This window comes from Hyperoodon ampullatus (genome assembly GCF_949752795.1).
Source record: "Hyperoodon ampullatus genome assembly, chromosome: 10".
In the NCBI taxonomy this organism is placed as follows: Eukaryota; Metazoa; Chordata; class Mammalia; order Artiodactyla; family Ziphiidae; genus Hyperoodon; species Hyperoodon ampullatus.
In genome coordinates, this window is record NC_136923.1 from 6,726,750 (window position 1) to 6,798,452 (window position 71,703).

At 48.9% G+C, this 71,703-nt stretch overlaps 1 protein-coding gene and 1 pseudogene across 2 annotated transcripts; one reads left to right on the plus strand and one right to left on the minus strand.

Annotated features, from left to right (window-relative positions):
- The first annotated feature begins 5,423 nt into the window (after positions 1–5,423).
- Positions 5,424–35,138, plus strand: LOC307059850 (store-operated calcium entry-associated regulatory factor-like; annotated as a pseudogene). Its single transcript has 4 exons — positions 5,424–6,389; positions 33,191–33,371; positions 33,565–33,726; positions 35,071–35,138. The product of its transcript is annotated as a store-operated calcium entry-associated regulatory factor-like (transcript).
- A 4,305-nt stretch (positions 35,139–39,443) lies between these two features.
- SLC6A1 (solute carrier family 6 member 1) lies at positions 39,444–53,779 on the minus strand (the record flags this gene model as incomplete). The annotated part of the gene is made up of 14 exons (XM_079712149.1): positions 39,444–39,548; positions 41,899–42,066; positions 42,943–43,043; positions 44,195–44,297; positions 45,145–45,276; positions 45,630–45,742; positions 47,048–47,172; positions 47,421–47,524; positions 47,758–47,892; positions 50,890–51,022; positions 51,427–51,536; positions 52,305–52,405; positions 52,928–53,059; positions 53,542–53,779. 14 exons carry the CDS (start codon positions 53,777–53,779, stop codon positions 39,444–39,446), a joined length of 1,800 nt encoding a protein of 599 aa, XP_079568275.1.
- Positions 53,780–71,703: the final 17,924 nt, after the last annotated feature.

The window sequence follows — 71,703 nt, forward strand, 5'->3', positions numbered from 1 at the left end:
GGGCTGAGGGATTGATCAGGTCACAAAGTTGTTACCTACTCCAGATGCATCCCCACGTCAGCACTGACTGTGGGGTGCTATTGAAAGGACATAACCACCTGGTGGGGTTCCTGGCAACAGACGGCAATGCTCTGGAGAAGGGGGGGTCTGTGAGCTCTGGGCAGCCAGCGTGCTGGAGAGTGGGCATGCCGGCCTGGCGACGGAGACCTGCTGGTGCTGGGACCCCAACAGCAACTACTCTAGGGGTAAAATACCCGTCGCCCAGGGCTTTGGTGAGTTCACACAATAGGCAGTGAAGAAACAGTAACTATTTCTTAGCTGTGTGAGAAAGTGTACCTAGTACCATAAACGTGTATGCTCTGCCTACTGCAGATTCAACATTTTTTAGGGATCAGGTCAGAGTGAGAACCCAATATCTATGTATCTAAGCATGAGCAGTATAAAGAAACACTTAGCAGATGCAAAGTATTGTATATAGAATGGATAAACAACAAGGTCATACTGTACAGCACAGGGAACTATATTCAATATCTTCTGATAAACCATAATGGAAAAGAATACGTATATATATATATATATATAAATTACTTTGCTGTACAGCAGAAATTAACACAACATTGTAAATCAACTATACTTCAATACAATAAATTAAAAAAAAAAAAAAAAAAGAAACACAACAGCCAGAAGTTGGCAGAGCAGCTGTGTGCTGAAGACCCCCTTTTATTCCTGGATCACAGGAAAGTTTGGGGTTCCCAAGGAAGGTAGGTGGAGCACTGTGGGGGACCTTTTAGGGACCTGGGGCAGTGGCTGCCTACCATCTGGTCTTACTGCCTTGCCACAGAATTCTGCCTTCCTTCCATGTACCTGGAAGATCTTCATGCACACCTACCTGAGCCTCTGGTCATCTGTATCAACTCCTCCCCTTAACATTTCTCTACTTTGTGCTTCTAAGAACTTGAGAATTGACCACTAGGTACCATCACCTGGTCCATCCAACCCAAGACTCTGCTTTTGATGGGGCTTTCCAGAAACAGTGAGTTGGAAATGTTCCTGGGATGTCCACATTTCCTCTAATAATGTACGTCATGGGAGGAAAGAACACTGACTTTAGAGTCAGACACACCTGGGTTTCAATCCAGCTCTGCCATTTGACGGCTGTGTGCTCTTGATCAAGTTGCTTTACCTCTCTGAGCCTCAGGTTCTCCCTCTGTAAAAATGTATAAATTAATGTGCTTGCTCAGAACGGTGATTAGGAAGATTAAGAGCGTCATCGCGTGAGGTGCTCAGCACATAGTAGGCCCTTGATAAATATTGACTCTTTGCCCCTTGTCTCCTCTGGAATGATGTTATGTGTTCGGTCCTGTCACCCCTGGGGGAGCAGCTTTCCTAGGTTAGCCACCTGCACTAGGGGGTGTGTCTTGTTTAGCCTAATGAACTTCTTTACCCTCTGGGAGAGGCCCTCATCCTGTCGGTTTCTGGCCCCAGTTCCAGGAACCGCCCCACAAAGCCTCTCAGCTGTTTCTTGCATCTCCCAGGAGACTATCTCTTTTACAAGCATCCTGTTTGTTCCCTCATCCTCCCTTTCCTTGTAAAGATGGTTTGCCCAAGGTGGTGCCTTTGCCAGTAAGCTGTGTCTTTTGTTTGGAATCCTGGTAAGATGGTATGGAGCCCTAGTGGAATTTGCCATCACAGAGGAGGACTTGAAAGGGACCAGTGGTCGGGTGCCTGAGCACCTGTTTCCTCCCTGTATTAGGGGTACCTCTGCAGGTGAGGAGGGACTTCTAGGTCTAAAATGTCAGGGCACAGACAGCAATATCCCAGACTGACCTTGGGGTAGCTAACAACTAAAATGTGTCTTTTGACACAGTCTGGGGGTTCAGAGAAAGTGGGAGAGAGACCCAAGCATGGAGGGGCCCTGCCCTGAGTGCTGGCACTATCACATGCAGGGGGAGGGGATCTGGGTTCAAGTTCTGGCAGGGCCACTTACCAGCTATGTGATGTAGGGCATTTTACTGAACCACTTTGTGCCTCAGTTTCTACTCCTATAAAATGGGTATGATAATGACAATGAGTATTTTTCCCCAACACTGGGTTTTTAACTCCTTTACACATGTGCATCGTCACTTCTATAATAGCACCTGCTTTCCCTGGGGAAAAGCCCCTGCACACCCAGGCCCTGTGTTTGGGAAAAATTGGCCTTAACCTCCAGGCTTCAAGTTGGGCATGTATTTCAGCCCTAGCCTATGAGTATATTCCACCCTCACACCCTCCTTGATAGTTCAGATATGGATGCTAGACCCCTGGGGGCTCAGTGAGACTCCAGGGCTTCTGTTGGAAGTCGAAAAATGGAAGGTCTCTTTCCCCAGGGATTTCAGAGAGATTAGGGTTTCTGCTCAGGGCTGCTCATGGTCATTTTGCCTCCACAAAAGGAGAACATGATTGAGAAAGAAGCCAACACAAAGCCAGAAGATGAAGAGACAAAGGTGTTTTTTTTTTTTTAAAGCATTAAAAAAAATTTATTTATTTATTTTTGGCTGTGTTGGGTCTTCATTGCTGCACACGGGCTTTCTCTTGCTGCGGTGAGTGGGGGATACTCTTCGTTGCAGTGCGCGGGCTTCTCATTGTGGTGCTTCCCTTGTTGTGGAGCAGGGGCTTTAGGCATGCGGGCTTCCGTAGTTGTGGCACACGGGCTCAGTAGTTGTGGCCTGCGGGCTCTAGAGCACAGGCTCAGTAGTTGTGGTGCACGGGCTCAGCTGCTCTGCGGCATATGAGATCTTCCCAGACCAGGACTCGAACCCGTGTCCCTTGCATTGGCAGGTGGATTCTTAACCACCGCGCCATCAGGGAAGTCCCGAGACAAAGGTTCTTGATAACATCCACTGAACTCCTGGATCCAGCTGGGCCTGAAGATCAACCTCAGGGTTTTTAATCACTGTTTTTTGCTAAAGCCAGTTTATGCTGGGTTTTCTGTCCCTTGCAACTGCAGAGTCCTTCAGCCGTATTGTATATACAATAGTATTGTACATCCCTCTCTGGTTCTTTGGAGAATTAAGGGAGACAAGCCACGTGAGGCTCTTAGCACAGGGCCTCGCATGCAGTAGGCACTTAATAAATGCCCCTTTCTCCCAGGGCTTCAGTTTTCTCATCTGTCAGATGGGTGCATTAAACTATATCCTATCACTTGTTAGTGGAGGTGGAGACCCTGAAGGAGAAATCTGGGCAGTTCTTTTAAAGTAACAATGAAGCGCTGTGGTAGGAAGAGCAATGGTCCCACACAATGTCCACATTCTAAACCCTGTACCTGAGAGTAAGTTATGTTATGTGGCAAAAGGGCTTTTGTAGATGTGATTTAATTAAGGATTTTGAGATGAAGAGATTCTTCTAGATTATCTAAGTGGGTCCAACCTAATCACATGAGTTCTTAAAAGAGCGTAAGAATTAGGTCAGAGAGATGCAACATTGCTGCCCTTGAAGACAGAGGAAAAGGGGCCTTGAACCAAGGAATGTGGGCAGCCTCTAGAAGCTGGAAAAGGTAAGGGGATGAACTCCCCCTATATCCTCCAGGAAAAAATGCAGCCCTGCCAACACACTGATTTTAGTCCAGGGAGAATGGCGTCAGACTCCTAACCTCCAGAACTGTCAGATAATCCATTTGTGTTGTTTTCAGCCACTGAGTTTACGGTAATTTGTGTTAAAAAAGAGATAACAGGCCCAAAATGGAGTCACTTATACTAAGCTCCATGTCACCAAACTGAGACTTACTACCTAATTTAATGATAATTTCATACTCTCCCAGGAATAGTATCTTAAACCAGTCAGGAATGACCTGGTCAGCACTACTGAACCTGCCTGATAGAAGCCTGTGCCCCCACTAGAGGAAGGTGACCTTGCATATCCAATTGCTTTGTGCTAGTGTAACTTCCTTGTCCTGCTCCCGTCATAAAAGCCTTTCATTTTGTACAGCTCCTCAGAGCCCCTTTCCGTCTGCTGGATGGGATACCACAGGGTTCATGAATCACTGAATAAAGGCAATAAGATCTTTAAAGTTTACTCAGGCGAATTTTGTTTTTTAATTTTGTAGCAGCAATGGGATCTGGAGGAAACTCCCAACAACTTTGGGGGCAACAAGAAACACAGGCAGTGGTACCCACAAATGCTTTTTTTTTTTTTTTTTTTTTGCGGTACGTGGGCCTCTCACTGCTGTGTCCTCTCCTGTTGCGGAGCACAGGCTCCGGACGCGCAGGCCCAGCGGCCATGGCCCACAGGCCCAGCCACTCCGCGGCATGGGGGATCCTCCCGGACCGGGGCACGAACCCGCGTCCCCTGCATCAGCAGGCGGACTCTCAACCACTGCTCCACCAGGGAAGCCCCCCCACCCCCACAAATGCTTTTAGTTCTCTGCCTTTCTTGCCATTTCCAATGGTTCTCCTTGGTTCAGAGCTATGTTCTCTTTGCATTGAGCCACTGATGTAATTGGCTTTCTAGCCCAGGGCAGGTCAGCTTGAGTTAGCAGAGACAGTTCTACTAGAATCCAAGTCCCAAGCTCTTGGCCCAGTCCCTGGTTCCACTTTGGGAAATGCTGGTGGTTTAGTCCACAGTGCCCCATTTGACCGGAATCCCAGTCCACTGTCCCCATTTGTTGGGGATGTGCTGGTTCAGTCCTTTCCCCAGTTCTACACTGGAATTGCTGGTGGTGCACACAAGGCCTTCTCTTGGCCAGTCCACAGTAACAGCTCTTTGGTTACTGCTGGTGTGTTAACATGCACAGGAGGGAAAGGCTATTTCTAATGGGAATCTCAGAAGCCAAAAGCTGCAACACTGGTGGACATGGATTGAGTACTTCAAAGCTGTTAGAGCACTCACCACCTAACTCCAAGACTCCTGTGTTAGAATACGTTGATTACAGAATGGGTTAGATTAACACTAGGTCACTCAACATCCTGAAGAAAATTTCCATGCAGCGAGGTACACTGTAAAACACCACACAATCCCCGACCCAGTGGCACATGCTTCTTAGGTATTTATTTGGCTCCAAGAGACCCAAGGCTTAGCTGAAGAAATGGGATCCTGAAATTCCCAAGAACCGAGCACACCTTCTGGCACACCCGCATGTTTATGTCTAAGAACTGTGGTCCCAGGAGCTGTGGATATCCACAAAAATGGGAGAATCCTACCAAGACAACCTAGAATTATAATGGCCTTTATGAGGAATGTTCCTAGACAAGATCAATTAAGAAATGCACTTTGAAACAAGGGCTCCCAAATCAAACAAGCAGAATAGGTTACCTAATTTAGTTGTCATGCAGAAGCCTCCAGAGGGCTTCAAAACTACAAAATAGTTTCATTAGAAGAGTCATTGCCAAAAGTTAATGAAAAATTAAAGATATAAGATGCACATAAAATAAAAGACTATGACATAACTCATGCCACTCCCCTCCATCCCTCTTTATCTGTCGTCTTCACCAAGCACCCTGGCCAAGGCTGGCTGGCTGGAAGTAGCCAGATGCTGCCCTCTCCTCAGCTTCCTTTCACTTCTGCTGACCGTGGGCCCTGCCCAGGGCTGGAATGACTTAGACAGAATATTGTTGTGGGATGTAAAAGCTCTTACCCTCCACTAGGACCTCTATACCACTTCTCGTGGGTTGGCTCCAATCCCACAGTGAAATGTATTGGAGGCATAGCTGGATGGGATGCTTATACCCCCAAATTCATACAGTGTCAGAACAAAGGGTGGGATGGTTATGATGTACAGTGGGAAGGTAAGACTGATTTAGATATCAAGTACAAATTTGGAAAAACTGCCAGGCTGTAAAAGCTATGAATCCTCTGAAGGTATATACTAAGAGGCTCCTATAGCTTGGAGTATAACTTAGATCACATGGAACTTGGCCTGAAGAAACTGAGAGAGTCTAGGGAAAACCATGGCTTTAACTCTTTCTCTGATTATTATAATAAGCTGTACTCCCCAGATTCATGTGGCATCAGTGGAGTGATTACCATTGTGGTGCTACTTGCTATTGACTTTGGAGTTTATATATCGTTCCTTAGTGATGGTCAAGATTCTCCTCCACCATATTCTGAGTATACTCCACACTCCCATCATTATCAGAGATTCACCAACTCAGCAGGAGCCCCTCCTGTGGGCTTTAAGGCTGAGTTCACAGGTCAACATGGCGCAACCTCTGGTTTTGGCAGTGCTTGCGTGGACAGCAAGGAAATGAACATTCAGGACCAGGGTTCTGGACTGGCGTGGGAACCGGAGGACTATTAGAATATTTGGCAGCAATAGAGCAGCAACACCCTTCTCAGACTCATGGTACCACCCATCTCACCCTCCCTCATACTCCAGCACGTGGAAGAGCGCTGCTTACCACTTCTTGGAGGCACAGGTAGCTCTTTGGCATATTCAAGCTCAGAGACCAGACTCAGAACAGCAGCAGGATATGGTGGTACTAGAAGATGATAAAGTAAAAAGTTGAAGTCAAACACTGGTTGCAAAATTTCTGATTTTTCATCACTTTCTTTTTAAAGCAGTGCTACCTGCTAACAACTGGGAAAAGGGAATATACAAAAGTTCTGTGGTGCTTTGTTCTGTATAGATTTTTGTATTATTTGAGGCTAAGAGGTGATATATGACAAAATGCTTACGTAGAGAATTATATCTTTGTGTAACATGCAGATGTATATTACAGTTTTTGAAAGTGATGATTACTGTGGAATGCTAAAAATGTATTGTTTAATTTATAAAACCTGTGATCCCATAAGAAGCATTAAGAATGAAGTCTTTATACCAATAGACACTGAGTACAGAAAATTTCAGACTTAGGTGGTTTTAGTTTATGAGTCATTACCTCATAGAAACAATGATAATATATTTGGTATTTATTACTGGGTGTTTACTGTTCTTCAAATATTTAAACCAAGCTTTGGACTACTAATTATACTTATCTGTGTGTTTTGATCACTTTTGAGCTCAGGAGCTTTGAATTCTTCAGTGGTGGGTGAGGTTCTAGTAAATGAGAACTACCTTTTTTGGAAAAGTAGAAAGGAAGTATCTAGAAGGTTGTTGTGAATGTTTGTGTGCTGAGAAAAACACCTGAAACTTCCATTTCATTTTAAAAATTGAAATATTTCAATTTCTACAATATTGATTTACAATATTATATTACTTCCAGATATACAACATAGTGATTCAATATTTTTATATATTATACTCCATTTCAAGTTATTATAAATTATTGGCTATGTTCCTAGTGCTGTACAATATATCCTTTTAGCTTAATTAATTAATTAATTAATGGATCCTAGAGCCTCTTCATATATGCAGGATTTTTATATTTTCTATATAGAGAAAAGAAAGATAAACCAGTCTTTTGTCTGGCATGGTGGTTGCAATTTGCTTTTATTAACAGTTAGAATGTAAATTGGTGCAGCCACTATGGAAAATAGTATGCAGGTTCCTCAAAAAACTAAAAATAGAGTTTCCATATGATCCAGAAATCCCACTCCTGGGCATATATCCAGACAAAACCAGAATGCAAAAAGACACATGCACCCCTATGTTCATAATAGCAGCACTACTCACAATAGCCAAGACATGGAAGCAACCTACATGTCCACTGACAGAGGAATGGGTAAAGAAGATGTGGTACATACATACAATGGAATACTACTCAGCCATAAAAAGAATGAAATCATGCCATTTGCAGCAACATGGATGGACCTACAGATTATCATACTAAGTGAAGTAAGTCAGAAAGAGAAAGACAAATACCATATGATATCACTTATATGTGGAATCTAAAATATGACAGAAATGAACATATCTAATAGACTCACAGACAGAGAGAACAGACTTGTGGTTGCCAAGGGGGAGGAGGGGTGGGGAAGGGATGGGGGAGGGATGAAGTGGGAGACTGGTGTTAGCAGATGTAAGTTTTTGTAAATAGAATGGATGAACAACAAGGTCCTACTGTATAACACAGGGAACTATATTCAATATCCAGTGATAAACCATAATGGGAAAGAATTTTTAAAAAGAATATATACATAGTATAACTGAATCACTTTGCTGTATAGCAGAAACTAACACAACACTGTAAATCAACTATACCTCAATTAAAAAAATTTTTATAAAGAATTAGGATGCATAAAATAGGACTTTGTTCAGGTATCTGCTGCTTAGTCTGGCTTTTCATTTGGGCCCTACAGACACAGGGATTCTGATCAACTTTATTTTGTATGTTTCCTATCACATACTTGGATGTGTACTTGGAGTGATATATGTTGCAGATTTGGGCATATACTGCATTATCAAACATATGCCCCCCCCCAATTTTTTTTTTTTGCGGTGCGCGGGCCTCTCACTGTTGTGGCCTCTCCCGCTGCAGAGCAGAGGCTCCGGACGCGCAGGCCCAGCGGCCATGGCTCACGGGCCCAGCCGCTCCGCGGCATGGGGGATCCTCCCAGACTGGGGCACGAACCTGTGTCCCCTGCATCGGCAGGCGGACTCTCAACCACTGCGCCACCAGGGAAGCCCTGCCCAAAAACATTTTGACTAGGTGTCAATGAGAACTGAATCCAACTATAATACTACCTGTCTGATGATTAGAAGAATCTTTCACTTCCATTTCCAAGACTAACTTCTGGCTCTGTACCTTTCCAACCTTGCTTCCTTTACCCACGTATTCCTGGCATGTGAGGCACCAGAGCACATACTGAGATAGCTCAGCCCAACCTCAAGCCTCACTCCTCCATGTCCTGATGCACTGGGAGTTGGCACCGAGCAGCAGAGCGATTCCTGGAGGCCACTGCTATGCCAGGATGGCTAATGGTAAACTGTCTATAGGGTAGACAACGAACCCCACACATACACCACACGGTCCCATGTACCCTCAACTCAGCTTCCCCCAAATGCTGCTGTCATGACGGAAGTATGGCCGAGGGGAAGGCAGAGCAGTCTTAACCAGCTGTGGGATGTGTTACTTTTCCCGAATGTTCATCAACTGATGAATGCATAAAGAAAACGTGGTCTATCCATACAACGGGATATTATTCAGTCATAAAAAGAATGAAGAACTGATACATGCTCAACATGGATGAACCTTGAAAACATTATGCTCAGTGAAAGGAGCCCAACACAAAAACCCACATATTGCATAATTCCATTGATACGAAATGTCCAGAAGAGGCAAACCCGTCGAGTCAGAAAGTAGATTAGTGGTTGCCAGGGGCTGGAAGGAGAGGAATGGAGAGTGACAGCTAATAGGTATGGGGTTTCTTTTGGGGTGATAAAAAAGTTCTGGAGTAAGATAGTAGTGATGGTTGTACAACTCTGAATATGCTAAAAAAAATACTGAATTGTACACTTTAGCTGAGTCTAATGGTATGTGAATTTAATCTCAAGCTGTTATTTAAAAAAGAAGATTACTTTTTCAAACTTTATGAAACCATATCATCAGGTGAACACATTGCTAGGGTGCCCTCCAAGCTCTCTTAAAAGGCCAATGCACATCACCATAAATTCTCCTTTGGTATATATACGTATCCATTATCTACTGGTACAGTAATGCTGTGTAACAAACAACCGCAAAACCTCAGTGGCACCTAACAATAAATACTTATTTGGCTCATGAGTCGTCTGTGCTCCGCTGGGTGGTTCTGGTTTTAGCTAGTGTCCCACTTGTGATGGCTGGCCACGGGCTGGCTGATCTAGGTTGGATTCAGCTGGGACCATTGGGGTTACCTGGTTCTGCACCATGTGTCTTGTCTTCTAACATTCTAGGCATATTTTCACAGTGAAGGCCAAGAGCAAGAGCAAGAAGAACCACACAAGCACTTTTTCAAGGGTCTACTTGAATTGTGTCTGCTACCACTCCATTGGCTAAAGCAAGCCCCATGGCTGAGCCCAAATTCAATGGGTAGGGAAATAGATCCCCCTCTTAGAGGAGAGGAACTCAAAGCCCCATGTCAGAAGAAGTGGATACATGAAGGGATGGTAACTCAGGACCATTAAGGCAATCAATTCTATGTGTGCTTCTGTGTATATACAGGTATGTGCCTGCTTATGCGTTTGCAGGTGTATGTCCATGTGAACCTGCTTCTGTATGTTACATTTTCTTTGACTGTGTATACATGTGCTACATGCATGCATGTATGGACACATTCTGGAAGCTTTTCTGCTTGTTGGTCTGTGCAAGTGTGAACTTTCTTAGATAAGTGCCAGGTATAGTGGGCCATAGGTACTGTCAAGTCAATGCATGTGCCCCCCAACCCCAATCCCCATGGCGATTCTGGAGTCTCTGTGTCCTTGCCTGTCAGTTCCCCAAGATTAGAGGAACAAGAGCACAGGCTTTGAAATCAAATACCAATCCTGCCACTCACTGACTGGCTTAGCAAGTGACTCCAGCCCCAGTTTTCTGATCTGTAAAATGGGGACGCCACTTCCTAGCTTCCTTGTGAGTACCCCGTGAGGTAATGCTTGTGAAAGGGCTTTGTAACAGTCACTGTGCTATGGCTTTGTTAGTTACAAGGATGCTGGGGGAGTGATTTCCCTCCCTCCTCCATGTCCCAAAGGCTTGACCCTTTCCAGATGCTGCAACTGGAGGTGGCTCTGCATCTCCAAATGTGCAGCCATGGCAACCACCGCCTCCTGCTCGTATGTCAACAGTGCAGGATGGGGTGTGTCGCCCCATCACTGCTGGGCCTGCGTGTGGCAGAGGAGCAGGCTCACGGGAAGTCCTCCCTTCCTTCCCTTCCGAAGTGGTCAGGGAAGGGTTCAGGGAGACTCGTATCTATCTTTGTCTGCTCTGCCCACTCCAACAGCAGCTCGGTTTGGCACTAGAGCAATATCTTCAAACTTTAGCACACCCCAAAATCAACTGGGCAGCTTTCAAACATGCAGACTCCTGCGCCTCACTCCAGAAAGTCTGATTCAACAGGTCTGACAGGGTACTGGGCACCTGCACTCTGCTCCCCTGGAGCCATACCTGCAAAAACCCTGCACAGTGGGGCAACCCCACTGGCTTATACTGCTAGTCTCCACAAGAGGGTCAGTCACTTCATTATTCATTCACTCTGTCATCCACTTATTCACTCATCAGTTTATTTGCTTAATCATTCAATTATTCATTCATCCACTCACATGTAAATAATCATTCCCTCATTTGTTTTCTTACTTATTTAAGGACATTTATTAATGTCTTAAGCTCTGGGAGATGAGGAGAGAATTAAGGTTGCAATCTCTGCAACCCTGCAGGAGGTTCCAGGCAGTGTTTTTCAGACTGTAGCAAAATGAATTTAATGGATTCACTAGCATATTTAAAAAAGTGAAACAGAATAGGCTATAATATAAAATATTAGTGTGCATAGCAGTTAGCAAGGGAAAATAGTGTTTGGGAAACTTTTGCATCCAGTGTACATGTGTGTGTGGGTATTGGATTTTAGTGTGAAACGTATTTTCCGCTGGGGGGCTGGTGTCATGGCAATAAATGTCAATGCTGCATGCTGGTTGCTATGGGGGATGTGCTGGGGGGCAGCACAGCTCAATCCCTCTGCCAGGGTGGCACTGGGAGGCTTCACACAGAAGGTGACATTTGAGCTGGGTCTTGAACCATGAGAGGAGTTTTTCCACTGAAGAAGGAGGAAGGGGGTTGCAGGTGGAGGGAACAGCATGTGCAAAAGCACAGAGTCATGGAAAAGCAGACAGAAGAGCCAGGTGACCAGTGGGCCTGCAGTGTGGAAGGTGTAGGTGGAAATGGAGCGAGTGGAGGCTGGAGATTAAGAGAAGACTGGATCCCAAAGGGTCCGAATGCCAGGGAAAGTGCTTGGGTTTTAGTATGATACCATCAGACCCCCTGGGGAGAGAGCCAGGAAGTGACGTGGTCAGAGCAGCGATCTGGAGAGACCACGCCAGCAAGGCTGGGGCAGGGAGGCCAGCGGACAACTGAGGCTGTTAGGTGGTGTGAGGTGGTGATAATCAGAGCCAGGCAGTGGTCTGTGCTTGGGGTTGGGAGGCAAGGATACACGTGAGAAGGATGTGATGACTGGCCAGGTTGGGAGAGCATTCGGAGGAGTCTGCAGTGATGCCTGGGTTCCTGTTGTGGGAAGCTGGGTAGATGGAGAAACCGCTGATTCTCCTTCTCTTAAGGATCCCCACGTGACCTCAGCACAGACACTCTCCCCGGGAAACGGAGGTAGTCACTCAGTCCTCCAATCGGGAGAGGAGGTTTTATAGTCTTATAATTAAAAACATTAAGTTGGCAATAGGGGCTCATTATAGGAATCATAAGAGCAGTGTGGTGTCCATTGCTAACCCTACTTCCCCTGTTCTGAGTATCTGGAGGATTACACTTCCCCTCACCTCTGGGATGGCTAATTTTATATATTAACTGGACTGGGCCGTGGGGTACCCAGATATCTGGCCAAACATTATTTCTGGGTATGTTTGTAAGGGTGTTTCCAGAAGAGATTCATATTTGTGTTGGTGGGCTTCACCCAACCTGTGAAGGGCTTGAATAGAACAAAAAGTAAGAGAAAGGGAGTATTTTCTCCCTCTGCCTGATTGCTGGAGCTGGGGCCTTGTTCTTCTCCTGCCTTCAGACTGGGGCTCACACCATTGGCTCTCCTGGTTTTCAGGACTTTGGACTCAGACTAGAAATATACCATCAGCTTTCCTGGGGCTCCAGCTTGCAGACAAAAAATTGTGGAACTTCTCAGCTTCCACAATAGCATGAGCCAATTATTATACTAAACCTCTTTAGACAGATAAATAGATATAGATGCAGACAGATATCTATATATCTCCTATTGGTTCTGTTTCTCTAGAGAACCCTGACCAATGCACCCTTAAAGTGGGGCATGGGCCTATGACTCATTCTGATCAATGAATTAGGCAGTGAGAGGCAGTGCTGTGTCATTCCTAACCAGAAGCATCTAGTTGCTACTGCTGCTGCTCAGCTTTGCACTACTCACTTCCCCTGGCTCAGTAACCCTCAAGTCCTATGTTGAAACATCAGTGTCATAAATGGTTGGCCCCTCAGTCAGTTGGATCCCTAAGTGAAGGGCCCCCCCACCCACCTGGGCCAACCCTTTGCTTGACATGTAGTGTGAGCAAGAAATAAATTTTTGTTGCTTTAAGCTGCTGAGATGTGGGGTTATTTGTTACCCAGCATAACACAGGCTGTCCTGACTGGTATAAAAAGTCACCATTTATTATCTACTATGTTCCAGGCTCTTTCCTTATCAAATAGTTAGAAGGACCCTGTTGCTATTTAAGTGTCCTAGCACTCCATGTTGAACGCCTTCTTGGCCTCCCATCTCATTCAGAGGGAAAGCCTGATCCTTTCCACCAGGACCTAGAAAGCCCTTCATTGTCTGGTGCCTGCTCTGCCCTCCCCTCCTCCTAGCCCTGCCCCGGCACGCCAAGCACGCTCCCACCTCAGGCCTTTGCCTTTGCTATTCCTTCCACCTGGAATGCTGTTCCTTTGCATATCCTCACAGTTTGCCATCTCACCTCCTTTGCCCACCTCCTTTGTCACTTTCTCAGCAAGGTGTTCGTGGGCTAAATGCTTAACCCCCTGACTACGCACTTTGCATCTGCTTTCTCTGCCTTACTGTTTTTCCTTATCACCTTCCCCTGATTTAACACATACCTTATTTCTCTTGTTTACTCTCTCTCTCCCCACTGGAATGGGGTCTCCCTGGGGCAGGGATTTTTGTTGGCTTTGATGCCTGCTGAATCCCCAAGGCATGGCACATACGAGGTTCTCAAGAAATTCATTTGAATGAATGAGCTCCTCACATCTTCCCAACAATCTGTGAGGAAGGGATTTTTAGTTCCATCTTCAGAGGAGGAAGCAGAGACATGGCATCTGCCCAAGGTCACTCAGCTGTATGACTCACAGGGCTGATGTTCTAAAACCGGCCTGTCTCACACAAAGGGTGACAGCAATACTGTGTGAGGATTCTCATCTTTATCTGGAGTGTCTGGAGGGCTGTCACTTCAGACTGGTCCCACTGCCCAGGTCCCCCTTCCCAGCTTGGCAAAGACTGATCTGTGGGGTGGAGGGCTCTGGACTGTCGCTTCTGGGGCTTCTGAGTCAGGCAGCAGTGCCACCTGCTGGAGATATGAATCCCTCTGCATCTCTTGCTGCCTGGTGGCGGGGAGGGAAGGGGCCAGGCAAGCTCTGGGACTTAGCCCTGAGGCCCTCAAAGATTTGAAGTATGTGCCTACAGGGCATGAGCAGAGAGACCCCATCATTCCCACATTTATTCACAGCATGGTTAAGAGCTCCAGACCTGGGCTCTGACAGACCTGGGTTCAGTTCCTCGCTGGACCGTTTTCTAGCTGTGGAACCTGAGCTACCCCCGAGCCTCAGGTGCCTCATCTGTAAAACGAGTGTGATCATAACACCTACCTCATGGGTGTGGTGAGGGTCAACCTGGTAATGCCCACATAACACACCTCAAAAAGGCCTTCCCAGACTATGCCCTCCTGAGAGCTCCCCCATCTCCCTCCAAGCCATTTTTATCCTTTTACTCTGCCTTGTTTTTTTCATTATATATATATATATATATAGCACGTACCACCATCTGACATTTTAATATTCCTTGTTCACTATCTTTCCCACAAAATGGCGCGCCTGTCATGGTAAAGACTTCGTTCACTGCTGTATCCCAAGAGCCTCCTGCAGGGCTGGGTACATCATACAGCTCAACAAAAACATTTATGTGTTGAAACACACTTTGTATTTTAACACTAAGTACTCAGTAAACGTTACTGTGATTATGCATTCATTTATGCATTTATGCATTTATTCATTTGCTCATCTCTTAGTTGATTCACTCATATATTTGTTTTAATCGTGGTAAAACATATATAACACAAAACTTACCATTTTAACCATTATTTTCTATTTTTTTATTGGAGTATAATTGCTTTACATTGTTGTGTTAGTTTCTGCTATACAATGAAGTGAATGAGCTATATGTATACATATCTCCCCTCCCTCTTGGACCTCCCTCCATGCCCCCATCCCACCCATCTAGGTCATCACAGAGCACAGAGCTCAGCTCCCTGTGCTATACAGCAAGTTCCCACTAGCTATCTATTTTACACATGGTAGTGTATTTACGTTAAACCTAATCTCCCAATTTGTCCCACCTTCCCCTTCCCGGTGCTGTGTCCACATGTCCATACTCTACGTCTGTGTCTCTATTCCTGCCTGCAAATAGGTTCATCTGTACCATTTTTCTATATTCCACATATATGCGTTAATATAAGATATTTGTCCTTCTCTTTCTGACTTACGTCAGTCTGTATGACAGACTCTAGGTCCATCCGCATCTCTACAAATGACCCAATTTCGTTCCTTTTTATGGCTGAGTAATATTCCATTAAATATATGTACCACATCTTCTTTATCCATTCATCTGTCGATGGACATTTAGGTTGTTTCCATGTACTGGCTATTGTAAATAGTGCAGCAATTAACATTGTGGTACATGTCTCTTTTTGAATTATGGTTTTCTCACGGTATATGCCCAGTAGTGGGATTGCTGGGTCATATGGTAGTTCTATTTTTAGTTTTTTAAGGAACCTCCATACTGTTCTCCACAGTGGATTTAACAATTTACATTCTCACCAACAGTACAAGAGGGTTCCCTTTTCTCCACACCCTCTCCAGCATTCATTGTTTGTAGATTTTTTGGTGATGGCCATTCTGACCTGTGACGTGATACCTCACTGTAGTTGTGATTTGCATTTCTCTAATAATTAGTGACGTTGAACATCTTTTCATGTGTCTCTTGGCCATGTGTATGTCTTCTTTGAAGAAATATCTATTTAGATCTTCCGCCCATTTTTTTGATTGGATTTTTTGTTGTTTTGATATTGAACTGCATAAGTTGTTTGTACATTTTGGAGATTAATCCTTTGTCCGTTGCTTTATTTGCAAATATTGGGGTGGCCAAAAAGTGCCTTTGGTTTTTAAGTAAAAATAAAAGACACATTATTTATTTATTTATTATTATTATTATTTTTTTTTTTTGCAGTACATGGGCCTCTCACTGTTGTGACCTCTCCCGTTGTGGAGCACAGGCTCCAGACGCACAGGCTCAGCGGCCATGGCTCACGGGCCCAGCCGCTCCACAGCATGTGGGATCTTCCCAGACCGGGGCACGAATCCGTGTCCCCTGCATCGGCAGGCAGACTCTCAACCACTGCGCCACGAGGGAAGCCCAAAAGACACATTTTTAATTTTCACCAAGGAGTTTATTGAATAACGTATTCATCCTTTTGTTCCACTACCTTCTGTCATCTTTCAGGCAAATTCATAATTCCATCTTCCCAAAATTTTTATCTTTTTGATCAAACAACTGTTCCAGGTACCTTTTATAGTCTTCCAGTGAATTCAAATTTGTTCCATTAAGAGAATTTGGTAAAGACCAAAATAAATGGAAATCCGAAGGTGCAATGTCTGGTAAGATGGATGAATCAGAACTTCCCAGCTAAACTGTAACAGATTTTGCCCGGTCATCAAAGAAACACACGGTCTTGCGTTATCCTGATGGAAGATTATGTGTTTTCTGCTGATTAATTCCAGACACTTTTCGTTGAGTGCTGCTTTCATTTGGTCTAATTGGGAGCAGTACTTGTTGGAATTAATCGTTTGGTTTTACCGGAAGGAGCTCATAATAGAGGACTCCCTTCCAATCCCACCACTTACACAACATCACCTTCTTTGGTTGAAGACCAGCATTTGGTGTGGTTGGTAGTGGTTCATTTCACTTGCCCCATGATCTCTTTTGTTCCTCATTATTGTACAGTATCCACTTTTCATCACCCGTCACAATTTGTCTTAAAAATGAAATGTTTTCATTATGTTTAAATAAAGAATCGCACATAGAAATACGGCCAAGAGGTTTTTTTCGCTAAACATTAGCGAAAAACATTAGCGAAAAAACATTAGGTTTTTTAACCTAAACATCAAAGCGATGAACATAACCAAGCTGGTGCAAATGCTTTTCAACACTTGATCTGTACATTTTGAGTATGTCGGCTATCTCCCGCGTGGTATAACGTTGATTGTTCTCAATGTCTCAATTTGATCGCTATCAACTTCAACTGGTCTACCCGACTGTGGAGCATCATCCAGCGAGAAATCTCCAGCATGAAACTTTGCAGACCACTTTTGACACGTCTGATCAGTCACAGAACCTTCTCCATACACTGCACAAATCTCGGTTGTGTTTTTACCTTTCCTGAAATAATCAAACATAATACGCTGAAAATGTTGCTTTTTTTCTTCCATTTTCAATATTAAAATGGCTACACAAAAATTCACCAATTTTGATAAATCTTTGTTTAAATGCATGCTGATATGACAGCTATCACATACAATCTAACAAAACTGTTTCACATGAAGTTAAAGACAACTAAGTGCTACTAGAGCCATCTTATGGAAAAAACAAACGAACCTTTTGACCAACTCAATATTTTCTCCCATTCTGGGGGTTATCTTTTCTTCTTGTTTATGGTTTCCTTTGATGTGCAAAAGCTTTTAAGTTTCATTAGGTCCCATTTGCTTATTTTTGTTTCTATTTTCATTACTCTAGGAGGTGGGTCAAAAAAGATCTTCGTGTGATTAATGTCAGAGAGCGTTTTTCCTATGTTTTCCTCTAAGAGTTTTACAGTGGCTGATCTTACATTTAGGTCTTTAATCCATTTTGAGTTTATTTTTGTGTATGGTGTTAGGGAGTGCTCTAATTTCATTCTTTTACATGGAGCTGTCCAGTTTTCCCAGCACCACTTATTGAAGAGACTGTCTTTTCTCCATTGTATATCCTTGCCTCCTTTGTCATAGATTAGTTGACCACAAGTGTGTGGGTTTATCTCTGGGCTTTCTATCCTGTTCCATTGATCTGTATTTGTTTTTTGCGCCAGTACCATACTGTCTTGATTACTGTAGCTTTGTAGTATAGTCTGAAGTCAGGGAGCATGATTCCTCCAGCTCCATTTTTTTCCCTCAAGATTGCTTTGGCTATTCAGGGTCTTTTGTGTTTCCATACAAATTGTAAAATTTTTTGTCTAATTCTCTGAAAAATGCCATTGGTAATTTGGTAGGGATTGCATTGAATCTGTAGATTGCTTTGGGTAGTATTGTCATTTTGACAATAATGATTCTTCTAATCCAAGAATATGGTATAGCTCTCCATCTGTCTGTGTCATCTTTGACTTCTTTCATCAGTGTTTTATAGTTTTCTGAGTACAGTTCTTTTGCCTCCTTAGGTAGGTTTATTCCTAGGTATTTTATTCTTTTTGTTGCAATGGTAAATGTGATTGTTTTCTTAATTTCTCTTTCTGATCTTTTGTTATTAGTGTATAGGAATGCAAGAGATTTCTGTGCATTAATTTCGTATCCTGCCACTTTACCAAATTCACTGATTAGCTCTAGTAGTTTTCTGGAGGCATCTTTAGGATTTTCTATGTACAGTATCATGTCATCTGCAAACAGTGACAGTTTTACTTCTTCTTTTCCAATTTGGATTCCTTTTATTTCTTTTTCTTCTCTGATTGCCGTGGCTAGGACTTCTAAAACTATGTTGAATAAGAGTGGAGAGAGTGGACATCCTTGTCTTGTTCTTGACCTTAGAGGAAATGCTTTCAGTTTTTCACCATTGAGAGTGATGCTTGCTGTGGGGTTGTCATATACGGCCTTTATCGTGTTGAGGTAGGTTCTCTCTATGCCTACTTTCTGGAGAGTGGGTGCTGAGTTTTGTCAAAAGCTTTTTGTGCATCTGAGATGATCATATAGTTTTTATTCTTTAATTTTTTAAGTGTGCAGTTCAAGTGCATTAAGTATGTTCACACTGTTGTGCAACCATCACCACCATCCATCTCCAGAAATTTCTCATCTTCCCAAACTGAAACTCTGTCCCCATTAAACACCAACTCCCCATCCCCCACCCCCCACCCCCAGGCCCTGGAAACCACCATTTTACTTTCTGTCTCTATGATTTTAGATACTCTAGGGACCTCATACAAGAGGAATCACCGTTTTATCTTCTTGTCGTAAGTATTTCTGAGTCCCTACTACACACACAGGAAGTGGTTCTTGTAGTGTTACAGTAATGGTTGGATGAGATCAATGCAGGTAAACCACCTGGAACAGGGCCCATCACAGGAGCTGTGAGGTGCTGCAGCCTGGGCAGGGAGTTAATTCTCAGACTCCTGTCTCTATTTTTCTCTGTGGCTGCTATACTCAGCACGGACACCATGTGGCAGCCTCTCGCCATGAAGAGGCCTTTGGTTGCTGCCTTTAGGGGAGCAGAGATGCTGGCAGAAGAGGGGGCCTGTCTGGGGCTCCAGGGGCAGCAGGAAGTGGTTAAGAAGAAGATTCCAGGGGGTGGGATACAGGGGCCTATGTCCTTCAGGGTTTGAATCCAGTGCAGATGGGTGGCAAGGCCCCAACAAGGAGCAGGCGGAGGAGAAGAGAGAAAGGGGCAGCATGTTGTAGGGGAAAGTGCACGGGCTGGCACGGGACACATGTGGGCTCAAGCCCAGCTCAGCCACTTTTCTGCTGTGTGGTGTTGGGTGAGTCTCTTCACCTCTTTGAGCCTCCACTTCAGCATCTGTAAAATAGGTCTCCTGATAGGACCCTCTGAAGGGTGGTCAGGAAAAGTGAAAACACAGCAAGTGTTACTTGTTTATTGGCATTTATTTGTGTTTACTGATGTGAAGGAGAGAAAGTTTCTCTCTGTGACCATCGCAGAGCCAGGAGGTGAGGGGAATCTTTATTCTTCTTCCTGCCGTTCACACTAAAGGTCACCCTCGTCCCTACTGACTAAGTTCTCACTGCCTGCCAGCCCCTGAGCCCAGTGTTTGGCCACCCTGAGAGGTCAGCAGTTCTCCAAACCACTTTATAGCCTGTGGCTCTGGAGGCTCTCCTGCCTGCTTCTCAGCCCCAGCTGCTTCCGTAAGCTCTTTTTCTTTCCAAGCAAGAGTGACCAGGCAGCAGTGGTCATATCCCCATTTTACAGATTCCTTGCTAATCTCAGAAACTAGTTTTTATTGCCCACAAGAAGTCTGATTTAAGAACCAGACACAAAAACTCACATATGGTATGATTCCATTTATATGAAATGTCCAGAGATGGTACATCCATAGAGACAGAAAGTAGGTTAGTGCTTACCAGGGCCTGGGGGATGGGAGGATGAGGAGAAACTGTTTAGTGGGGTTTTATTTTGGAGTGATGAAATGTTTTGGAACAAGATAGAGGTGGTTGTATAACGTTGTGAACGGACTAAACATCACTGAATTGTTCTCTACAAAATGGTTGATTTTTTGGTAATTTCACCTCAATTTAAAAAAAAAAAGAAGTCTGATTTAAGAATATATTACTGTTATTTTGACTATCAAAGATAAGGCTGGTGGACAGGTGCAGTGGCCTTCCAAACCTTGAAATCCAAGACTAGAGCTTTATTCCCTCTAATAATTGAGGAAGGACCAGCATCCATTCATCTGTCTATGTGTCCACTAGCCTTCCAATCATTCATGTAGCCACCCACTCACCTACTCATCCACAATTTATGATTAATCTATATATACTCTTATTATTCATCCACCAATATATCATTCCCTCTTGCCACTCAGCTACTTGTCTGTTCATCCACCTACCCATCTATCCATCCATCCACGCATCAATCCATCCATCCACCCATTCATCCACTCAGCAACCCATCTACCCACTCATCCACCAACCGCCCATTCATCCATCCTTCCATCCATCCACTCACTCACCCATCCATCAGACCTTAAGCACCTTCTCAGTTCCAGGCACCATTATTTTAATGATAAGCAGCCCCAATTAGTCCCTATCCTCAAGGAGTTCCCTAAGCCCAATGGATGAGACATATTTTTAAGCAATTACAACAGAGTATAATAAATGCTCAAGGAGGGAAGTTGAGAAGTTGTGGAGACCCTTAGCAGGAGCAGCTAACTCAGCTTGGAGTTAGGGGAGTGTTAGGGAGGGTTTCCCCAAGTGCAGCAGTTTTCAGGTGGGGTGGGGTGGAGGAAGAGCAGGAAGGGAGCTTCTTGCAGAGGGAACTGCACAGTCAAGTGTGGAGGTGAGACAGCACGGCAAAGAAATGTTCAGTGAGCTTGGAGTTAGTTAACAGTTGACGTGAGGGAGGGCAGTGACCAGAAAGGACGGAAGAGGGACCCCAGCCCCAGACCAGGTGGATGTGGGCTTCCCGGGTCATGGCAAAGAGTCTGGGCTTCATACGGAAGGATGGAGGGGGATGGGGAGTCTTGGAAGGTTTTAGGCAAGAGAGTGACAAGATTAAATCAGATCTGCATCCTAGACAGATCCCTCTGCTGCAGCTGGAGGCTGGGTTGGAGGGAGCGGGACTCGAGGAGGAAGGTGGGGAAGAGCCAGACGAGGGGGTCTTGGGCTGCCTAGTTGTCTGTGGAAGTGACAGGACTGCAGTGGCCAGTGTTGTGGGGTTCTCACTCGCTGCCTCCCAGCCCCCGCTGTCCTCAGCAGGCCCCCCTTCCCTCCTCTAAGCCCAGCTGACTGGGCCCCTGCTGAGATAAGTGATGGGAGCCTCATGCTTCATCACTTTGCATGAAGTGGTGGTTATGGGGCCCAGGGTTTTGCCTCTGGCTGTTCCGTGGACTCAGGACCACTGAGAGGGGCAGAGGGTGGAGGAGGGAGGAGGATCCCCTTCCGGGGGCAGGGGTCCAGGATCCACAGGGGACAGGTCCTTCTTCTGGTGGCCATACCCTCCCCACCCCATGTCACAACCCTGCACAGGGGCTGTTCCTGCAGTGCCTCTTACTCTATTGCCTCCTTGAGAAGGGCAGGGATCCCATTTCACAGACAAGGAAATGGAGGCACAGAGAGGCTGAGTGACTTGCCCGAAGGCACACACTGAGAAAGCAGCCCCATGGAGGCTTGAACACACCTGCCTGACCCCTGAGCCTCCGCTCTTTCAACTCTTATAGCCACTCCCTTAATATTTGTCATCTTAAAAAAACTGCTACAAAGTACAATCCATGCCTACATTTCCACATCCACATGTCCACACTGAGAAGCAGAATGAACTGAGGACCAAGCGTGCAGGCCAGGAGCCCTAGGGCCTGGCCCTGAATCCTGCTCCTCTCCTTACCAGAAGAGCTGTGTGACCTTGGGCAGGTTCCCTAGCCTCCCTGTGCCTCTGTGTTTTCATTTGCCAAACGGGATAATGAAAGTGACTACCAGGTGAGATACTGGGATGGATCAATGAATTAGCTTGTATAAATGTTTTAATAACAGTTAACGTTTATTGAGTGCAGGTCAGGTACCAGGCACTGTTCTTACAGTTCACACATATTTATTAACTTAATTCTCACAACAGCCTTAAGAGACAGGACTCACTATTAACCCTATTTTACAGATGAGGAAACAGAGGCCCAGAGAGGTGGATCACGTTGCCCTCGGTCGTGCAGCGAGGGACAGCAGAGGCTGAGCGCTTCAGCCCGTTCTCTCACTGGTGCACCCTGAGGGGCAACCATGTTCAATAACTGCTGGCCACAACGACTGCACCCATCACCACCACCAGCACCATCACCACCACCACCACCTGAACCTCCAGCCTGCTGCCAGGCCTCTGGGGAGATGGCTCAAGAGAAGGGACAAACATGAGCAGGGAGGGTCTTTCCTCCCCTTCATTTTGTCTGAGTGGACAACCCGGGAAGCCAGGCTGGCCAGCAAGGCGGGCAAGAGGGAGCAGGAGAAGGAGCAAGGAGGCCTGGAGACCCGGAGCCCCTGTTCGCCCGTGTGGCCCAGACCACATTCTCCCGCCTCCCCTACACTACTAACAGCTGGCAGTCACAGTAATCTCATCTCCGGGGAGGGGCCCTCTCCGGGGGTCCTGGGTTCTGAGATCAGCCACCCTTCCTCACTGCAATTAGAAGACCCCAGTCCTGCAGGGGCCTCAGGAGGGAGCTGCAGGGATAGGAGGTGGCTCCCTCCCCACAGCCCTGCTCCCTCCGACCTCCACCCCTGCCCACCCTGCCCTCCCTGGTTTCAGAGCCACCCTGATCCTCACTTTAGTTAAAAGGAAATGTCCTCCCCGGAGTTGCTGGGCTGGTTTTTCTTTTCCTCCTTGGCACACTGGCTCAGCCTCTGAGCCGGAGCCTGGTGCCTGGTTAATTGAAAGTTACAGATGAGCAAGGACACAGCCCTCTTGGGAGGGAAGGAGGAGAGACACAAGCTGGTGTTGGCATTTTTCCTGCAGGGAGGAGCGACCAGGGGCTGGGGGGCAGAAGGCGAGCAGGGGGCTGGGGGCGCCAACCCCGCCCCCCCCTCAGAGCAGGCCCCCTCCAGCTGCTGCAGACCCTGCGGAAGCCCCAGACACCAAACATATCCCAACTCTAAACAATGCCTGTGCTCACTTTCTACAGAAAAAATGACAAAACAGAGCAAGATAAAGAGACCAGAATGCTCTAGTCCTCCCACCAGCTGGAGATAATTGTTGCAAACACCTGGGTATGTACAGCCTTCCAGAACTTCTGGACACTTTGCCTAAACAAATCATTTTATTGCCTTCCCCCTCTTGATTATATAAGTGATAGATGCTCATTGTAAACAGCTTAGAAAATAAGTTTTAAAAGCATACAAAAAGTTTTAACGACCTACCCATAAAGGCACACCAAGAGACTGTGTATAGAGAAGAGTGTAGAAAATGTGGGCTCTGGAGTCGGACAGTCTTGGCCTTGATGAAAAACTTAATTTCTGGTGCCTCAATAGTCCCATCTGTGGAATGGGAATCATAAAAGTGGCCATCTCAGGGGTTGTTATGAAGAGGAATGAGATCAATGTATATCCTGCCTTGCCCTGCTCAGTAAATTTAGCCAGTATTGCTGCATACATTGTTAACCTTTGGGGAGATTTCCTTCCAGGCATACAATACAATACAATACAACCCAACCCAACCCAACTGAATACAATGTGAATGACACTATGTATATATAATTTTGTATCCTACTTATTTTTACTCATCATTGAATTTTCGACACTTTCAGAAAAATGACACTGACTTTTCTTTTACCACATCACTTCTAATGGCTGGGTCATGTTCCATGGGCTGGGAGTGCCATCATTTATCCCACAAACCCTACTGCTGAACTTATGGGTAAATTCCTTTCTTTAGTTGTTGTTATATATAATACTGTAATGAAAAACTTTTAATACAAATTTTGCCCAGCATTTCTGAGTATTTTCTAAGAGATTCCTAGAAGTGGAATTGCTGAGTCAAAAAGAATGAGAATTCCTACTATATTGCCAAATTATGTTCAGAAAGTTTTAAAAAAATCAATTTAGGTATCTGTCCTACATCTATAAATGTGTTCATTTCCCTGCATCCTTGTTGATACTGCCATTTATGATTTTTTGTTTTAATTTTGCAGATTTAATGGATGAGGAAGATTCCCTATAGAAGCCTTTTTAGTTACTAGGCGAAAAGATGAGTATCTTGGTATTTGGTGTTGAGTGTTTGGTAGCTAATAGAGCAAGTGTCTCATCTCTCTGCGCTTCTGGTCCCTTAACTGTAAACTGGGGATAATAATAATGTCTATTTCATAGGGTTGTTGTGAAGATAAAATGGGTTAATACATATAAACCTGCTAGAGTTCTTCTTGATAAATGTCAAATAAACCTCAGCAAGTATCATTATCTTTGTTGCTGTTGCTGCCAAATTTCACAGGCATAATTCAGGGCCTGTCTGCTAAAGGAAAGAACACTGTGTGATTTTGTGTAGGTCTCATGTCCTCTCTGGTCCTCAGTTTCTCAATCTGTCAAGTGGGGCTGAGAATGCCTGCCTTGTCCATCTTGGAGGGTTGTTGGAAGAAATCAATGAGGGTTTCCCTCTCAGAGGGCTGGGCACATGTGAGGGTTTATGGCCTCTCTTCTTGCTTTATGGGCCTCATATTCCAAAAAGAGGTGCAGACAATCCAGGAAGTCTGCCTGGAGAAAGGGCACCAAAGCCAAGACTTGAAAGAGAAGTTGGAGTCGGCCAGCTGGACATAAGGAGGAGGGAGCTCCAAGCAGAGCAAACAGCATGTGCAAAGGCCAAAGGTTAGAAGAGCCTCAGGAGTTGGGGAAGCAGATGGTGAGAGAGGATGGGAGCCTGAAAATGCAACTTGTGACTGAACATTTGATCATTTCAGTCTTGGGCTGTTACAAACAGTGCTTCTATGAACATTCTTATACACACCTTTGAGTGAACGTGATCATGCATTTCTGTTCTACCTAGGATAAAAATGGTTGGGTCATAGAGTATGCATATATTCAGCTTTAGTTGATACTCAGGCTTCATTTTTTAAAACATTTTGCTGTGAAAATTTTCAAACATACAGAAAAGCTGAAAGAATAGTATAGTGAGCACCTATATACCACCACCTAGATTCTATCATTTTATTATACTTCTTTTATCATATCTCCATCAATCCATCCATCTTCCATCCATTCATCCAACCTTTTTTTTTTTTTTTCCCAGCATCTACATATTTTCAAGAACCAAAAAACTCCCCTACCTCTCTCACCGTCTGGCTCCTCACACCTCATTGGCCATAACTGCTCCCATGCCTATGACTCTACCAATCACTGTCCAGGAGAACAGAATCACATGATTGACACAGACCAATCAAGATTTACCCTCTGGAGCTGGGGGATAGGATCAGGGTTTGGTACTGAGGAAGAAGGGGGGAAATGGCTGTTGGTTCACTGTCTCCAGACACCACCTTTGCAGACAGAAAAATGGGCTGTGTGGAAGCTGAGCATCCCCCAAGGAAGGGAGCATCCCATATGGCTGAGAGCTGGGCGCTTCCAGTTGGCCGCCTTGCCTCATTTACTCCTAGTTGTGACCCCACTGGGTCTTGGCAGGCCTTGGGGGCCCTGGAAGCAGGGGATAGATCTGCTTCTTCCATCAGGGTAGGGGAGAAGCAGGAATACTGGTCTAGCTGAGTTGGAGCTGAGCTGCCATCAGGGACCTCCCATCCCTAGGTTCTGTTGACTGGAAAAAAAAAAAAAAGCACAACCTAAAAGTTGAGGATTCTGTTTCATTTGGGGCATTACTGAGGACTTAAGCCTGAGATAGCCTCTCAGATAGCTCTTGGGGACTGTTCTGAAGAGTTAAGTGAGAAGTCAGGATATATAGAAGTTAAAAAAAAAAAACAAAACCCAGGTAGTTAAATATCAAAAGATGACTGCTAATTAAAGAAAAACCAGACATCTCAAGTTAATGAATTTAGCGCTTTTCTATCCATGGGAAGATGCAAGAGTCTGGGCCTATTGAAATTATTCCTTTGATATGAACCTTAACTAGATAGGCCCAGTATCCTGTTTTTCTCCATTCTGAATCCCATCAGGGTGCATCATCGGGGTGGCTGCAGTGGCTGAAGGCTTGATGGCCACAACACCCTTTGTTTACTGAAATGGCAGGTGACATTCTTTGTCCACAGTTCCAACCTTGGGGTGCTTGTGTCAACCTGGAAGAGGGCAGGTCTGAGTTAAGAGGCCTGCCCCCCAGTTCAGAACCAGGCCTGGCACATAGCAAGTGCTCAATAAATATGCCATTAAATCAATTTTGAAAAAGATTTGATTCTAGGCTTTGGGCAAATTACTAATCCTCCCCAGGCCTCAGCTTCCTCATCATGAAAATGGGAAAGTAAAGAAAAAGGAGAAAAATTGATAAGAGCAATCCCTGTCCCACCCTTATGTAGCTTCCTGCCCCAGGCCTGCATGCATTACTTGTCACCCCCTCCCATCCTTCTTTCTCTATAAAGGACTGGGGAGAAAGGGCTTCTAGAACCCTGGGCCTCCAAGGGTACCCCAGCCAGCAGCACCAGCAGCACCAGCAGCATCTGGGACCCACCCCAGGCTTCCAGAATCAGGTGATGACCATGCTCATGTTGGAGGAACACTGATTTCCCAGGTAAAGCGGATGTTGCTGGTCCAGGGACCGCATTCTGACAACCACTCAGCCCTGGCTGCATGTTAGAATCGCCAGGGGCTTTAAAAAGTCTGAAGCCTCAGCCTCCCCACTAGAGATTCTGAGTTAACTGATCCGAGATGGGGCCTGCCAGAATATTTTAAAAGCTCCCCAGGTGATTCCAACATGTAGCCAGGGTTGAGAACCATTGCTTTAAACAATTTGGGGGAATGTTCTGTCACTTAGTTACTTACATTTATGTATTCACCTATTTAATCATTCATTTGTGTTTATATTTGCTGGTTTGTTTCTGCCAGGAATACTGTTTAATCTGTCTTCCTGTATTCTCACTGGTTCATCCATCCCCCCATTTCAATCACCACATGGTTACTGAACTTTACAACCTGACAGGCATGTGCTTGGTGCTGGGGAAACAGTAGCGGAACAGTTCTTGTCCTCGTGGGACTGACAGTGTATCTGGGGTGAGAATGGGAGGGGACATATCAATACAGTGCATTTGTGCACAGCCAGGCAGGTCTGGAGGCCCCAGGACATGCATGCAAGGGGTCTGGCTCAGAAAAGGGTTCTGGGGGAAGAGGACGCCCCAGAGGGCTCTTGAAGTATAAGCAGGAGTTTACAAAGCAGAGCACAATGAGGCACAGGACGTACCTGGCAAAGGACAGGCACATGCAAGGCCATAGGAGTGTGCAGAGGACCAGGAGCAGCTGGATGTGGCCAAAGGTGGGAGACCAGGTCAGACAGGGCCTTGCGGGGTACAGCCAGGAGCCTGAACTTAATTCTCAGCACAGCAGGAGGCTGTTGGAGGGTTTTCAGCAGGTGAGCCTCATGAGTTGTGTAAGCTTGAGAAAGAGCTACGTGTGGACAGTGGGTTAGAGAGTCAAGAGTGGAAGCCAGAGACCAGTGAGGTAGCCATTGCAGCCACCAGGTGAATCGTGAGATGGGGGAGAGGAGAGGTCTGAGCTGAGCTATATTTGGAGGGGGGAACTCCCAGATCAAGGGCTGGTGGGGGTCTGGGGTGGGAGAGCTGGGTGGGGTGGAGGCTGAGAGCCCGATCCTGCCTGAGGCTCAGAAGATGCAATCTTGAATGTCCCAGTTGGCTCTCAAGCCCCAGATGGGACCAGCTGCGGGCCCCATGTGACCCTATTAGTCTCACTGGGGGTTGGCTCCCTTGCTTCAAACGAAGTCTAATGAGGCCATCGTTTTGTTAAAAAGCTTCAGCTTGAAAATATTCTAAGCGCAAGGGCCAATTTTTCAAATTAATGTTTTAATGGGCCAGGACTTGGCAACAAGCCCTTGGGGGAGTGTTATTCTTGGAGTGGGGGTAGCGGGATGAGGAAAGAGAGTACATGCTTATCTTCAGGTATCTGGTGTCCCAAGTCCCTTTTCCTACTGGACCATTTCAGAAATCATCTCTGCCAGGAGAATCGTAGAATCAGCCCCTCCCAGGGGTGCAGCCAACTCTCATCTTCCTTTCATCTCTAATCAAGTGGGGCCCTCTGCTTGCATACCTCCAGGGATGGGGAGCTCACTCACTACCAAGGCAGCTTGTTCTATTATTGGAGAGTCCTGACCAGGGGAATGTGCTTCCTTCAGTTGAACTGGAGTCCATCACCCACCCACCCCTAATACACACACCTTTGGCCCCTCTGGGGTCACAGAACACTCTGACCTTCTACCTTATTTGCTTATTCATTTATTCAATAAACGTTTTTTTAAAGCAAATCAATTCATTTTTCTAAGCATTATTTTTTCATCTATCAAATGGGAGAAATCAGGCCTACTGTCACCAGCAACACCTGTGAACAATTCCTGGGGAATATAAATGGAATCTGGGTAATGAAAAAGTTTAACCTTTTTAAAAATTTTCCTTTGCCCTTAGTCTAGTTTCACTTGCTCATAGGGTGTTGCATGCAGAGATCTTGCCCCCAGTTCCTCAGATCAGAGCTCCTAGTGTGACAAGGCTGCACCTGACACTTCTGCACACGACACTGCAATTCAAGATGGTGATATCAGGCCGTGTGCAGAGATGCTACGCCTGGCACCTGGATCTGAAGCTGTGAGCAGCACAACTGCGCCCAACCAGTAAGAACTCCGCCCCCTCTCCGCTGGGGAGAACCTTATAAAGCAGCCCCACAGGTGGCCTTTTGGGGACAGCGTGTGCTCTAGATCCCGAGCTCACACCTCTCCATTCTTCGATCAAAGAATAAAACTTTCCTTTGCTCCTGAACCAAACTCAGTCTCGTTCTATTGACGCAAGTGACTCGGGGCAGGAGGACCCTTGTTGGGGCCTGACTCAGAAGGGCTGCTAATAAGTTCTGGTGACCCAGATGGGCTGGACCATGGCCTTTTGCCTGCACCTATCCACTAGGCTCCGGGCTTGCCCCGAGGTTCACATGGGAATGATCTCCTCTGACTTGAGGACACTGATGGGGTAGGATGGCAGTAGCCTTCTGCTGAATACAGAGCAACTCTGCCCAGCAACCCAATACCCAGGTGTGGTGCACACACAGTAAAGCCCCAGAGTCATCTGGACTGTGCCCCTTAAGGGATCACACTGTGGCATTACTGGGATCAGAGAGTGAAAACTCAGGCACATCTGTCTCCTGCCTCTGGATGGCCTTCCAGTGGCACCAAACGCCCAGGGAAGGTGGGGACCTGTGGATGAGAGGGAGGTCTCTTACTGGCGCCACTTACTCGGTTCTGAACACCAGATCAGGCAAACTCGGTCACAAGAGTTGTAAAATTATTGGGTATCAGAAAAGGCCCAAGAACAGGCGTTCACAGAGCCATTAGAATGTAAAATAGATGAACACACTCTCATCCATTTCTTCCTATATATCCCCAAATGCCCTATACCCCCGTGCTAGGAAGCGATATCTTACATAAATTGGGGGCTACTATCCACCTAACGGGAGACAAACTGGAGACGGTTGTCCCCTTAGACGAGGGGCACAAGATGATAATGTTCATGACTGAGGAAAAACCTTACCGGACAGAGCAAGTCAACCTCCCTGGAGTAAATCCTGAGGTCTGCGCCCAGGGATGGGTGGGATGAACTGCAGGAGCCAGTCCCATGATAGTCCATCTAAAACCTGGACATACATGGCCCAGTAGAAAACAGTACCCTCTCTGTTGGGAGGCCTTGTTGGGCATCGCCCCTGTGATACAGGGCCTAAATGACCAGGGCCTTTTTAGGCCAGGCCAATCAGCCTGTAATACCCTCAATCTCCCCATAAAGAAACCCAGGGGGGAATATCTGGTGGTCCAGGACCTCAGGGTAGTCAATGAAACCACTGAGAATACACATCCAGTAGTCTTTAATCCCTACACACTGCTGGTCACTCTACGGTCCACCAGGACCTGATATTCTGTATTAGATTTAAAAGATGCCGCCTCCTGTTACCCATCAGCCCCAGAGTCATGAGAAATTTTTGCGTGGCAGGACCCAAACACACAACAAAAACAATACTGCTGGACAGTCCTGCCCCAAGCGTTCGAAAACTCCCCCACCATCTTTGGGGAAACTTTAGCTGAAGACCTAAAAGATACACTCCAACAAAAATACTGTAACCACCCTGAACCACCTAGCTGATAAAGGATATAATGTGTCCAAGAAAAAGGCTCAAATGTCACAAACTAGGGTGATCTACCTAGGCTTCATTCTCACAGAAGGTCAGAGGAGCCACCCCAGGAAAGAAAAGAAGCCATTTGCAGCCTCACCCCTCCTAAAACCAGAAGACAGCTTACAGGTTTCCTGGGGATGGCTGGGTTTTGCCGCATCTGGATCCCTAACTACGATCTAATAGCTAGGCCTGTATATGAAAAGTTGAAAGGAGAGGATGATGACTCTTTTGAATGGAATTCAGAAGGCAAAGGGACCTTTCAAGAATTGAAAAAGCAATTACATCAGGCCCTGGCCCTGGCCCTCCCAGATTTAACTAAACCCTTTGACCTTTACTTCCATGAGAGAAGGGGAAACCCCTTGGAGTGTTAGCTCAAAAACTGGGATCCCTTATTCAGGTGGTTGCTTTTTTCTCTAAACAATCAGATCAAACCACTAAGGGGTGGCCTCCTTGCCTATGGGCAGTAGCAGTTACTACAACCCTGCTAAAGGAGGCTTTAGTTAAAAGTTAATGTTTGGTCAGCCAATCACTATATGGACCACACACCAAGTTCAGGCTTCAGTTAGTTCTAAGAGAACAGAATGGCTATCCCCCAGAAGGCCAGTTCAGATTCAGGCTATGCTTTTAGACGACCCAACAGCTACCACAAAAACCTGTCACATGCTAAATCCTGCCACCCTGCTACCCACAGAAATGGAGCCCCTGGAGCATGACTGTATAGAAACCATAGACACGACCTATTCCAGCCACCCCAACTTAGGAAGTGAGCCTCTCCCAAACCCCAAAGAGGAATGATTCACAGATGGGAGGAGCTTTATGAGCAGGGGAAAAGGCTGGTGGGACACGCAGTGACCTCCCAGACCCAAGTCATAGAAGCAAGAAGCTTACCTCCAGGGATTTTGCCCCAAAACTGGGCAAAACAGCCCTCACTGGAGCTTTAGAGCTCGGTGATCTTAAATGTTTACACAGATTCCCAGTACGCATATGCCAACCTACATACACACGGGGCTATTTGTAAGGAAAGAGGTATGCTTACCGCAGAGAATAAACAGTGAAACCTGGCTTAAGCCCACTGAAGCTCTTAGCACTAGTACAGTTTCCCAAAATTACGTGGCAGTGATTCATTGCAGGGGTCACCAACAGGGGGATGCAGAATTAATAAAGGGAAACAACAAGGTGGACGGAACTGCCAAAAGGGTGGCCCCAGAACCAGTGACTTGGCGACTGCTCCTCATACCCTGAAAGCCAGATCCATCCAATTATTCCCCAGTCTACACAAAGGAAGAATTAGACACAGCCCCCAAATGGGACTTCAGTAGAGATCTAGGGGTGGCTAGTTAAAGAACATGGGCAATCCTTCTTTCCCCAAACTGCAGCTTGTCAAGCCATCAGGGAGGCTCATCAAGAAACTCACTACGGGAGGAAAGCCCATTAAAATTGCTTAGTTGGTTGAGGTCGTGGTAACTCCTAGCATGAAAGGTAACACCCCCAACACAAGACTCCCAAGAAGCCCCCAGATAAGGCCCATTCAGACCAGAGGAACATATCCTGGAGAAGACTGGCAGATTGACTGCACCGTCAGGCCGAGGGCACCGGGCAATTTCAGGTATCTGTCGGTGCTAGTAGACACATTTTCTGGGTGGATAGAAGCATTCCCCATTAGAACTGAAACGGCAGCTGAAGTGGTTAAGGCATTATTAAAAGAAATAATCCCCAGGTTTGGGCTCCCAGGATCCCTACAAAGTGATAATGGTCCAGCATTTGTGTCTGAAGTGACAAAAGGGATGAGTGCCTTGGGCAAAGGATGGACCTTTCATTCAGTCACTGGGGAACGGCAAGAGATCCCATCAGACCCTGAAATGGGCCTTAGCCAAGCTGTGTCAGGAAACTCAAGAAAACTGGATTAAGTTGCTTCTGATTGCCCTCCTTGTGCAATCAGCCCCACGGTACGAGTTAAAGTTAAGTGCATTTGAACTCATGTACGGCAGACCCATTCCCCAAGCCCGAGAGATGGGGCATCTTAACCTCCTTGAAATGGAACAACCCAAGTGTGCCCTCCAGGTAGAAGAAACCAGGAAGCTCTCACGGAATATGGTGACCAGGTGCTGCCCGCACCTACCCACCAGGCCCCCAGCCCATCCGGCCAGGAGACCAAGTGCACCTAAAACCCTGGAAAACCGGCGGCCCGCCAGCCCAGCTCGCCCCTAAGCAGATGGACCCCACTCGGTGACCCTAACAACCCGTCACACCGGAAGTCACAGGGCTCACTCCATGGGTGCCTCACACTCGAGGGAAGAGACCCCCCCAACCTCCACAGAGACGACCTGGAGCAACGGCCCCTCGACTACCTGGGGGAACCTCTCTCTGAGCTGAAGCTTCTCTTCCGAAAAACGACCAAAGCGCGACCAGGGAGATTCAGCCCCAGCAGAGCCTCGACGTCAGGGCACGCTCGCCCACGGGCCGAAGACTGAGAGACCCGTATTTCCAGGAAAAACTTGACATGTGACCATTATTCTCTTGCTAATATTTGGGCCACGGATCTTAAATTGTCTGGCGTCCTTTGTCTCCAAAAGGTTAGACAAGCGGGGGTCGCTCAGGGATGCGAACAGTCAGGGCTGAGGCCTGGGGGCAACCAGACGTACCTAAAGGCAGCCGCGGAGCAGCTCCGTGCCTCCGCCGGGGCTATGATGATGCCCCAAACCAGCAGGAAGCAGCCACAGAAGACGAGCCAGGGCCCCTCAGCGGCCCTCGACAGTGAGGAGAAGGACACACGACACAGGGGGGATCTCTCACCAGCAAAGCCCATTATCAATTCCCGGGAAATAAAAATAGAATCTGGGTAATAAAATCAAGTCTAACCGTTTTTCTTTGTTTTTCCTTTGTGCTTTGTCTAGCTTCACTTGCTCAGAGGGCGCTGCATGTAGACGCTTCGCACCCGGCTCGTCAGAGCAGAGTTACTGGTACAAAATGGCGGCGCCGACACCTCCGCTTGCGGGCTGTGGGCAGAGGCGCTGCGCCCGGCACTGCGACCTGGAGCGGAAAGCCCGTAAGAACTCCGCCTCCTCCCCTCCCCCGCCCAGGAGATCCCTACGAAGCAGCCCCGCCCACGGTCTGTCGGGAAGAGCACGCGCACTAGAGCGAGCTCGCACTTCTCCAGGCTTTGGTCAAAGAAAGCTTTCTTCTGCTTATGAGCTGAACTGGGTCTTGTTCTATTGGCTTGAACAACACCAGGCAGAAGGACCCTTGTTGGGGCCCGACTCGAAAGGGTCGGTACCTTATAGGTTTTGTGAGTATTAATGAGATAGAGGCTAGGCAGGGCTTAGTTAGCTAGTGTGTATTGTGAAATGCTGGATTTCAGGAATCAGAAACCAAAAGCGGATCTCTTTTGAGCAGTGGCGTGTGATAAACTTCATGCCAGGACTAGGGACCCAAAGACCCATGAGACACAGCCACTCCCCTCCGGCCCCCAGAGGTTCGTGGGCCGCTGGGGAGACAGTGCGTGAGCAGCGAGGGGAGGACCCTGCCCCGCAGCTCTGACGGAAGCGAGGGGCCCCCCACGCAGCCTAGGAGGTGGTGAGCCTGGTAGGATCCAAGGAGGTAACTTCTGGGCTGAGACCTGAAGGCTTTCCAGGAGAAGAGGGGCAATTACAACCGTGGGAGTGCATGAGTGAGGAGTGGTCCTGGTCCAAACCAAAGACTGTGTCCATTTCTCCACCCCCCTCACCTCGGCAGGAACCCCCATCCCCACAGCCCTGTACAGCGCTAATCAAATGAAGGTGACACCCAGGCCCTTCCTAGGTTGTTTGAATAATTTCACACTTAGAAGTTGCAAAACTAGTATAAAGAGTTTCTGTACAACCTTCACGCAGATTCCTCAGGTGTTATTTCTCCACATTTGCCTGTTTCGTCACTCTCCCACGTGACACATACAACACATGCATACACATACCACATATGTGTAAGTTATTTTTCCTCAATCATTTGAGAATAAATTGTAGACAAGATACTCCTTCACACCTGAATATTTCCTAAAAGCAAGGACATTCTCTTACGTATCCACAATGCATTGATCAAAATCAGGAAATTAACACTGATAAAATATTATTATCTAATCTACATATCTTATTCAAATCTCACCTAGTGTCCCACTAATGCCCTTTATAGCAAAAGAAAAAAAAATTTTTTTTTCCTCTGGCCCAGTGTCTAATTCAGGATCAGGCTTTGCATTCAGTTGTCATATCTCCTTCATCTGAAACTCTTCCATTTTGTCTTTTATGACCTTGACATTTTTTAAGAGCATAGGTCGGTTGTTTTCTAAAATGTCCCTCAATTTGGGTTCCTAGATTCTTTTAAACAGTGTTTCTTAATGTGATTGGCTACCAACTTTCTCCATCAGAAAGGTTTGGAGTGCTTTTTAGAAGGCAATTCCTGAGCCCCGGCCTTATGGCTCCAGCACCTGTGGGCTTCCTGCATCAGAATGACTTCCTGCATCAGAATGACTTCCTGCATCAGAATGTTTGAGATGGGGCCGGTGCCTTGTGCAGTTGTCTGCCCAAGTAGACTGCTGTGGTGTCCAGTCCTGTGACTTAGAGCTGTGTGGCCTTGGGGGAGTTGCTGTCCCTCTCTGAGCCTTAGCATACTCATCTATAAATGGAAATAATAGCCTGCACCTTTTTGCAGGTTGGTGGTGGGGAGTAAACAGCATTCCAGGAGAAAGTGCTGGGCAGGTAGAAGGCCTTCAGAAATGTAGACATCCTTTCCTTGTCCCTGCACTCCTGGAGAACTGCTGAGGGGAGTGCAGCTGGCTAGCGGTCTCCAGCTGCAGCTGTAGCATTTGCACAAGTCCACCTTCCCCTGACAGCCCAGTCAGGACCCAGCATGGTGGAGGTGCTGTGGCCTGGGCAGTTCTCCATGTGGGGCTCCTTTCATGACAGCTGTAGCACTGGGGTTGTCCTTTGGTCTGGCTGACACCATCCCAGCCCTGCCCCATAGCCTGAGGCTCTTCCTACTCAAGCCTCCTTCCTTCTCTCTCTCCTGGCACAGGTGCCCGAGTGCTTCCCTGCTGGCTCCTGCCCTTTCTCCCCTGTACCATTTAAAGACATTTACCTCCCCCCTCAAATCTCTTGCACTTCTAGCTCTGTCTTTGATGTCTTCTTCTTTCAGACCTGAGCGGACCCAAACCTCAAGGAAAACACCAACAAATCCCCTTGAAAACATCAGGGGACACCTCCAGCAAGCAGGTCTCCGGAGCCCCTGATTTCTCCTTAGTCGGTGTTATGATGTTATTGTCTTCATCATGGCTGGGCTCCCCGCTCCATGTCCCCATTAGCATTTTTTTTTTAGCACAAGAAGACTTTCCTTCAAGAGCAAAATATTCACAGTCCTTGAATGTATGTGCATCATGATGAGATGTTCTTGTCAGTAAACTGTCCGCCTCCACACTGGCAAGCCCACGTGGCTTTGTGTTGTTTTTTTTTAAATACCATTTGTTATGTATTTCCCATTATAAAAGGTAATAACCACGTTTGTGGCACAGAGAGGAGGTGGTGGATATCGGAGGTGGTGCCCACAAAAAACGGAAACAGGAAGGGAGCCAGAACAGGGGTGACCCAGGGCATGAGCATGGAGCATCGACACGTCATGGGGGTGTCCTGAGGGTCAGCTGAGGAAATGCTTGGGAGGAGTTGGTGCAGGGCCTGTTGCTTAGTGGAACCCCAATGGATCTGGTATCATCACTGTTATGACCATCCCCATGGCCAACCGCCCACAGGGCACCTCCCCCAAGCAGCCCCACAACAGCTCAGTGAGCCTGAGGCGTGTCCCGGAGGAGGGATTATGGAGGGATTATGGAGGACCATGAAAGGGATGGTTTGCCAGGACCGAGAGGGGAATAATCTGCTGGTGCTCTCGTGGGCACTCACAAAGCCGGTCACCAGAATGGCCCCATCTGAGCATTGATGTGTACCAAGCCCACTCCTACCTCTCCTGCTCACCTGGTTAGTGATTTTCCTCTGATCTCCCAACTCTCTCTTTCAGACCCTTACTTCCTACCTTCTCCCACAACTGTATAAGGCTTGTTCCTCTAATAAACACCTTATTCCATAATACTCATAGTGGTCCTGTTTCCCAGACTGAACCTTGACGGACAGACTTAAGGTGTCAACGTGTCAAAAACTGGTGAACCTGGGTGATTGTTGAACCTTTCTTACAACTTCTCTGTAGAATTCAAATTTTAAATAAGATTTTAAAATTAAATATTCTGAGGAATGAATCACGAGGGAATGAATGTTGTTAACTCAATGTGCTCCTATTATCCTAGTTTTAGACCTTCATTTAGTTGACCACATTTAAGTTTCTTAGAACAGCGAAAGCACCTCCCTTCTGTGGCTCAGAATCATTTTCTATCCACTCATTCCAAGACTTCTGGGGAAGTCCAGTTCCAACTCCCTGGATTTTGAGCCCAAATCTCTCTCTGTTGGGGAAAAATATTTTGTGTGTATCTCTCATTGTTTTGATGAAAGAGGCTATTGTGACCCCCACCCCAAAGAACTGAAGGTCTGACATTGTATATCATAGAACCTTTATTATTTTTCCTCTATATTCTTAGAAACGTACATAACGCCCGTGCTCTAGTTATAACACCATTTATAGACATTTAAAATGCATCTTCATGTATAAATATTTTACATTTGGTCCATAGAACAGATAATTTTACTAAATAATACTGTAATTTTTTTAAAACAGGCTCTGTATATAGTTTGAATATGTATATATTACATATATTTTTTAATATAGAGATAGATTTACTTGGTGTTCTGAGAATAAATCCTTATTGCAAAAAAAAGCATATATGATAATACAATATCTTTCCCTCCCCAGGGCAAATACTAAAAAAAGTTACACATATTCACAGTTCTCACAGTAATTGTACGACACATAATATTGTGCTATATAAGTAGGTTTGGATGGAAATCAGTTAAGGGATTTCTTGCCAAACATCTCACTTAGATTTGATTACAAACATTAAATACGTTGCATTTGTCTTCGAAAGACTTGTTCTTAGTTTCAGAATGAAGAACAAAGAGAAAGTTAAAGTCTTCCTGCCCTTATTCTAAAGGAATTCACACAAAGGATGGGGGGTGGGACCATGAGACACAGTGAAGGGTTCCTTTTGTTCTAAACCCTATAATTTAACAATACATATGCATTTTGATCCTGGATTCACCAGTTGGCATTTGGGATGCCTTAGTAATGAGACTATTTTACAGATGACTTCAGGAAAAGCTTTTAGATTTCCTACACAATATCAAATGAGACCCTATGTACCAAGCGTGAGGATGAATGTACATATGTGTGCATTTATATGTGTACACAGACTTTTTGTTTTTTCTCTACAAGAATGTGCTTAATATTCTGAGGGTAATACCTTATTGCAAGAACTGGTATGCTGGTCACTTGTGGACGAGGATGACAGCTTAAAAAACCCACAGTCACAGTTATTTACCATAGTTATTAAGGATTAGTCGTAAAACACAACTCGTGAGTTAACTAGCTAAGGAGTACAGGGCACAACATATGATTTGCTACATGGGAACCCATGTTCCTGGCAAATGAGAAGCGCTGAGTTGCTGGAGCTTGCAAGAAACTGTCTTCACCCGATTTGCTGCCACCACTGTGGAGCCCAGTTCTGGAACGGAACAAATACTACTTCCCGACGAAGCAGCTTTAATCTCGGAAGCACTTGGCGGGGCAGGTCTGGATTAACACTAGCTCCTCAGTTACTGGGCTGGCAGGTTTTAGTGGCAGTGAGGAGATTCTCACTGGGGAACTTCAGAGAAGGGGAGAGGGCAGCAGCCTTGACTGGGGTTGCAGTGAGGGAGACATTTTAAGAAGGAGACAGAAAGATCACTGGATCCACTTTGCCTCAAGGACAGAGCCTCGCTCTGATTTCCTCTGCAACTGCTCTGTGCTCTGCAAAGCCGGGCAGCCTAAGAGAAACTGGGGCTCCTGATTAGGGAATTTCCCCAGCGGGATCTGAGGTCCCCGGAATGGTGATTAAAAAATCAATTGTGCTTGTGGCCGTTTTCCGAGGAGCAGCGCCCACCGGGAACGATTGCTGTTGGGCCAGGCGCAATGAGAATGGCGTGGTGAGAAGCGGGGCAGTAGCGGGGGCAGGAAAGCTTAGTGCAGAGATGCTCACTCCACCCGGCGGCAGGGAAACAGGACACTGGGCGGAGTGCTTGAGAAAGCAGTTCTGGGAATACCGAAGGGGCTGGGGGTTGTCAAGCTGCCTCGGAAAGGAGAAAACCAAAAAATGAAAGAGCTCTGCGGGCTCTCTGCTCTTAAGAGTGAGCTCTCCCTGGAAATGTCCATTATACAAAATGCCCTTTTCATGTGCACAGAGCAGTGTTCCGACGGAACCGAACTCCTGCCAAGTCCGAGATAACAGTCATGGGTTTCGGCAGTAAGAGAACAGTCAGGAATACAACTAAAAGCCAGGAGTGTGCGGCCTCTCCGCATCACACTCGCTGGCAGGATAAAAATGATCTATCACAGCGGTCACACAGGCCGACTGCTTGATGCTGATGGGGCCCAGATTCAAAAGGTCACCAGCCCGCAGGTGCTGGAGCCATCGGGCATCTTCTTTGCCCACGGCGGGGCCCACGGGGGTGTGACTGTCCCCACCTCCCTCTCTTTGCATGGTGATGGTGTCTGGACTCGCCACTCGAGGTAGGTTGAGATAGACAGTATCTTCAGACATCAAGTGGTGGTCGTGTGCAGCCAGGGTCGGGGTGAGAGTGTGGGTGGGCGAGCCGCCCTGCACCCCTAGATGTAGGCCTCTTTGCTGGCGGAGCCGCTGGCCTGGGGCTGCTCTGGACCATTCTCGGGGCGGACAATGTCTTCGCTGGGCTGGATCATGACCTGGATGCGCTGTGGACAGCGGGAGGATTCAGGTGGGGATGGAAGGGGGCTGGCCTCTCGTTGGCCCACCCTCTTCTCAAGTCTCCCCTGTTTGTTCTGCCTGCGAGGTGCTCCCAGGTGCCAGCCCCCTCCTGCACACCTTCCAAAGCTCCCCTGGGCCACGCCCACTCCCTCGCACTTGGGTCACTGCAGTCACTGCCCCCAGCCCTCCACTTCCACTCTTGCCCCTCATCCCCTTCATTCTATTCTCAACACCCCAGCCAGAGGGGTTATGTGAAAACAGAAGTCAGATCACATTCCTCTGGTCCTCAGGACCCCACAAGGGCTCCCATTTCACCAAAGTCCTGCAAGGCCCCCCAGGACCTGGCGCCCATCACCGCAGACCTCAGCGTTCTCCCCTCACCCCCTTGCTCACTACACGGCAGCCACGCTGGCCTCCTCACTGCTCCTCACAAGCACCAAGCAAGCACCTGTCCCAGGGCCTTTGCACTTGCCGTACGCTCACCCAGGGACATCCATTTCAGACAGTGACGCAGCTCGGTCTCTATCTCCTTAGGTCTTGGCTCAGCGTTATCTCCTCAGTGAGGCCTTGCCCAGCACCCCCTGCACCCTCTTTCTCCATATTCCTCATCCTCATCAAATGTGACTTTATTTTGTTAATTGCTGATCTTCCTCTCTCAGAATGTAAGGCCCATGAGGGTGGGATTTTGCTCATGGCTGTGTCCGCAGCACTGACAACAGTGTCTGGCACATAGCAGGTGTTCAATGCATGTTTGCTGAAGGGGTGCAACCACACCCCCCCTGCCATCCTGCCCCATCAGCGCACTGTCCTCAGGCGAGTCTTCCCTTTCCCACCGCTGGGCCTTTGCACAGGCTGTGCTCCCTTCCACAAATGCACCCCTTCTGCCTCTCTGCCACTCTAAGACCTGACTACCTTTTGAGACACAGCAGCGAATCATGGTAAACAAAAGTGTCGGACCTGGAGTTGGAAGAAAGGGCTGTAAGGCCCCAGCTCTGCTAATACCTGACTGCAAGGGATGCGGAAGCAGCTTCCCCACCCGGCGCCTCATGTGCTCTTTCTGTGAAGGGAGGAGGCTAGCCCAGCAACTCCGGAGGCTGCGCACAACACACCACCCCTATGATGCAGACCTTACAGGCCCTCCTTCTCGCTCTGAGCGTGTCTGGCAGGGACATCTTGGTGGGGAATAAGGCTGAGAGGCACAGACCTAGGTCCTCCCAGCTGTGGCCTTCCACCTCCTCAGGGAAATCTCCCCAGGCTACACTTACTTCATCAATGTCTCTGCACCTGGACCTCCAGCACTGCCTTGTTTCACTCAAGAATTCAATATAATTTAACAAAGAGCTGACGTGGACCTCACATGTGCCAGTGGGTCCCTGCTGGGGACAGCGTGCCTTACATGAGGTCTAGAGTTAAGCTCTTAACACATCTGATCCCACCCTCACCTGCTCTGAAACCTCAATGGCTCCCCATTTGCCACTGGATAAACTCAGGGTAAAGTCCAAAGTTCTTGTCCTGATTTTCAAAGCCCTTCATGATCTGGTCCAACCTTCTTACATTCCCAGCCTCATGTCTTATCACCTCCCTGCACCCCTCCCCACTCTATCCTCCAGCCTCACTGATCAGTTTATACCCCTGGGACTTTGCACACACTACCCATCCCCTTCCAGGAACATTCTCTCTGCTTCTACTTTTATTATTATTATTATTTTTAATTGAAGTAGAGTTGATTTTATGTTAGTTTCATGTGTACAGCACAGTGATTCGGTTATATATATATATATATGTGTGTGTGTGTGTGTGTGTGTGTATATATATATATATATATATATATATACACACACACACACACACACACACATCCTTTTTCAAATTCTTCTCCCTTATAGGTTATTACAAAATATTGAGTATAGTTCCCTGTGCTATAGTATGTCCTTGTTGTTTATCTATTTTATATATAGTAGTGTGTATATGTTAATCTCAACCTCCTAATTTATCTCCCTTTGGTAACCATAAGTTTGTTTTCTATGTCTGTAAGTCTATTTCTGTTTTGTAAATAACTTCATTTGTATCTTTTTTTTTCCCCCTGCTTCTACTTTTAAGTCTGCTAGTCCTTAGTCCTCTTCTTTGCTGTCCCCTCTTTAGGAAGCCTTCTCTAATCCTCCGAAATGCAGGAGGATATCTCCCTGGTTCACCCCAATCGTGACCTCTGACACTCTACCTTCACTGGCTATCAACTTGTCTGTCTCCCCAAATAGACTGTGCTCCACGAGCGTAGGCGTGGTGCCCAACAGAGTGGGGAAGGGGCCCAGCGACAAGGAGGGTGGAGAAGGGACTTACCTGCTTCAGGGAGCCCTTTAAGGTGAGGAACATGTAGGCCATGTACCCCGGGATGAGGACCATGGAAGACAGGGCCATGAGCCAGCCCACACCCTGGCCCCACTTGGGAAAAACGTAGCTTCCCATGGTGAGAGGGGTCATCTGCACAGCACTGAAAATGAACACACCCTGGGGAGGGACAGGAGAGAGGAGGGGGGCAGGCAGTCACCCAGACTGGACTGCCCAGGCCCCTCCCTAGACCCTGCAGCTGATAGGTCCACTGCCTTCCCCCCCTGCCCTGGGGCTGACCCTCACAAGGGCCCAGCATCTTGGGAATCCTGCACCCAAGGCCACAGCTAGGACGTAAGGTGCCTTTGTGTATAACAGAAGAAGCCACTGTTTCCGGGAGGACCATCAGAAAAAGGTGCCTTCTCTGTGGCAGCCAATAGAAAAGGGCATCCCTTCTGGGAGAGCCAATATGAAGAAGGTGCCCTCTCTGGAAGGACCAATAGCAAAAGGTAGCTTCTCCGGGAGGACCAATAGAAAAAGGCATCCCGTCCTCCAGGTTAACCAGTTTGTCAAGCAGAACAAGGGTGGGAGGTCGGCCCCAGTTGGCCATTGGCTGAGTGTCCCTGTGCAGGACACAACATATGCAGTGGCCCAGCCCCACTGCAAGGACCTGGGCAGCCCCTCCCAGGCCTGCTCATGCTTCGGTTTCCCCTTGCAAGAGGGAATGAGGGATGCTGAGGATAAGAGGCCTCCCCGTGTGACTGGTTTGGCTTCAGAATCAGGTTTGAGCGCAGCACCAGCCCACTGGGTGATGCCGGCTGGTGAGCCCCGGTACCGACAGCAGTAAAGTGGGGCAATAACGCCTATTGTGCTGATGTTTGAGGACGCTGCGGCGTGTCTGGTACCATGCAGGGCCCAGAGTAGACGCTCAGCACAAATGAGAGAATAGTATTCCTAGGGAACAGAGGTCTGTGGGCCTCTTCCACCTGCCTCTGGCTCCAGAAGTGTCCCTCTGGGCCTGAGTCACCCCAGGGCCCGGTCTGGCCCTGCCCTTACCGCTACAATGATGGGGGTGAAGAAGGACCAGCAGAGCTTCCACCAGATGCAGGGCCTGGAGCCAACCATCTCTTGGATGTTGTCATAGAATCGGTTGACACCTGTGACAATTGGAGAAAGAGCAGGAGGGATGAGCGGGCCGTGGGGACCGCAGGCTCAAGGCCCCGACCTGTTGTTTTCTCACAGTGTGACCACGGGCAAGTCACCTAACATCTCTGAGCCTCAGTTTCCTCATCTGTAAGATGCGGCTAATGCTGTGGGGTGGGGGTGGGGGTCCTTATTAGCTAAGTATTCAATAACCAAATCCCCCAGCAAACGGGTTGTATGGGAAAGCAAGTCACCTGAATGTGAAAACATCCACCAACAAAAGGATGTACTTACAAAAAGCATCCCGGTCACTCTCAGTGTCCCTCCCACCCAACATCTCTCCCAGCCATTCCTTCAAAGCTTTGCTGGGCAGGGGCGGTTTTCCCTGCTGATCTGATGCATAAGCAACTGGTGATAGATTGCAAATTGCAAAGAAGAACTGCCAATCTTGCAAAAAAAACCCAAAAAACGAACCACTGCAGATGTCCTGAAGTTCATGAGAGTGACACTGGGCACTGGACACTGCTCAGATTATTAGCAAAGTCACTGACAGTGAGGACCTGACAGCGCTAGACCAGTTAGAAAGCAAGAAGAAAATCATGAGGAAGGGTGAGGTGGCAGGACTACAAACAACATACACAGAACACCAAGGACCCAGAGGGACCCTGGAGAACACTTCTTCCAAAAACATCATCTTGCTGTGACAACCAAAGTGCCCGGAAGGACAGCCTTTTCACTATTACGCAGTTGGGTCTGGAAACTTAGTCCACAAAATCAACAAATAAAAATCATCATGTCCTACGTTCTAAGATAGTGCATACTTTTAATTATGGTCTAGCTTTTAAAAAATATTTAACTTTAGAACTTTTTTATAGTTTCAGTTTCCTTTCTCTAGATAAAATCTCAAACAAGTCTTTTATGGCAAAATTTATGAAGAAGTGTTGACTCCCATTTTAAATGAGTTTATTTAACTCTTCTTCTTATGGTATCTTCTAAACATGGGACGTCCTGTGCTAATTTCATCGAACTGCAATGAGGACCAAATAAATTAATGTATGGAGAGGGCCTGGTGTTCAAGTCGTATTTGCTGAATGACTGAAGAAAGGAATGAATGAATAAATGAACAAATGAACGAGGGAGGGAGGGAGGAGGGGTTGATGCTTACCATAAAACCAGGAAATGGAGACACATTCAAAGAACACGAGGAACAGCAGGCTCATGCCACTGGCAGAGTAGTAATCAAAGAGTTTGAAGACATAAATGCCCCCCTGCGAAAGCAAAAGAGGTGAGAGAGGGTCCACTTCCCCTGGGGACCAGTGCATTCAGTTCAAGGTCAACACAGGCTGTGTAGGATGGGATTAGACTACACTGCAGCAAGAAGGCTTGAGGGTAGATTAGAGGAAGCACAGAGGTCTTTGCGACCCTGCAAGGATGTGGGCATGGACTCTGGGGACTGGGAAGAAAATGCCCAGGTGGCGGAGGGAAATGTCCCATTTCTGGGAGGGCTGGAGGGCAGAAAGAGGAGCTGGTCATCTGAGCCATCTGTTCACAATGTTAAACCAGTCATGTCTCTCTCTAGAAGCTCTTCCATAGCTTAAATAAGATTGTAATGTAATATATAAAATGTAAAGAGATATAAAGTAAAGTAAAATAAAATAAAATCCAAATGCCCGCCCTGGAAGGTCCTGCATGATCTGGTTCTGCATCCACTACCTACTCCCCCACTCCCTCTGTCGCTACCACGCTGGCCTTCTTTCTGTCCCTCAGCTTGCCAAGCCCATTCCCACCCCAGGGCCTTTGCATCTGCTGTGCTTTCCTCCCCTAGCTAGATCTTCCCCTGGCTGGCTCTTCCTCGCCATGTGAGTTTCAGCTGAAATGTCACTTCCTCAGAGGGACTGCCCTGACTACTCTGTCCAAGGCACCGTCCTACCCACCCCTGCTATTCATTCTCTGTCCCACTATCCTCTGTTCTTCATGGCATTTAATGATCTAATTCGCATGTCGGTCTTGTCCACCAAAATGATAGGTGGGATGGGACAAGGCTGGGGCACAGAGGGCCTGGGAGTGGCCCCGGGAAGGCAGCAGCAGAGGTGTGCCACGTGCTGACGCGCTCACCTGGGTGATGTTAGACAGACCGATCAGGTAGGAGACGATGCAGACGGCGGCGATGAAGAGCTCCCTGCGGTTGCGGAGCAGCCTGGGGTACTCATCCACCAGGGCAGTGATGAAGCCTTCCACGGTACAGAACTGCGGGGGGCGGAGGTCAGCCACCCCAGGCAGCCCCAGCCCCACCCACCCAAAGCCTCACCCTGTGGGGATGGCAGGGCCAGGGGAACCCTGGGTTCCAGGCCTGACTCTCCCTCTGCCTCCCTCTGTGACCGCAGGGAATCCCTTCCCCCTGGGCATCAGTTTCCCCATCTGGAAAATGGGGAAGGTAGCTGAGCTGAATCCTGAAGTCTCATGTGGTAGAACATCCTAAGGGTTTGAAACCCTTGGCCAGCTTCTAGGGGGCCTAAGACAATGGGCTCCTCTTCCTGCTTGGTCCTGGACCAGTGAGGCTGGGTGGGGTCTCCTCAAGGTGCCAGGGAGGGCATCCTCACCTGGCTGTCAATGCCCAGCATAAGCAGCATGGAGAAGAAGAGGATGGCCCAGAGGGGAGAGATGGGCAGCTGTGTCACCGCCTCCGGATACGCCAGGAACGCCAGCCCAGGGCCTGTGGCAGGAAGCCAGAAGAGGAAGAAATACAAGGCGCTGAGCACCGGCGGCATCCCCAGCGCACCCACTTCCTAAGCTTCATTTCATCTCATCTTCAGAGAAAACGTTTCGGTGAGTGTTATCAGCCTCCTTTTCCAGACAAGGAAACAGTTGCGGGGAGGGGCTGAGGAAGGGGGAGGCAGGGGGCTACAGAGGTGGGTTCAGAGGCAAGAGGACCAGTGAGATAAGAGGAGGGACTGCGGTGACCTGGCCAGCGGTGGGGACTGGGGACAGCGCAGGTGCAGACAGGGGGCCGGATGGAGAGATACTCAGGAGGCAGAGTGGGCAGGCCCTGGTTTTGGTTGGTTTGCGAGGGAAGGTGAGGGAAGACAAAGGAAGGGTCCAGGATGATGCTGGGGGCCTGGCCTGGGCAGTAGACACTGGAACCCTTTGCTACGATGGGAGAACAGGGTAGGAGAAGGCTTGAGGAGTTTGGGACACTGTGAGTGTCTGGGGGTGGGTATTCAGGAGATCAGGGAAAACCGTGGAAGAAAGAAAGAGACGGTAACCTCTCTGGGGTCTGGCTCTGGAAAGGGGGTTGGCTGGGAAGTTCCAGAGAAATGAGATGCTGCGCTGCCCATGCAGCGGAGAGCAAGCCCTTGGAGGGGAATGTTCCTTCCCACACGACACGCCCAGATCCCCACGACAGAGAAAGGACAGGTCACATTGCCTCCCTGAGCCTCTGCTGAGCACATAGTGGGTCCCCCGCATTTGAGCAGGGAAGGGGGTGTGCCTGGGCTGTCCTTGGACCCTGTGGCATGGATGACTGTGTGGAGAGCAGAGTGGGCACAGCCCACTCAGTGAGAACCTTTTTGGAACTGGGACAAAAGCACCGATGTGGGTGCTTTCAGTCACAATGGTGAAGGTGTCTGGGTTGGACCAAAGTTGATATCCCAGGGGACAAGAGTAGGTCTGCTCCCCTCAGATGTCCGGGATCTGCTGGAGGTGCCAGTATGGCCTGGCTTTGCAACCAGCCAGGTCTGGGGTCAACTCCAGTCCTACCACCTTTGAGCTCTGTTAATTTGGGTAGGTGACCTTGGTGAGTCTCGGTTTCCTCACCTATGAGATGAGGATAACAAGAGCACTGACCCCATAGTGTTGGGAAGATTCAGGGACACTGTCCATGTAAATGCTCAGGGCACTGCTGGCAGGTAGGGACACTCAACGCCAGCGAGCCACGGTGGTGATGACGGTGACAGCGATGAAGATCGCAAAGTCCGCGGGGTTAGCCCCTCCCCCCAGCCCTCCCCAGTGCGGTGCTGACCTGAGGCCGCCACATCAGCAATGGACCTCTTGGTGACATGGGCCATGAAGCCCACGATGGAGAAGATAACAAATCCTGCGAACATGCTGGTGCAGGAATTGATGCAGCAGACGATGATGGAGTCCCTGCAGAGAGGGGGGGGTGGGGTCAGGAAGTGTGGGGCTGCCGGGAAGGTGAGCTACTGGGCTGTGGTTATCAAGGGGCCAGGCGGAGGAGGGTACCTGTGAGCCGAGCTACTGGTGTGCCCACCCCGCCCCCCCCGGAAGGGGCGGAACCGGAAGGAGTGGCCAGAAGGTTTTGGCTCAGAGATGGGTGGAGTTGACAGGCCAAGGGAGGGGCGTGGTCTCGGAGGGGCGTGGCCGCGGGGAAGCACCTGTAGACGTTGTTGTGGAAAGAGTTGTAGCTGCCGAGAGCGATCAGGGATCCCAGGCCCAGCCCATAGGAGAAAAAGATCTGGGTAGCCGCATCCAGCCACACCTATAGGCAGAATGATTTAAAAAAAAAAAAGTCAAAGTCATAATCGTAGCCTGGAACGCCCCAGGGCCTTTTACACGTGCTAACCAGCTCTACCAGGCAGCAACCCCAGTTCACATAAGCGGGTCCGAGAGGTGCAATAACTTATCCTAAAGGTGGTAAACGATGGCTCAGGACTCAGATGTGCTCTTAACCCAGCGGGGGGCGCTCCAGGACCAGGTCGGGAGGTCGCTCACCTCAGAGTCCGACAGCTTGCGGAAGTTGGGCGTGATGTAGAAGAGGATGCCCTCCTTGGCCCCGGGGAGCGTCACTCCGCGGAAGAACAGGATGATCAGCATGATGTAGGGATACGTGGCAGAGAAGTAGACCACCTGGGAGGAAAGGGGGCGAAGGGTTACGCCCCTTCCAGCGCACCCATGCTTTCCTTAACCACTTTACCTACATCCCTACCTGTTGTGGCTCTGGGCTTGGTTCCAATTCATCTTCCTCCAGGAAGCCTTCCTGGATTCCTAACCTGCTCCTCTTGGCCACTTTTCAAGCTGCTCCTTGGTGCCTGAATCAACCAGCTCAGCACCCATTTTTTCCCCTTTCCCTACCCTTCCTATTTTTTATTTTTATTTAAAGTATTCAAATAATATATGTGGTGACAAGAAAATTTTTAAATTACATATGAATACACACACAAATTAGAGTTCTTTTCAACAGCCCGTAGAATACAAGTTACATGAGGGACAGGGCTTGTCGTGTTCACTTCTCTGTTTTCCCAGTGCCTAGAACAGTCCATGGTATATAGTAGACACTCAGTAACTGCCTGACAAATACATAAGTGCATGGATGTTAATATTTTAATATTCTCTTTTGAGACTTTCCTTTGCATATATGATTACATTTTCTTACATATGAGGCGCAAAGTATATACTTGCCTTTTCATTTAACATGTTTAAAGTTAAAAAACACAGTACATACAGCTTTGTTTCTTGTTTCGTTTACTGAATGTTGTTTTACTGTCTCATAACACTGTGATTTTAATTATACAAAACAGTCCCTCAGGAGGTCCCACCACCCTTTTAAAAATTTCCCCTACTGTTATCCGTTCAGGTTATTTCCAATTTTATGTAAGACTCAATACTACTACACTGGACACCCTGTAGATAAAACTTTGTCTACAAAATTATTATACTATTCTCTAGAAAAATTCTTAGAAGTGGAATTACTGAGTAAAAAGGAATAAACTTCTCAAGGCTTTTTATCCACATTGCCTAATTACCTCCCAGAAACTGAACTTCGTCCAGTACTACAGACTGTGCCTTTCCCCCAAAGGGGCCAGCACTGAGGATAATCACCTTACAAATTATTTTAAATTGATAATCAAGAGACTGACGTCACTGTCTGAAATGGCATTTCTTTGCTCACCAGCGTGAAAGAGCAATTTTCAAGTTCAATAACCTCTGTACCTCCAAGTCTGATGTGCCCCTACTTCCCGGTCAGCATGAATTGTTCTCTGGGTTAGTCTCATCTCCCTGACGACTCTGAGACGCTTCAGGCTTAGGAAAGGCAGCCACGATCCAGCAGAAAAACCACTGTACTTGGAATTAGGAAAAGGGGATTTAAAACCATCTGTGTCACCTACAAGCTGTGTGACACTGGGTCAATTTCTTATCTTCTCTGAACCTAGCTTTTTCTTGTCTGGGTACAATCAACCTTTTTGCTCAGAAAGGTTGGGTGTATGAGGACATACAACATGCTTAATCCATGTCATCTATGTCTTGCTCGTCACTGGGTCTTTGGCATGGAGCCAGGTATACAGTAGGAGCTCAGTAAATGCTCATTGATAGACTGATTGACTCATTCAAAAGATGCAGTGAGAGGGGCTCTACTCTCTGTCCCCAAGAAGTAGTCAGTCTCCTAAGGTAGCAGGAACTTTAGGTACCACCCACAAATAATTATAATAGACATCATGTACTGAGTGCCGACTGTGTGCTAGGCATACGCTCTACATTCTATACAGACTGATTATCTCACTTAGTCTTTGAGACAACCCTGTAAGGCACTATTATTGTGACCATTTAGCAGATGAGGAAACTGAGGCTCAGAAAAGTGAAGTGACTTGCCCAAGTGCACACAGCTAGGGCCCAGGGGACTGACATTCAATTTCAGCTCTGTCTCCTCCAAAGCCCTTGGGCCCTACATTCTTCTGCTACCTGAAGTTGGGCTGGGAGACACCTGTGCCCTCCTCCTGCTCACCTAGCCTAGGGACAAAGCAGAGATGTTTGACAGTGGCCTTGGTTCTGAGAACCCGGTGGGTCCAAAGGTCCCACCTGACTGCAACTGGGCAGCTTTTCATTAGCTGGGTCCGTGCCCAAGTGTGTAATTCACTAAGGTTCTGTTTTGCTCGATTCAGCTTTTTGGGCAGTCTGGACCTCCCTGTCTGAGCCTGATGCAGTTCAGTTCAGTTCCTTTCTTTCCCTGACTTGCTCTAAGACCTCAGACAATACCCTTGCCCTCTGAGTTTCCTTCCGGTCCAGGCCAGTGAGAGACTTGGCCATCTTCTGTCCCCAGACTCCTGGGGTGGGGCTTGAAAACACAAAGAGGTGGGGGTGAGGCCAGTCCCCACCTCACCCCTGACCTGATTGGCAATTTAATCCCCAGGTGTCCCCAGGCTGGACATCCCAGCTAGGCACGGCTCTGCCTTTGCCAAAAACAAAAACAATAACAACTCCTCTTGCTAGCTTCTGATTTCTTTACAAAATCAGCAGCTCATTTGATTCACATAACAAACCAATGGATAAGCAGTTATTGGTCCCCTTTTACAGAAGAGGAAACTGAGTTTCAGAGAGGCAAAGTGATTTGTTCCAGGTCACACAGCCACATAAATGGCCAAGATGGGCCAGAACTGTTTGAACACAGGGCCTGAGTATTTAACCATTAACCAATCCATCTCTATTACCTCCTCAAAGGCCAGGATGTAACTGTGCTCACCTCTGGATCACCTGCACCTAGAACAAAGCTTGGAACAGAGTAGATCTCAGGGATGGTTTGTCAAATGGTCCAGGAGCCACATTTGCCCTCCGCTTTGCGATGGCTCTGCCCGGCCCAGGGGAATCTCGATCTCAAGGGACTCACCATGAGCCTGGCACTGCACTAAGAGCATGACTTGCAGTATTTCCTTTAATCCTTAAAACTGCCCAGAAGGTAGGTAATGATATTATTCTTATTTTACAGGAAAGGAAACCGAGGTACAGAGCGATGAAGGCACCTGCTTAAGTCAAAGTTGGATGGGGTTCCTGGGAGCTATCGACTCCCCACCCAGAGCAGAGATCCCTCTGTACACCCATCCCCCTTGGGTCCCCACTGTGCACACCTCTTACCTTTCCAGTCCAGCCAACACCCTTCCAGATACAGAAATACACAAGGATCCAGGCGATGGCCAGGGTGATGGCCAGAGGCCAGCGGATTTGACCTGGCTTATCCAGCCCGTCTGTCATCTGATGCATGTTGCGCCTGGTGGAACATCGGAGGGAGGACAAAGTTACGTGGGGCTGGCGGGGGCTGGGGTGATCCGGGGGTGCCCAGGGCGCAATGGGGCTGATAGCTGTGATCACTGGGCTCCAGGAGCTGGGCGGGGACCATGGGCCCGTTACACTAATCGGGAGAAAGTGCTGTTTGCTCAAGGGACTTAGTTCTGCCAGTGACTTAGTTCTGCCACCATGGCTGCTCACCTGGATGTCTGCAGCGGCCTCCCAGCAGGACCACCCCCCTTCACTTCTGCTCTGTCCCCACTCCAGCCCCTTCTAATGTCTGATCATGTCACTTTCCTGCTTAAAATCTTGCAGTGAATAGCTCGCTGTTGTTCTCACTGGCCCTCAGTGATACACCACCGCCCCTGGGGACGGCCCCGCACTCACTCCCAGAACTCCACCACGGCGCTGGTCATGGTGGTGGTGTTGACGATGCTGTAGTTGGAGAAGCAGCGGTCTGTGTTCCAGGGGTTGTCACACTGTTTCCACGGCAGTGTCTGCAAAGACACAGCGGCACAGATGAACCACATAAGCCCCCAAGAGCTGGCGACAGTGGCCCCAGCACATCTCGTGCATCCTCACGGTCCTCTGAGCCTCCTCACAGCCATTACCTCAACCTCCCATTCCCAACAGCTCCAGATGCAGGTCATGTTGTCATCCCCATTTTAGAGATCAGAGAGGGACAGCAACTTGCTCAAGATCACACAGCTACGTGTCAGGGCTGAAAGTTGAACCTCAGCCTTTTCACTCTGAAAACCAGCTCTCCGAGCTGTACCATAAGGTCTCCTGTGTCCACCCTGGGGCCACTTCCCAGCTACGTGACCTTGGGTAAGTAACCGTGCCCACCTGAGCCCGTGCACAATGAAGTTAACAGTGAACACTTACAGTGCTTGTTCTTTGCTGGGTATGGTTCTAAGCACTTTACACCTATTACTCCGTAGTCCTCACACAACCGTATGAGGTGAGGTGAGTTTTACCTTAAGCCCCATTTTATAAATGAGGGCACTGTGGCTCAGAGAGGTTAGGTCTCTTTCCTGAAGCAGCACAGTTGGTACAGACTAGGGTCAGGATTTGAACCCAGGCTGTCTGGGTCCATATAATATGGGCGAATGGTGCTATGACGAGGACACAAGGGCTGCTGAAGACAAACCGCGCCCACCACCCGGAGGAATGGCCCTGTCGGCAGAACGGTGGTCCCAGTGGAGGGAGGGTGGGGTGTGGGTCTGGCTCCTTCTGGGGGGCAGGTGGTCCAAGGGGTCACTCACTGTGGTGAAGGAATTGTACAGGTAGTAGATGGCCCAAGAGATGATGACGATGTAGTAGATGTTCAGCCAGAAGGACAGCACAGCAGCGGCAAGGCCCACACCTGGGACCAGACACACCATCAGGACCTTCATTTCATACAGTAATAATCATAACCATCCCAGCTCCTGTCATTGTTGCCATTTTCCAGGACATCTACAGTGTCATTGGACCTTGGAGAGAAGCAGGGACTTGGCTAAGGTCACACACACATGGCAAGTGAGGGAGCCAGGACTTGCGTCTGGGGCCCAGCACAGGCTGGCTGCAGGGCGGACTGGGGCCTTAGCTTGCCAGGCAAGCACGACCCTGCATGCGTCCACCCGAGTGTCCATCAGGCACTGAGCAAGAAAGCAGAGAGAGTCACGCCCAGCCCCTGCTGGGGAAATGCGCTCACAGGGCAGGGCAGGCTGATGTGCGTGCGGGGCCTCTGGACTGGGTCCTCCTCTGACCGGCATTGCCATGGGTCACCTGGCCCCTGAAAGGGCTCCCCGCTGCTCAGACGTGACCCAACAGCTCCCTCTGTCCAGGGCCCGGAGCTGTGGGCAGGAGCACGACCACGATCCACAGCTCCACTCTGCACACTCACCCTTGAACATGGGGGCCAGCTTCCACACCCCCAGGCCCCCGATGGACGTGTACTGGCCCAGGGAGCACTCCAGCAGGAAGAGCGGGACCCCCGCAAAGATGAGCGTCAGGAAGTAGGGGATCAGGAAGGCCCCTGCGGGGTCGAGAAGAGAGATGCTCGTGGCCTTGAGCTTTGAGAAACCCGGTCGGTCAGAGAGAGCATCACAGCGGGGCGTTCTGGGGTCCCTGCCACGATTTCATTATATTCTGCCTTCAAAGCAGCACCCAAAGCCAAAGTGAGGACCGAGGACGTCCTTCGCTCAAGACCCATGCCCTGCACTTTGCAGAATGAAGACAGGAGCTTTTTGGCATCATTAACAGAAGACTACTGCCCTTTGGGAATCCTTTGGAAAAGGACAAGAAGCAGGAAGTGGGGCCTGGCACTCCCATTGGAGTCTTTAGGGGACCCATTTCCCCAAGGTCACCCCAGAAAATGCCTAAGCAGGACACTCTCCGTGTGTGTGTGTCGGGTGTGTGTGTGTGTGTGTGTGTCGGGGGTGTGTGTGTCGGGTGTGTGTGTGTGTGTGTGTGTGTGTGTGTGTAGACCCAGCAGGAGGTCACCAGGCCAGCACCTACCGCCACCGTTTTTCCCGCAGAGATATGGAAACCTCCAGACGTTGCCCAGCCCGATGGCGTAGCCCACGCAGGACATGAGGAAGTCGAAGCGGCCCTTCCATGTGTCCCGGTCTGGAAGGTCTGCCGCCTTTTTCTGCACCTTGACCACCAGTGTTTTGGGCTTGTCATTGGCCACGGGGACCTCGCTGACCTCTGTGGAGATCTGCCCATCGGCCACCTTGCTACCATTGGTCGCCATGTCTCGGAGTTTGGACGCAGGGGTCCTGGCAGACGGACGTGCGATGTCAGCCCTGGTCCACGTGGACAGCAGTTTTGCGGCTCAAGGTCACCCTAGGAGAACAGAGGGATAGGGTGACAGGCAACGAAGGTGTTAAGATCCTGGAGTCGCCCCAAAATAAAAAAATAACCCACAAACCAAGGGACGAAGAGGGCTCTCCCTCTTTTTCCTGCCAGCTCCTGCCCCAGGAGAAAGGAAGATGCCTTTTGCTTCCAAGGTCATCATGTGAGAATGTGGTCTCGACGTCTCCTGGGCTAGCATCAACGTTGGCCATCTGTGTCACATGCCCTCCGTTATGTGTCCATGTCAGAGAGTAGCCCCAGGCAACCAAAATTCCAAACAGAAATATTATGTGCACTTCATCTTTGCCTTCCGGGATGCAGTTGGGAGATTTTCTATTCCCTGAGGCCATAATAGCCAAAGCAGGGTAAGCAATGTAGGATTTTCCTGTGAGGCCGAACAGGGAGGTGTCCTGGCCGCAGGGGTAGGTGAAGGCGGGATGTGAGCACAGACTCTGATCGTGATCAAAGTCCTCTTTGCCACTTTGGAGCTGTGTGACTTTGAGTAAGCTTCTTAACCTCTCTGGGCCTCACTCTCCCTACCTTTTAATTTGAGGATGATCGTAGTGGACCCCTTATCGGGCTGTTGTTCTTCACTTAGTGAGCACCCAGTGGCTGCAAACAGTGAGGACCTGCTACTAATTCACCAGCAGTCCCCAAGCCTGGCTGTGTTTCCAAGTCATTTAGGAAGCTCTACAAACACACAGGTCCCCAGGTCCCTCCCTAGATGTGCCACATCAGAATCTCTAGGAGACAGCCCCGGATCTATACTTTTTTTTTTTTTTTTTACATCTTTATTGGAGTATAATTGCTTTACAATGGTGTGTTAGTTTCTGCTTTATAACAAAGTGAATCAGTTATACATATACATATGTTCCCATATCTTTTCCCTCTTGCGTCTCCTTCCCTCCCACCCTCCCTATCCCACCCCTCTAGGTGGTCACAAAGCACGGAGCTGATCTCCCTGTGCTATGCGGCTGCTTCCCACTAGCTATCTATTTTATGTTTGGTAGTGTATATATGTCCATGACACTCTTTCACTTTGTCACAGCTTACCCTTCCCCCTCCCCATATCCTCAAGTCCATTCTCTAGTAGGTCTGTGTCTTTATTCCTGTCTTTCCCCTAGGTTCTTCATGACATTTTTTTTTCTTAAATTCCATATATATGTGTTAGCATACAGTATTTGTCTTTCTTTCTGACTTACTTCACTCTGTATGACAGACTCTAGGTCCATCCACCTCATTACAAATAGCTCATATGTGCCACAAATAGAACTACCGTATGACCCAGCAATCCCACTACTGGGCATATACCCTGAGAAAACCATAATTCAAAAAGAGTCATGTACCAAAATGTTCATTGCAGCTCTATTTACAATAGCCAGGAGATGGAAACAACCTAAGTGTCCATCATCGGAAGAACGGATCTATACTTTTAACAAATCCTGATAAAGGAGATTCTTAGGCCGGGAGCCCAGCCCAGCCCTCAGGCAAGGAAGGACTACCAGCTTGGATGACCTCTCTGACCCTCGGTCTCCCCCAGATGTCCTACCTACATTCTGCACCCTTCTTACCTCTTTAGTTGCAGAGGCAGCATGGGGTAGAAGACAGCGTATGACACTGGATCAGACCTGTCCTGGATTCAAATCTCCAGTCCACCTTTTACCAGCAGAGTGACCCTAAGTACTACTCTTGATTTCTCTGGCCTCAGTTTTTCCACCTATAAAATGGGGGGAATCCTATCTGGCTTGTAGAATTATGGCCAAAATAAACTTTAAGGGCTGTGAAGGTGCTTTTCACCCAAATGGTTCAGAAAAGAACTCCATAGATGGTTGTTTTGATTTTGGTTGTTGATGTTACCTGATGGTTTTCTGTGCTGGGTCAGCTCCAGAGCAGCTCCCTCTGCAACCCCTGGGTGAGAGCCTGCAAAGCAGAGGACAGGAGGGACGTTGAACAGACAGACGGGCTGATGGCAGCCCTGGGCAGAGAGCAGCAGGGGTGCAGGAAGCCTGCCAGCATCTGAGCTGTAGATGGGCCCCATGGAGCCACCCAGCAGGGGTGACCACAGCATGTGCACACAGCAAGGTGCCAGTCCCCGGCACTGGGAACATGCAGGAGTGGGCTTGCTGCCCTCGGGACAGTAGTGGGGGTGGGCATGAGGGTGACGTGAGGAAGATGTTCCATAATTTTACCAGAAGGAAAAGAGAAATCAAAAGAGGGGCTGGGGCTTCCCTGGTGGCGCAGTGGGTGAGAGTCAGCCTGCCGATGCAGGGGACACGGGTTCGTGCCCCGGTCCAGGAAGATCCCACATGCTGCGGAGCGGCTGGGCCCGTGAGCCATGGCCGCTGAGCCTGCGCGTCTGGAGCCTGTGCTCCGCAACGGGAGAGGCCGCAACAGTGAGAGGCCCGCATACAGCAAAAAAAAAAAAAAGAGGCGCTGCAGCTCCGCAGGGCACCGTGGGGAGCCAATGAATGCAGCAGATATTTTTCTCCATCCTCCATCCAAACTTGCAGAAGTGTGGTCAAAGACCATGTACGAATATGGGAGAGAGTGAAGTAGGTTTCAAAACAGTTCATTTAGTGTGACCCCATTTTTGCCCCATCCCCCCAAAACTGTTCATTAAAAAAAAATCAAAAACCTAAAATACCAGAAGGATATACCCTAAGACATTCACAGTGAGTAGTTTCTAAGTGAGTTGTATTTTCTTCTTTGTGCTTTTCTGGATTTCTGTAATGTTCCACATTTTTTTAAAAAATTAAAATAACAGAATAAACTTATGGAACCCTCAGAGCAAACGGAGTATGTGACCACTGGTCAGTGGGCTCTCAGGTGTAGGAGCTGAGCTAAAGCAACGTGTGGCATGGGCCTGTCCCTGTCCCAGCGGCCCCTCCCCTCAGCTCTGCCCGACCTGGGGGCACCCTGTTTGCTGTGCACTCATCCCCCACCACATGCAGCCCCCGTTACCAAACTCCACTGTCTCTTCCTAGAGTTCACAGAGAACCAGACCACCTTTGGATAATCCAAACTTTACCGCCAACCCCACTTCTTGTTCTCAAGGATGGTCTCAGATGCCCATCTAGATCCTGGCCTGAGCAGGGGAACATCAGAGGGAACTCCAGACTCGGGTAGGGTGACTGCCTCCTAACATCCGGAATGGCAGGAGGCAGCTGATTCTATGTCCACCAGGGAATCCTGGGGACAGAGCAGCCTCAGGAAAGCGGGGAGAGGCTAGAGCAGAACCTCTTTTGGGGAGGAAGGGTCAACCATTAACTGTTAAGACAATGATGCCCTTAACTGTCTCCACGATTTAACCTTATGGGTACCAGCCTCCGTATTTGTTCAAAATGATCCAACCACTTTGCACCAGGGCTGGTCACCTGACCCTGGCAAGTCAATCGAGCCTCCTTCCCTGGGAATCTGGCACGGGGCCGAGAAAGCAGGCAGTCTCTCCAATGACTTGGGAACTCTGAGGCAGCCATCTTTTGCCCACCTTGTCCTCAGAGCAGCAGAGAGAGTTGGTGTGCTGAGGAGGGAGGAAATCAGAGGTCAGACGACAAAGAGAGGGTCTTCAAGGCATTCCACTCTGCGGTTCCAGGCTTTCTTAAGACTGGTTACGTTCCTGCTCTCGGAGTTTACAAAGCACCCCCATGGTTGTAAAACAAATTCCCCATTTTTGCAGGTTGGGTCCAGGGTTCCTGTTACAATCCTGAATCTCTGCACACACCCCTGTGTCCGGCAGGAACAGCAACTTCTGGCCTTCATTCTGGGTTTACTTGTTAATTCTCAGGGAGACTCAAATCAAACCAAACTCTAAAATCTACTGGGCTTTGGAGACTGGTGTGTGCACTGGGCCACAGGATCATCTGACACCATTCAGAGAGAGAGGCAGAAAGATGGCAGGGCATGTTGAGCCAGGTGGAATACGGTGTGTATATCCTTTGAGGGAACCATTCAAGGCTGAGGGAGGAGAGCTCCGGTTCAGGAAGTTTATTCCGTCGTCTTCTCCATGAGTATATTGAAGCCCTCCGGAGAGATCAAAGAGGGCGGCTGCTCCAAAGAAGTCACAACGAGGAAGACAGATGTGCAATTTCCAGAACTAGGGAAAGTATTCAGATTCAGCCAAATGTCTGTAACTTCCCTATGAAGAGCCACATAACCACATGTGGAGTTTTCCAGGATCAAGAATGTAAAGCCAGGAATTAATATAACTGATGCTTCTTTGAGGAATCAGACTGAGAAGGCCCTTCTTGCAAGGACCAGCCCAGGCCTAAAGCAGACAGAACTTCACTCCCTCTGACACTTATGTTGGGCGAGTTACGTCACCTTTTTGATCCTCATCTGTAAAATGGGGGGAAAGTAATGCTTCCCTCCAAGGGTTGTGGGAAGATTAAATGAGACATGCCTGTAAAGCATGGGAAAGAACACCCGGCTCACAGCGAGGGTGCAGGGAATTTCAGCTATTATCATCATTGTGGTTACTGCCATCTGTGTACGGATCGTGGCTCTTAATCTCGTGTTCTCAGCTTCCCAGAAGGCCACAGAGATGATGATGATGTAACAACCAGAACTGTAATAAGAATAGCAGCTAACATTTATTGAGGGCTTATTATTCAGGCCCTGGAGCGACTTGCAGCATTTTCAGAAGGCAGATATAAATCAATCTTTCAGTCGTCATGGGGAATACGAGCTAATAAAAATGTCAAGCCCTTTGCTTTGGGCTGTCTTTATACCAGCTCAGAGTGGTCTAGCTGATCACCTTGGGCCAGTCAGAAGCCAGCAGTGGTACCTTTGTGTGTTTGGTTAATAAGAAAAAGTATTATTCTGTAGTAAATAAAATCTGGTAAGAAAAGAAATTCCAAAACATCTCAGCGATGGGAGGAAAATGATAAAAGGCCCCCATTAGTGAAAAAGACTGGGACCCAGCGCTAACCCAGAGCGGCTCCAGGAAGCGGCCTCATTCACGCACTGCTCAGGGAACTTTAATTCCTGACCCAGCTGGTTCACCTGTCGCCCCCTCCCCCATGACGAACAGCACACAGAAAGCACAGGCACATGCACGTTCATGGCAAGGGAACCGTCTTTCTAGAAAATTAATGATCTCTGAAGCAGAAGCAACCTTTTCACCAGTGTTACTCTCTTTCCTGAAACTGGCACCTGTACTCTGCAGTGCTGGTGCCGCTCGGGGTCGGAGGACGGCTCTGCGGGTCGGTGGCAGGGAGGCCCCACCTCTCTTTCCTCTTCCTCCTTTATCTGCTGGCGGAGCTGGTGGAAGGAGAGGCCTCACCACCTCATGATTTGAAGCATGTTTCCAAGGACTTCTTCCAGAGTCTCCCCGTTCTTCCTCGTCAGGTGGCAATATTCTGCAGACCAAGAATCCAGTCGTTCACGTGTCACCATTCGCTGAACTCCAACAAAGCAACGTTCTAAATGGTACAGTTAATTTGAGACCACAAGCGACAAGTCCTCTGTATTCACTCACCTTCACACCTTCAACCACTCAACAAGCATTTACTGAGCTCATTCCAAGAGCTGAACTGGCGATGGGACAGTTGTTCCAAGCGTTTTGCATTCTGAACTACACACTGGTCACCAGAGTTTGAACCAGTGATCTAACAGGTGCCAGCAGAAAGATTCTATTTTGTAACTACATACTGAGAGCCTAATGTGTGCACAGAGCTGGGCTGGATGGTCAGGTGGCAAGGATTAATAAGACAAGGTTCCTGACCTTGACAAGGTCACAGCCTTTAAAGAGAAATAGCTCTGCTACAGTTATTCATAATACACTGTGATAAGTGCTACAAGACTGTATGAACCAGACAGGCCTAGAAGGAATGATTTAATTCAGCCAGAGAAGGCATTCCAGATGAAGGGACATTTGAGCTGGGTTTTGAAGGTTGCATAGGTGTTCATAGGCTCAAAAAGAGGGAAAGGGCATCCCAAGTAGAGGGAAACACATGAACAAAGGTAGGGAGGTTTGAAGCTAGGAAGTTTAGTTTGTGAAGGGACTCAAAAGCCAGGCTAGGGAACTTAGGGACCAACTGCAGGGATGGGACAGGGGTCACAATGTGATCAAGTTCATATTATAGAAGAAGACTCACTCAGGGAGGCTCTGGGGAGGATGGAGTTAGAGAAGGAGATTCGAGACAGGAAGACGCTAAAGATGTTCCCATGATGTCCCATCCTTCCTCAATGAGCACCATCGATAAAAATGGGGCCAAACCAAACAGGAAGAATATGTCTGCCAAATCCCTGAATGAGGAAATGCTTTGTAAGGAAAAGAAAACATGTGGAGTTTGGAAGCTCTAGATCAGGAGTGGCAAAATGGGTCAAAATTGGCCCTTGGGCTTGTTTTATTTGGCCTGAACAAAATTTTTTTTCAGTTTGAATTAGGAGCCAGAAATGTGATGCTCTAGGATACAGCATTTTAACGAGAGGGAACAGCAAGTGCAAAGGCCCTGAGGCAGGAATAAGTTTGGCATGTTTGAGAGATGGCATGGAGGCCAGGGTCGCGGGAGTCCCAGGACAGGAGGGGACAGATCTAGTTAGAGGCAGGCAGGGGCTAGACCATGCAAAGTCTCAGAGACCACGGCAAGGAGCTCAGATTTTATTCTAAAGGGGAACGGAGAAAGCGGAGGGTTTAAGTGGTGGTGGTGGCCTTACATTTATGAGTCAGTCTCACCCTGGCTGCCCAGAAGAGGCTGCCCAAGAGCAAAGGTGGAAGCAGGGAGGCTCCTTAAGAGCTGAGAGTCCACTCGAGGGATGATGGTGACCTGAACGGTGGCAGCTAGGCCGGAGATGGTGAGGGGTTGACGGGGATCTATTTTGGAGGTGGGGCCCCACAAGCCTTGCTGGAGGATTGGCTGTCAGCAGCCCAGCCCTAGGCCAGATGGCAGGCTGGGGGAGGGGAGCGTGCGGCAGCTGCCTTGGACAATCCCCCTCTGTCTTACTGCACCAGAGGGATGGGTGGCTGCGTGGGGTAGGGACCTGGGCAGAGGCAGAAAGGCCAAGGCCTAGTCTCAGGCTGTCACTGTCTATGGCCAGGGCTAGGCCCAGAACCCACTGGGAGCGAGTGGGGCACCGGGAAGAGCCAGAGGCCGGGAGGGGGAGCAGCGGGCAGGGAAGGGGCCGCTCCCTCCCGTGACGCTGTGCTCGCTCCTGCTTTGTTTTGCTCCCGTTCTGCAATTACAGAAATTACAGAGCCTTGCTTCAGACTGCAATCACGCTACTCCCTTTTATTTCTTTTTGAAACTCTGCGGTTCAAGAAAAAAATTAATATTGGGTTTGGCAGCATGCCAAGGGGAAACAATACAGTTTATTCTCTCCTTTAGGGAGAAACGCTAGGCTCAGTCCATTGGACAAGGCTTTATTGAGCGTCTGTTGTGCACCCAGACCCACGCCAGCTCCTACCAAGGGAGAAGAGCCAGCATTTATTGAGCGCCTGTTGTGTGCCAGGCATTTCACAGGTGCTACGTCATCCAGTCCTCCTCCCATCTCTAGAAGCCAAGGGCTATTTCACCCATCTGACAGATGAGGAAACTAAGGCTTGCCAGCCTGAGGCTACTGTAAAGGAGTCTCACATGGCTCAGTGATTCAGAGCCTTGCTACTCAAAGTGTGGCTCTCCGTGGGCAGCATCAGCATCACTGGCAGCCTGTTAGAAATGCAGAGTCCTAGGCCCCACTCCAGACCCACAGAATCAGAAGCTGCACTTTAACAAGGTCCCAGGGATTCAGGTGCACACGGCAGCTTCAGAGGCTGTAGGTTATGGGTGACCCTGATTATTTCATGGAGCTTGATTCAAACCCCTGCGTGACCAGGGGCTAGATATTTAGCTTGCTTGAGCCTCACTTTCCTTGTCTGCAAATACGGACCCTTATACTTCATAGGATTGTTGTGAAACTCTGAAGTGAGATAATGCATGGAATGAGACCAGGGAAAGCAGAGGGCCTGGCACACAGGAAGCACTCAGTAAATAGCAGCTTAGATTGCCATTCAAAGAGATGAATGGCCACGGAAGTGCTTTGTAATCGAAACACGCCATACAAATGTGAGGACCAATTAATAGCTGATGATCCGGTGCAGAAGGGTAGAGGGAGGGTGGATTGTGCAGGTGGAGGGCAGGTGCTATGGGCAGCCCTTGCCACAGACTGCCCTGGAGGTCAGTGACGGCTCCCTGGAGAAGGTGCTCTGGTGGAGAAGGGGCAGCTGGAGAGGATCTCCAAGGCCTCAGGGCTTAGGCCTCCGAGGCCTGAACCCAGTCTGGTGGTGAGGAGTCAGTCTTTGCCAGGGTGCAAGCTGCAGGCAAAACGGATGGCTGCAGGTCCAGGCGTTAGGCTCTCATCCTTGGACCAGTGGGGCTTGGGGCCAGGACCAAGGCAGCCTCCTTCCTGGTTCAAGTCTGTTCCATGCCACACGGGTACACCTGGCCTATAGCATCAGTCTACAGATGGAAAAAAAAGGCCCAGAAAGGGCTGGTGGCTGGTCCAAGGTCACAGAGCACATGAGTCATATGACCCTTACAGACCCCCACCACCCCAAATCTCAGCCCCCTGCACACTCTTACTTAAGACATGAAGGAAAGAAGCTTCACATCTAGGTGCAAACCCCTCCGCTGCTTCAACAAACCTGAGAGGTAATCTGCAGCCCCAGGTGCATTTCTCAGTATTAAGTGTTGAATGCCTCTTCTCTACAACATCTCAGTGTGACTTTCATGTAAGTTACATATTTTCTCAAACTGTTTGTTTTAACAGGAAATGTGGCCAATGGTCACCACTTTACACAGGCCCAGGGCTAGATTTAGATTTTCTAGCCCTTGGCCTGGCCCAGCAAGTGCTAAATACAGAGAAGCTAAAATGATTATTCGTCCCATTTTGCAGATAGTGGTACTGGGGCTCAGAGAGGTCAAATAACCTGCCCAAGGTCACACAGGATTTAGCCCAGGCCCTCTGCTCACCTACCACCTGCCTCCCAGACACTGGCCTGGGTGAAACTCTCTGAAGCGTCTGCCTGCTGGATTCTGGGGAGGAAGAGAGGTGACAGCATGGAAAGGGGTTTGCCCGGTCCCACAGCCCTCGAAAGACGATGAAACCGAGGTGCAAGCCCTCCCCCTTGGCCTGCAGCCTTGGAGAGCCTGGAAGTCTGGTTTTCTAGGGTGCCCCCTAAACCAGAATGTACGAGAAGGTTACAGGGCACCCCACACCAACAACCAGAGTGAGAAAAAAATCTGGTTTATAACAGCTGGAGGCTTTCCAGACTCATTCAAAGGTGAAATAAGTCATGCTGCTCTTTTCCCTGCGGCTGCACACAGGAAAAATTCCCCAACTTTTCATTAACAAAAAGGAAAGAGAAAGGAGAGCTCACAGTACGAGAAAGAAGTCAGCTGAGTGCTTAACTAACAATGCCAGGGCCTGCTCTAAATGCTTTATGGATAGTAAACGGCCGTGCTCACCCCTCTCCCACATTTTACTGATGGGTAAACCAAGGCAGAGGGAGGGAAAGGGAATTGCCAAAGGTCTCCCAGCTAGGAACATGGGGGGCCAGAACTGGAACCCAGGCAGCTGGGCTCCTGTGTCCACACTCAACCACTGTCTCTAGTGGGGTGCCTGCGGAACCCCTGAGCCCCACCTTTAGGGTGTGGGAGAATGGTAATTCCCTCCAGGGCAAACCCCCAAGGACAAGGCCTGCTGCTCTTTATAGGAAACCCAAAAGAGGCTGCTGATACTACATCCTCTGAGGTCTGGCTTCATGAAAGGCTAACTTGTCCCCGTGGTCATACTGGGCAAACCCTGCAGGGGTCCTGGGAGCCAACAAGAGGTCATGTGGGATCCAGGCTGAGCTCTCACCAGGCCCCTGGGGCTGGGGCCCTAATGAGAGTCCCCCAGGAGACAGCCAGCCCCAGGGGTGGCGATCCCCTCTGGGAGTCCCCAGCTCTCCTCCACCTGCAGACACGGCCTGTGCTTGCAGCAGGGAGAGGGCCTTTCTAGGGCCCAGGAGAGGAGGAAGCACAGTTAGCTTGAGACTCTGGAGTCTGCAGACCCCGGTCTGAATCCTCACACCACACACTACCAGCTGTGTGACCTTGAGCCAGGCCCTTTCCCTCTCTGTGCCTGGCTTCCCTTCTGTGCGAGAGGAGAGGAGTCAGACTGGCTGGCAGCATCCTCCTGACTCCCATCCTCATTCTCATCTCAGCCCCCCTGCCTCGCTCATACAATCAGCGGTTTGCTAACATCTGTCTGGCCCCATTGTCCACAATGCCCGACCGAGCACCTCGCTTTGTCGAGGTAATTTTCAATCCAATCTGACCTGCATCAACCTCGCACCTCCAGGGAGCCAGGTCCCAAGCTGGGTGCAGAGGGATCGTCTGAGTCTGCCGCCACTGAGCGCTGGGGACAGCTGGGTGATGGGCCGCGTGGATAACCAACATCCATGCGGTAAGTTCTCCCATGGCCCAGATAAAGGGGGCCTGGGTTCAGGCAAGAAACTGGGAGATGATGGCATTTGGGCTAGTGGAAAGGGGACAGAAATGGGGGCATTCTTGTTATAATCACAGCTACAGAAGCAGGACTAGAATCCTTGCTCCTAACCACAAGCCGAACTGCTTCTGGTCCGTCTCAGGCAGAGAGGACGGGGGAAAAGCATAATGTTTTTAGAGACAGTGAGGGGCCTGGCTTGGTTGGACAGAATCTGGGGTCATTTAGGGAGCCTGGCTGGGGAGGTGGCAGTAGCAGAATAGGGCTCTGAATGCAGGAAAAGGGGGTGCACTGTGTCCTGTAATAAGTACAGTGATCATGCCAAAGGTTTATTCAGTGCTTACTCTGTTCAGTGCATCTCACAGATGCTCGTCTTTAATTCTCACAGATACGGAGACTGAGGCTCAAAGGAGGACAGCAACTTGCCCAGGGTCCCAGATCTGGAGATAACAGCTCAACTCCGAAGCCGATGCTTTTAATTTCCCCTCCCCATGGTGAGCACTGGGAAGGTGGGAGCTTGGGGACCTTGGAGCCTTTGAAGGTGGAGGGGTTTGATCTGATGATGATTTGGCAAGAACCCGTCCGCTGTGTATGTGGTGGGGACAGGGATGGAAGGACAGTGCCTGAGCTGGGACTGTGGGTGGGGGTGGGGGCCACGGGGAAGGCCCAGTCACTCTGCACAACTTGGCTCCTATCCTGACGTGTAACTAATTCTTCTGGCCTCTCTCCCCAGCTCCCCTGTCCCCGCTGTACCAATGGGACCTGGGTCTTCAACTTGCCCTGCTTCCCCCACAGCAGCTCACACAGTACCAGACACACATCCCGAGTCCCACCCTGGTGGCAGGGGACGTTGTTATTACAAGTCCTGGAGAAATGTCTGCTTCGGAGGAGGTGGCACCTGTCTCCAAAGCAGTGGTGTGCTGGTAAGCTTTAACAAAGGTCTCTCCGGAAAGCAAGCGACAGTCCTGATTGGGGGCGTCTACCGATGTCTGTGGTGTCCATGTTCCCACCAAAGCCTGGTCAGGGTCCACCATGAGGTCACAGGATCAGAAAGAGACGAGCATACTCAGCAAGCCTCATAGGCTCTTGATTGCTTCCTGTAAGGAAAGCCCTGGACATCAAAACTGAGAGACAGAAGGAGAGAGGGAGACTGGAGGGGAGCATCAGAGTGATGGGGTGAAGGGGCAGGAGGGAGAGGGGAGGAAAGAGAAAAAGGAAGAAAGAAAAGAAGGGAGGGAGGGAGGGAGGGAGGAGACGCAGGGGTGCTGTTGATTTCCTCTGTGCCGCACCAGGCTCTGCTCTGTGATCGCACAGAACCTGCCCAAGACCCCAAGGACAGAGGGAGCCTGTGTTTCAGAACCCCACCCACCCCGGCAGAGCCCAAGGTCGCAAATGCTTGAAGAGCTGTGATTGGAAGCAGGCCGCTGGGCCTCCCCTTCCCCCAGCTCCCTCCAGCCTTCCTAACCGGCTGTGCCAGGGCAGGCTCCAGCACCCCTGAGAACCACCCAGGGGCACCAGGGGACCCGCAGCGGAAGGGCCAAGGCTGCCGGCTTCCGTGCCCCCGCAGTCCACGAGGGAGTCTCTCTTCCTCCCTTCCTCTGCCTGGTGTGGGGAATTCTGGAGAATTCTGCTCCAGGGGACGCCTCTGAAAAGACCTGCTCCACCAGCCAGAAAGCATTCATTCAGATCAGGAAATAAGAGGGACAGGATGCCCACCCAGCATTCTTTCACATTGCTCTTTGCCTTTTAAGACACACTTGTAAGAAAACCAGGGGGTTAAATAACCATTCTCTCCTGTTCAAGATGTTCTTCAAGGACTCTGAAGGGCATTAGGATTAAGGCCCTTTAAGAACTCAGATTTGGGAAGAAGAAAAACATAATACTGCAGGGACTGGCTGAACTAAATGGTGATCTGTAACAAGTCATGGGCAGACGTGCAGCTGGAATGGAGAGCTGAGTCCGTGTCACAGAACGGTATTTTGGTGACGGTGGCCCTGGGCAGCTCCACGGTTCCTTACCAAGCGTCCACACCTGGGACTCCATGTTCTCCTCTTGACAGCTCCGCAGCCTTTATCGGCCCCATTCTGGAGATGCACACACCGAAGCCCCAAAGACAAACTGTCTGGACTAAGATCACACAAAGTCACAATAAGAACCACCAGGGATGTCAAACTGATGGCCTGCGGGACGAATGGGTCCCACACATGTGTTTGGTTGCGTGCTTTGGGGAGGGGGAGTAGGTACGTGTTTTCCAGTTTACTACAAGTCCCACTGTGACCGTCACCTTGTTCCTGACCTCTTTGCTCATTTCTTTGACCTGCATGGCCCTCCAACGCCTTTGAGTTTGCAATCCTGATATATAGGAGCAGTCTAGTCACTCCAGAGAGCTCTTTTCTCAAAGTGGTAGAAGGGGTTACTGTTGCCGCTTCCCTAGGAAATATGCAAAATTTGGGGGTTGGTTAAAAAAGCGAGGTCAGCAATATGAGTTTATATTTGGGAAACAACAAATCCTATTGTTCTTATAATACAGCTCAGTTAGATTTTAAAAAATGTTGATAGACATTGCTTCAGAATATTTTGCAAGAATGAGGAGGGAGTGTATTTTCAGAGTTGAATAAGGGTCAGATTCCTGGGTCTCAAACATTTCCTACAAGAGAAAGCTAATTTTGTTTTTAAAAGACTCAAGCGAATGCTCACTTTAGCCAACACATCTGTTCTTGATTCATTCACCAAGCTTTCTAAAGGAATCTTTATAGCAGAATCCCCCCTTCTTTGTCAAGCGAAAAATCCCATGTGGTGAGAAGCACCTATCCACTTGGGAAAGTGAGATTTTTATTAAGTAAATGTTCTTAAGTCCCACGAACAATGAAGAAATTCATGAGTAACTTCCACTTGAGAAGTCAAGGGTACTCAGAGGTTTATTTGTCATGAGCCAAGACAGAATAGGGCGGGGTTAGCGGCACTGCCCCTGAGGTCAAGAAAACCTGGTTTTGAGTCTCAGTTCGCATGCTGCGTGACTACAAAACCTCTCTAAGACAGAGGTGATGATATCTACTTTCACGGCCACTGTGAGAATTACATGGGAGACTGTGTAAAGTGGTTCATACAGAGCCTGGTACATAGTAATTGCTTGTTACCTGGCAGAGATTATAATAAATCACCTGATTAGGGCCATTATTATTATTTTTTAAGATAGCTATGGGAAAAGAGTCCTGGGCAGAATGCCACACTTATCTTTTTTTTTTTTTTTTTTTTTTTGTGCGGTACGCGGGCCTCTCACTGTTGTGGCCTCTCCCGTTGCGGAGCACAGGCTCCGGACGCGCAGGCTCAGCGGCCGTGGCTCACGGGCCCAGCCGCTCCGTGGCATGTGGGATCTTCCCGGACCGGGGCACGAACCCGTGTCCCCTGAATCGGCAGGCGGACTCTCAACCACTGCGCCACCAGGGAAGCCCACCACACTATCTTAACGCACAGGCAACCGATAAAAGGGAATGGTTGATCCACTGGCAGACGCCAATCACATCAAATTCTGAGAGCCAACTGTTCATTAAACAGGGTCCCTGAAGTGGTCATGGGTACCTATCCCTGTAATTAGCACGTTTGCTCAAATCTCTTTAAATGTCAACCGTCTTCATCTGTCCACAGAATCAATCTCCCTGACTCTCTCCCGCCTGCCGACGATGGAGGGGTCAGAATCTGGGGGGCTTGGGCTCACTGCTTTCCATGCACCCTGCCATCCAGCCTCGGGAGCAGCAGCGAACAAACGACGCTCCCTCTCCAGGAATCCAGGAACAGGTTTCTACTCTGGGGGTGGATCTGCTCAGACAGGTTTGTGGTAACAAACAAAATGGTTGCTTGCCTCTAACTAAGCAGGATCCCAGCTCTCACCACTGCTTTTGAAATAGCCAAAAACGCCTGAGTCCAGCACCCTCTTTCTGCTTCCAAACTGGAGTGGGGTTGTCTGCCAGCTTGCATCCCATCTTTGCCAGCATGCAAATGATGTACTTCGGGGTTTCTTGGGGTGTTAACCCCATGATCCCCACCCCCCAACTAGGGAAGTGAATATATTGCACCAGCAGTTCAGGATAGAGAAATGAAGAGTGTGGGTGAGAGTATTTATTTTTCCACAGGGCTGCAGCGCAGGGTCATTTGGATAGCCGGCATAGAGCAAACACGGTTTCCCCCGATGTGGTTTGCAAATAGGCTTTTAGGGACAGTACATTTAAAGTGAGATACACCAACCATGCCTTACAAAGACAAAATATTTATTTATATTTGTGGTGATGGGGACTGTTCATTTGTTCTGCTGATATTCACTAGCCTGGAATGAAGATCCCTGTTATTTATTGCTCTTGCACTTGTTTTAGCCAGTTTCACTCTTCCAACACCACACCTTACAAGCTGATACATGGTTGGGAGCAGACCCTTCTCCAAGCCTCTTCTGTTTGGTTAATAACAGTGACTGTTGGTGCTCAGCAGTGGGGCTTGATGCTCTTCCTACCTTACCTTATTTGGTCTCATAACAATCATAAGAAGTAGGTCTTTTATTACCCATTTTACAGATGAGGACACTGAGGCTCAGAGAGGTGAAGTGACTTGCCCTGGGTCACACAGCTAGGATACGGGAGGGCGGGCTTCGACTTTGGACTTACTGTTTCCCATTCCTCTTGGGCTGGAATTGTTGCTTCTGGCCCACCAGAATCTTCATGTTTGAGATTCTTCTCAACAGTCTTTCGAGAGGTCCACGTGCTCCAAGTACACGGTGTCCCCAACTGCCCTCTCCCTCGCTGTGCCCCCTTGTGGGCCCTCCGTAGCCTAGACTCCCTGCAGCCATTGGAGGCTTGAACCCCAGCTCTATCTCTTGCCCGGGTAAGTGACCTGGGTGAAGTCACTTCCCCTCTCTGCACCTCACTATGCACCTCTATGAAGTGAAGGAAATTATCCCTTTCTGCGAGGTTGTAGCAAGGATGCTTCCAGACAAAGCAAGTTTCCCCCCAGCTGCCCTCACTACCAGCCTCTTTCTTGGGGAAGCTCAAGCCCTAGACACAGTCCCCTGCACTCACTCGCTTGCTCTAGCAGCTCCTGAATCAGCATTCAACACACATCACTCTGCCTTGTGCAACGCCATTATCTCCTGAGGACACAGGCTCCGTTGCCATGGCAACCAGAGTCCTTCCAACAACTCTATGTAATGATTTCTCAGCAGCAGAGCTGGGCTGGCTTGGGGCAGGGGAAAGAGCACAGGGTTAGGGGTTAGGAGCTCTGGGTCCCAGCACCTGCAGGCCTTAGACCCCCTCCTCTCTAGGCCTCAGTTTACCCATCTGTAACAGAGGTGTCTGAAATGGGTGGCCTTTGTGACTTTCTCTGGCCTAGAAAAACCTGAGAAACAGATTTTGAGGTCCAGGAAGCAGGAGGCAGGGAACCAGAGTTACTGAAGAGGACTGAAGGTTTGAGTGACATTTTAAATCCACAAGAAGAACCCGAAGCTGCCTTTGGTGACCACGCTCTCTCCTGATGAGTTGCCATCACAGCCCTCGCTGCACCCAACTTGCAGATGTGCAAACTGAGGCTCAGGGAGGGCAAAGGGGTCTATGGGCACCAGCAAGTAAAAGGTCCAACTCCCGGAAAGGCAGGAAGGGTGGTGCCTAGGGAAGTGCGACAGTCCCCTGCCTGTCCCTCTGCTCCATTCAGCCCATGGCTGGCTTTGCTCTGGCCCCCACTTGTGTGGCCTCTGGCTCCCACTTAAGGAACCACATAGACAATCACAAGCAAGAGCTAAGCACCTGCTATGTGTCCCCAACTATTCTGGGTACCAGAGACACCAGAAGACATGGCATTCCTGATCCTGGCTTATCTCTATGACCCACAGTAGGGCCCAGCACACAGCAGGTGCTCAAAGTTTTATTTGGTCCAGTTGTTGGCCCACATCTGCCTCTGACCCCCCAGAGGCCTCTAAGAAAATCTCCCAGAGCAGATACCGATGTCCCAGCTCCAAGGAGCCGCTGCGGACCCCATGCTGGGGAGGGGGCCAGTGCGAACGAGGCTTTGTGACTCCTGGCTGGCTCCCGGGTTGGGGAGGGGGTGGTTCTGCCTTGGCGCAGGCTGATGGCACTGCTTTTAGGCACAGCAGTGGCCAGCCCAGTGGCACTATTTAACTCCTCCCGGGCTGGCGTTTTCGTTTAATACCCGCAGCATAATTAACAGTGCTGCATCTGCTCTGTCATTAGTGGCATTCACTGCCATTTGGAGAAAGGGCTCTTAGTTTCCCAGTCATTAGTCTCAGGGACGCTATTATGGGGAAATGGAGGAGGAAGTGGGGCACGCAGCCCCCCTTTACCCACTTGGAGAGCTGGCGCCGGGCACACGGAGCAGCCAATCGACGTGCCCAGTCCAAACCCCTTGGCTTTACAGTCTGAGAAAGCGATGTCCAGATTAGGGAAGGACCCGGCCCACTGTCCCCCAGGCTAACGGGCAGCCCGTATAGGAGGCAGCTCTCCCACCACTTCCTGGGGTCTGCAAGCCCAGGCCTCGGGTCTCCCAGCACCTGTCAGTCAGGGGGGCAACCCGGGCAACCACAAGAGTGCCCTGGGCTCAATGTCCTACTGAGGATCCTGGGACATGGCTTGTAAAGTGCTGGGCTCAGGGCCTGCATCAAAGTCAGAGCTCAAAACTGGGGCTTGTACGCGTCTGATGACTTGGTGTCACAGTGCTGAAACAACCTGTTAGGAGCGTACGTGCAATACAATGAGTGCATTTAAATTCCTTCAGTAAAAAATAAATAAATAAATAAATTCCTTCAGTAAGACTGCTTCTTCTCCATCCCCAAGCCCACTTTAAAAAAAAAAAATCATAGGTGGGTCCTTGACCTCAAGCTCTGGAAACAGCCAACATGAGCGCTGAGAGGCTCGGGCGGCGGCGAGGGCTGGACGCAGGTTGGAGAGCGCAGAGCGCATGGGAAGTGGCGACATCTGGCTGTGGTCACTTTTGTTTTGTGTTGTTTATCCTCTGCCTCACTGAGTGAAAGCCCCATCTCCCCCTACTATCCTCTCACTCAGGTACTCTCCAGAGGCAGCGGGTGGCGTGGGAAGGCACAGGGGGCTGACATCAGCAAGTCCTGGGTTTGAACTCTGCTGTGTACCCCGGGGGGAGTGATTCCACCTCCCTCAGCCTCAGGGCCCTCCTCCGGCCTATGGGGACAGCAACACTGATCCCCTAGCACTGTTCTCACCAGCCTCGGGCGGCCCACGACTGATGCTTGGGAGGTGCTCCTGCACCAGTGGTCAGGGCTGGGCTGGCCACGCAGCCAGGGGACATGTCAGACCCTCAAGTGTCCCTGCCACCCCCAGAAGGAAGCCCCCA